The sequence below is a fragment of the Nipponia nippon genome, unplaced genomic scaffold (genome assembly GCF_047370975.1).
Source record: "Nipponia nippon isolate SJK-2023a ecotype South Korea unplaced genomic scaffold, ASM4737097v1 scaffold_22, whole genome shotgun sequence".
In the NCBI taxonomy this organism is placed as follows: domain Eukaryota; kingdom Metazoa; phylum Chordata; class Aves; order Pelecaniformes; family Threskiornithidae; genus Nipponia; species Nipponia nippon.
In genome coordinates, this window is record NW_028262339.1 from 3,918,524 (window position 1) to 3,990,612 (window position 72,089).

Sequence of the window (72,089 nt, forward strand, 5' to 3'; positions counted from 1 at the left end):
GGTGTGACAGTTTCAGCTCCTGGCACACTAAGCTCTTGTTTGATAAGCTATGTTCATTTCATATTTGTGTAATACCCTGGAAGAAATTAGGTTGCAATAAAGTCCATTTTTGTCACTGCATGTAGCAATGAATATCACACCCAGCAGAATACAGTGGCACCTGGCTGTCCAGACCCAGTGTAGCACAAAGCCATCTGGAGTTACAACAAGGAATTCTTTAAAGACCAGATGGGACTGAGGAACAGAAGCCCCTACCCCTCCCAGTCATTTACAACATAATTCCTTTCAATGATATACTTAATCCTCCCACAAGCTACGCTTTTCAGTTTGCTGTTGTCAGTCTTCCTTTATGTTAATTCAGTTGAGAGACACAGAAAGAGGGAGAGAGCAGAGAGCGAGCCACCGGTGCCTCAAGGGACTAAAAGAAACTATTCATCCTTAAATTGTTTCTACTACACCAAGTACAGTAACATTTTTTTTTAAAGAGGGCTGAAATTATCCTAAAGAAGGTCAATGCTATAGCCCTGTGCAACACCAGCTGAGTTTTATTCAGCCACCTGTTATCTAAGAGGGTTCTGCACACGCTCATGATGCATTTAACCAGTTTAAAGGGTCTTTTAACTGGCAGCCTCCCTACATTCAGAGTGCTCAAGACATGGCCCTGCTTTGTGATCATGTGGTACACAAGACTTAATTCAATTATGTTGTAAGCCTATCGAGTTTGTATCAGTGCCCGTTCACTTTTGTGTCATTTGTCTTGTAACTTGTAAGAGTTGCATTTCTTTGTTTTTGGAGGAAAAGGCATGCACTAGAAGAAAACTGCCTTTATTTTGTCATTCAGATTTGCACTGCAGATGTACAGGCTACACTTTAAAAAAAAACCAACAAAACAAAAAAAGTATTTTTATTAATACAAAAGTGACAAAACAAAAGCAGAAGTCCTCTACAATTTTAAAATCAAAGATATAACCATGCATTTCATTTTGAAAGAAAGCCAGGTGGACAGCTCAGACATATTTAAAATAAGAAACAAATAGAGAGATAAAGAAAGAAAGAAAAATAAGCAAATGTATTTAATAGTTTGAAAATTACAAACCATGAAGGACTGGATATTGCTATCCTTTCTTTAGAAGTAGTTTATTTGTTTTAAAGAAACTGTACAGCAAGCAACTTCTAACAGGGCTAAGCTTGAAAATATTTGGGCCTTTGTTATATTCTTATATAGCCCCTGAATACATGATCAAAGTGCAAGTAAATTGCAAATGTTTCAAATAACGTGTTTTTATTGAAAAATGCAGCTCTGCAAGATATTGGTACTATTTAGTAAATCTGTATGAATACTGCAAACGAGAAAGTAAGATGCCTTTTGACCTTGCGTTACCTAAATGAGGCAGTCCTGAAGTTCAAAATCATGTTATCTATTTTACTTTCAGTCACTGTTCCAAGATTTCATCTGACCAAACATTTAAGGAAGTACCAATCCCATCATTTCAACAAGCCACCAAGCATGTCCTTATGATCATTTAAAATAGCTTCAAATGCATAATAATTTGTCTCTCACAGAAAAAGCTGTAAAGGAGGAAGCTTGCTGCATACAGAGACCACAAATGCAAGCTGAAATCACACTGTGAATACAGTTCAAATAAGAATGGAACAGGCAGAAGGGAGATTGAGCTGTTTTTTAAACTTGATTTATAAAGACTAAATTAGTTTATGCTGGAAGCTGAAATCAATAAAAATAAAATGTGCTATGGTGAGATGTACCTTTTACCTTTTCTAATGCCTATTACATGAAACATTGATGAAGTCAAATCATAGTTATAAAATCTTATGTGTGTTCAAGGTCCGTGTGTGGATTCCATCATAGTAATAGATAAACACATCTTTGTTCGACTGGGATAAATATTCATTGATATCTCTTCCCTCTCCTTTTTCCACAGAGCAAAAGTCAGAGAAAGGGCAGTAGTGCCAAGTTACTCACCAGTCTGCATGGCAAGTAGGTATCAATTGCTGATATATATCAGCCTCAGCACTGAAATACCCTGACCATGAAAGACCTTTCATTTTCTGCCTTCATAATATCTTCACTCAGAGTGGCTAAAAGAGCTTGTCATAACTGTGAACAGTTTATATCTTCCATTTGATACTTTTCCGGATAGCATTTTACAGAAATGGATTGTTGTTTTGATCATTTTCCCCCACTAGTCTAAAAGATTTAAGAAAGATTTTGGAAGGATTTCCAAAAATCTTAACTGAGTTAGGAAGAGGAAGTTAGGAAGATAAACCTTTCCTTCAAAAGTGACTGAAATGAAACTGTCAGATTCTGATTTCAGCCTAATCCCCTCCCCACTAAGTAAATATATACATATATATATAAAAGTTGTACAGAAATCAGCTTATTAATATGCAAATACTGATACTAGAAGCTTTAACCCAGGTCCTCAGAGAAGTCAATGAAAAACAAGGACTGTGCTGATAGCTTCCCACCTTATTTCCATTCTACCATATCACTTCTCTAATTATGGACTACTGATTATGTCACATTTATGCATATAATTCCCAGCAATACCTCTGAACCAGACAGATCATGTATATGAGTAAATATTTTGCAGATAAAAACATGTTCTTGATCACAGTGAGCAACAATACACCTTATGTCAAAAATCTCAGTTATAAAGGATGGACTAATGCAAAAAGCTTCCTTATGATCTTCCCAGTCCCTAAAGACTCACAGCAATCACTTGATTTTTTACTTAGATGTAAGGATGTGCCAACTGATTTAATTAAAATAAGACTTCTACTAGAACCTTATCTAGTCTCCCAGCATAACTCAGTCCACTTTAAAACGCAAACTATTCCAGTGCAACTTCTTACTTCTACATCTACCCTGACATCCACTTCCTTCTTTTTTACTTTTTGATTATGTCAGTTTAGTTTCTTATGGCCTTTGGTTTTCCTAGAAGTGCCTTCATAAAGCACATAGTGTTAGTGAAAACCTCTAAATCATGTAGCATCTGGGACTTCCACCATTGTGGTATAGGGAAATTGTGTGCTATCTATCTGAGATATGCTGCCCTTGCATCACAGGGGACTAGTACTAGGAAGCCCCATTTTCACACATCATAGGAAAACTCAATGGGAAAACAGTCATCAAATAATGAAGGAAAAAACTATGAGAGTCCAGAAATACCAAGAAAAGAAGGCCATATTCAGACCCATGCAAGAAACCAACCCTTTATCTTTTGCATTTAGGGGGAAGTTGTACTTAAATAAAACGCCTGAAAGTGAGTTTAGAAAGGGGTCTTCCCCTCTTTGCATCAACAGAAACCTTTTCTCTCTTTTCTGCTGAAAAGATATGCAGATGAAAGAGGCTGTGAATCTCTTTTCCTCCATCATCCTTTCCTTCTTCTCTTGTAAGGGAGTGGTGGTTTTTAAAGTGCCAAGTTTTTCACAAAAAAAATGTTATTCTTGTTGCAATCCCACAAAGAAATGAAAACCTCTTCCATCAAAAATAAAAAACCAAATTGCATGATAAGGCACACCTTTGGGTGGGGTTGGGATAAATATAGAAAAGTAAAAAACCATGTTATATTAATGCACTTTTAATCCCCCCCACCTTATTTATTCTTTTGAAGCCTTTATGTCACCTTCATCTTTATGGAGCCAAGGAGTTATGATGCTAGGGTGAGAGGAAGGATGTTAAAAGTTGAGTAAGGCATGAAGCTATTGGGCAAATTTATAAAAAAAGAAATCAATAATGGTTATTAAATACAGAGATACAACTGGTGGCTAAGGAAGTCCTTGAGACAAACCTTTGGAAGAGCATTCCATGTAAATATCAAGATATATCCATGGCGGTATTTTCTTATTGGAGGTTCTTATTCCCTTCTTGGCTGCTGCTTACTCGTTCTTCTGCTAGGGAGGTGTCGTGGTTTAAACCCTAGCCAGCAACTAAGCACCGCACAGCCACTCGCTCACTACCCCACCACCAGTGGGATGGGGGAGAGAATCAGAAGAGTAAAAGTGAGAAAACTCATGGATTGAGATAAGAACAGTTTAATAATTGAAATAAAGTAATATAATAATAATAATAATAATACACAATGATGTCATCAATGTATTGCAGGTGTTCAGGAGCCCCACCCTGTTCCAATGCAGTCTGGATCAGTCCATGGCAAATGGTGGGGCTGTGTTTCCACCCCTGGGGCAGTCGATTCCAGGTGTACTGGATGCCCCTCCAAGTGAAAGCAAACTGTGGCCTGCACGCTGCCGCCAAAGGGATTGAGAAAAATGCATTAGCGATGTCAATGGTGGCATACCACTTGGCTGCCTTTGACTCCAGTTCATATTGAAGTTCTAGCATGTCCAGCACGGCGGCACTCAGTGGCGGCGTGACTTCGTTCTGGCCCCGATAGTCTACTGTTAGTCTCCACCCTCCATTAGACTTTCACACTGGCCCATGCCTACCAAGCCCTATTCAACACTATTCAGAACCCTCAAGGGGAAGAGAAGGTCTCTGGATCTGATGACAAAACGACAGGCACTGCGGCCACTCCAACCCCGGCGACAGGCACTGCGGCTGAACCAGAGAACTAACCCGTGCCAGTATCAGTCGATTCAGACTGGATATAAGGAAGAAATTTTTTACAATGAGGGTAGTGAAACACTGGAACAGATTGCCCAGAGAGGTGGTAGATGCCTCATCCTTGGAAACATTCAAGGACAGGCTGGATGGGTCTCTGAGCAACCTGATCTAGTTATAGATGTCCCTGTCAATTGCAGGGGGGATAGACTAGATGACCTTTAAAGGTCCCTTCCATCCCAAAGCATTCTATGATATGGGACTGTTAAAAGGTGAGCGAGTCTTGCTGATCACTCCTTGGCTCTCCGGTCGACGAATCAACTTATGGATGGGAATCAGGGAGTCTGTTGGTGCGATATTGCCACCGGTGCACCCTTGTGGGTACTAAATGAGCTGATTTTCTTGTGTATTTTTCTTTGTGTATAGGCGCAACTGATACCGGCACGGGTTAGTTCTCTGGTTCAGCCGCAGTGCCTGTCACCGGGGTTGGAGTAGCCGCAGCGCCTGTCGTTTTGTCATCAGATCCAGAGACCTTCTCTTCCCCTTGAGGGTTCTGAATAGTGTTGAATAGGGCTCGGTAGGCATGGGCCAGGCCCCAGCACATTGCAGTGATTTGAGTCTCTCTGGAGTTGCCAGGGTGACAACATACTTTTTCCAAATACTTTACAAGTTTTTCAGGATTCTGCACTTGTTCAGGGGTGAAGTTCCAAAACATTGGAGGTGCCCACTGTCCTAGGTACTTGCCCATGCTCTCCCACACACCCTGCCACTCATAACTATCCAGCCTTGGGGCAGATCTCTGGGTGGTATTCTTCAAATGCTTATTAACCTTAGACAAAACTGAAACAAAATTCCCAAGAAATACCAACAGATGTATCTTAACTACCCAAGGATGTTCAAGATACTGAAAAGTTGTTGCAATGAAGGAGGAAGCATCATAGAAGAAAGCAACGAAGGTGCCATTCTTTATTTCCTCCATAAAAAACCTCTCAGAGGAAGAGGTATAATTGCTAATTGTCTCCATGAGGTGGTACCTGAAGTACAGTAATGGCTTCAGTACAAAGCCCAAATACCAGATAAAGCTCAAGGTCAGTGTTTTAATAACAAATCTCCCAGGCAAAACATCACTAATCACTGCAGAGCACAGCAAACTGCAAAAAAACACCACCAATCTTTTTAACACGTACTGCAAAACCAAGAGCATGGTGCAGATCAGGTAGACTAATATCGAGAACGGAGGAATCAATAGTGTGACTGGCAACTGTTAACAGATATAAATTCCTTAATATGCTCTGGTCAATCTGTTATTATCTCAAACCCTTCATGCCCCACGTTGGGTGCCAAAAAGGACTGTCGTGGTTTAACCCCAGTCGGCAACTAAGCACCACACAGCCACTCGCTCACTCCCCCCCACAGGTGGGATGGGGGAGACAATCAGAAGAGTAAAAGTGAGAAAACTCGTGGGTTGAGATAAGAACAGTTTAATAATTGAAATAAAGTAATAATAATAGTAATAATAGTAATAATAGTAGTAATAGTAATAATAGTAATAATAATATAGAATATACAAAGCAAGTGATGCATGATACAATTGCTCACCACCCGCCGACCGATGCCCAGCCCGTCCCCGAGCAGCGATCGCTGCCCCCCGGCCAACTCCCCCCAGCTCATATACTGGGCATGACATCATAAGGTATGGAATAGCCCTTTGGCCAGTCTGGGTCAGCTGTCCTGGCTGTGCCCCCTCCCAGCTTCTTGTGCACCTGGCAGAGCATGGGAAGCTGAAAAGTCCTTGACTAGTGTAAGCACTACTTAGCAACAACTAAAACATCAGTGTGTTATCCACATTATTCTCATCCTAAATCCAAAACACAGCACTGTAGCAGCTACTAGGAAGAAAAGTAACTCTGTCCCAGCCGAAACTAGGAAAGGAGAGCAGCAGCAGGATTATCTATAAGCCCTCTCTGAGCAGTTGTGTGATTAGGAATAAAGAAAGAAAAGGAAGAGGAAAGGGTCAAAGGGTTAAACATAAGAACAGGTAACTGCAGGAGGACACTGAGCAGAGCAACCCTGAGAACACCCACCACTCCCTGATATGTGTAAGCAGACCATGAAAACACTGTGCATGCAGTCATCACAGAACATGAAGATGGAAATAGGCCCCGCTATTAACTGGGTCTCCCTTATCAAGCTTCCTTCTCCTGGTGCTATGGATGACCATAAGGAGATCAATGGGAGGTCCCTGACCTGGTGAGGCCTCAGGTGGGGAGGGAGAAATGCACCCTGAACCTCAATGAGAATTTCTGATCTCCTCCAGCAGTCCAGCAAGTGGGTTACTCAACATAGAGAGTACAGCATTTCCTTCTTGCTGCAGCACAACCATGTGATGGATTTTTCTTTCCACAATATTTGAAGTGAGAGTTCAGCTTGAGTCTTGTTTTTATAACTGTCTTGGAAGTAATTATGTGTCTTTTTTTTTAAGAAACTTATAGCTGGTGAATGAACCTAACGATAGTGCCAGGGCTGTGTGAAGTGGGTATCAGATTGGTGGCTGTTCCTAGGGGATCTGGAGTGATTCTGACCTTTACCTGTATGACTCTCTTCAGATTTTAAAAGGCAGGTATGTGAGGCAGCTGGTCCTATGACCATGTAAGGAGGAAGGTTGCTGATAGCTCTTTTCCACATGGTTCTATGCAGGAGCGTTTTGTCTGGGTTCTTCTTTCTAGACTGGGGGTCTCCTCAGTTTAATACAAAGAAAATTGGTTTTTATATTCAATGACTAGACTTGTTGGTTTAGGAATTGTCAGAATAACTCAATTTCTCCAGCTTATTGTGTTTTTTTTCAGATGCTTTTTGACAGTAGAAATGTTTAGATTTGAAGATGTAAGCCCTGTGTAAACAAATGCTTTTAGTCTGAGATGCCAGGGAAGTGGTTGAGTCTCCATCCCTGGAGGTATATAAAAGAAGGGTAGACGTGGTGCTCGAGGACATGGTTTAGTGGTGGACTTGGCAGTGCTAGGTTAACTGTTGGACTCGATGATCTTAAGGGTCTTTTCCAACCTTAACGATTCTATGATTCTATGTGTTGATATGTTAGGATGTCACAGAGAAAAATTGAGAAGTCATAAAGAAAGCAGTTTGTTACAGAGTTAGATTTGACCTGCAGCTAAAATGTAAACATTTGCATCTGGGTAGAGGGAAAAACATACAAGAGAAGAGAGAGAAAAATTAAGTCAATAGTTTCTTTGTTGACTTGAGTGGGGCCTTTTTGACATTACACAGTGCCCACTGAATTTAATGTAAGTTCTGCTTGGTTTGATGGATCCTTGTCTTGGTGAGTCCTTTCACATTTTTAGCTCACTTAGTAGTTAAGCTAAATCAGAACTTCTAGAAAAAGACAGAGAATTGTCAAGAACATGTGAAAACCTAGTGAAATGATAGCAGACATCTGCATATTTTTATGGAGATTAAAAAATTAATATTTCTGTATATCATTGTTTCTGCGTATTCTGTTAGAGCACAAAGAGTTTTGGTGTTTGATTTTGTAATATTGTCTTTCAGTTTGAAATGAAGGTTTTTCTATAAAAAAAATTATATAGAAAAAAAATGAGGGATTGCCTAATGTTGTCATCAACATATCTCATTAAAATGTCCCAAAAGTCTGCTGTGTAGTTACATATTTTGACCTTTGTATTTTATATTTTACAGACACATTACAGCACGCAGATGTCCTTCAATGCAAGATACCTGGGTGGCATGCATAACCTGCTATGCTGGTAACATATATCTCAACTTGAAAAAAACAGCAAGGCTGAAAGTTCTCAATGTGTAGCACCAAGTCCATTGCTTGATTGCTTTGGATAGTAGTTAATTCAGATGAAAATCTAATGTAGAGTATAAGAACCCCTAATGATGACGAGGAGAAATCTACACTGATCTTTTCTAAATATATCATGTATGCAATAGGGTTTAAGAAAAGTGCAAGGTTCCCAATTTCTGGATATGGATTTAATTTATTTAACAAGCTGAATACAATTTCTTCTAAAACAACTAGATGACCATTCACATTGCTATTGCAGTATGACAGTAAAGGGATTAGACTAAGTTTCTTAAGAAATGCTGTCTGCAGATGGATGTTATTCATATAATATAGAATCCAAGAGAAGAAACATTGCATATACTCAGAGGTATTAAGTCATGAAAGAGATTCATGACTGACTTTGCCTTCATGAATAACATGGGCAACAGAATTTTACTCATTCTTTCCTTCTTCTAGCCCATAACTTATTTTGAGTGACATCATACCCTGCAGCAAAATCTTTGATCTTGACTTACATGGCAAAGCAAAATGTTTTGTGTCTGTTTTCTTCTGGATTTTGAACACTGCCAGAACAGTATAAAGTATCCAGAAGAGGAAGACTGTAGCTATTTTAGTAAATTAAACAGTCCCAGAAAATGTTTGCAAACACTAGAAAATTATCACTTACACTGTTAAATCATTGGAGAAGTCCCTGGCCTTGTTTGGCAACCAGCCCTCTCCAAAACAATGCAGAGGGGCAGTAGGTAGCATAGTCCAGGCACCAGCCTGGCAGTGAGGTTTAAGTTATGTTTTTCTGCAGAGGAAGAGATTTAATAGTATGGATGTGGGTTGTTCTGTGATGAATGTCGCTGAATATGATCTCTTTCAAAAGAAAGTAGCTCTCCTTCAGTGAGATCTTGGATTATGTATGGGAACTGGAAATAATTGCAGATGCTTGGTAGCCTAGATAAAGAAAATCTACTTCCCCTCAACTACTGTCAGGGAAAATTGTGCTTACAGCTACCTGTATGCAGATTTAAATGACAGGTCTTCAAGAAAATGAAGAACAACAAAAAATATTTGTATTGTGCAAATGTTGCAGACTTAGGATTATGACATGAGAACTAAATGCATCCTTAGGAAAGAGAGAACATGTTTAAGATGTCATGGTTTAACCCCAGCCAGCAACTAAGCACCACACAGCCGCTCGCTCACTCCCCACACAAAGGGATGGGGGAAATAATCAGAAGAGTAAAAGCGAGAAAACTCATGGGTTGAGATAAAGACAGTTTAATAGGTAAAGCAAAAGCCACACACGCAAGCAAAGCAAAGCAAGGAATTCATTCACTACTTCCCATCGGCAGGCAACTGTTCAGCCACCTCCAGGAAAGCAGGGCTCCATCATGTGTAACAGTTACTTGGGAAGACAAACGCCATCACTCCAAACGCCTCCCCCTTCCTTCTTTTTCCTCCAGCTTATATACTGAGCATGACATCATATGGTATGGAATAGCCCTTTGGCCAGTCTGGGTCAGCTGTCCTGGCTGTGCACCCTCCCAGCTTCTTGTGCACCTGGCAGAGCATGGGAAGCTGAAAAGTCCTTGACTAGTATGAACACTACTCAGCAACAACCAAAACATCATTGTGTTATCAACATTATTCTCATACTAAAGCCAAAATACAGCACCATACCAGCTACTAGGAAGAAAATTAACTCTATCCCAGCTAAAACCAGGACAAAGATTAAATATATGATTAAATGCTTAGATTAGGGCTTGGTGTTCCCCTACAAAAATAAAAGGAAATATATTAAAAGAGTTAATAATAACAAATATCACCTTGGCAAGGGTTGTGTCTGTGAGCCTTCTAAAGCAGTAAATCTTTGGGAGAGATGTGAATGACCAGAGAAGCAGAGCGCTCTATGGACAAGGGACACACTGGGAATGGGAATAGGGACAGATAGAGAAAAGTCAATAGAAAATAAGATTATAAGCATATAAACCATTTTCCTTTTTTGCAAGTTAAGTGGTAAGTAGAATTTTGAAAAAACAGGAAAAAAGTGACCAAAATTGCCTGCATTTTTTACCAGATCTGCATATAAGTTGCTTATAGCAGTTGCTTTCTGAAAGGTCATTAGCAAGCTGGATATGCCAAGAGATGGGAGAAAATCCTGAAGTGTAGTGTTCCCAGTCACAATCAGGGAAGAGTTATCGAAGAGTGGTGGCAACTGCCACCCCATTTTATGTTGTGGCCACTGTTATACAGTTTTCTAGTGGGTCCTTGAGGCCTTCAGAGTTCTCCTTGCTAAGAGGATTCATTTGATGGTATCGATATGCCACTTCACGGTCTGTGTGCCTCTGTTTCCCTCTCAGCCTAGTGCAGAATGAACACTATGGGTAAGGAAATAAAATAGCCAAACTTTGCCCTGCTTTGCAGTGTCTTTACTGGCACTTCGTTGGTGCTGCAGGACTCCAGCTAGTGCTGGTAGGAGTCACCTCATGCTCAAGCAGCCATGGCCAATGGTTTGATATCTCTGCCATCTGCTGCACCACACTGTTCACCCTGGAGCAGGGGAATTTTGAACCAAGAGTAGTATCTGTGGGTCAAATTCCACTGTTTCCCACAAAGGTTTAAAGTCAGACTCCATAGGGCAATTTTGCCTTTGAACAAATTTAAATGAGACCAAAACTGAGGCCAAAATATGCTGTTACTCTGAAAGGATCGGTTACAGGGGAACAAAATTGTTAGTGACAAAAATTACTCAAAGCAAAAGTTCCTCTTAAATTTTATGGGGTCTCTGTGAAATCGCACTGTTTTCTTTCAGAGTGTTGAAAGTTATGAAATACCATAATGTTTAGCAGCAGAAATGAACATTTCCTGGTATATTTAAACTTTTCAATTCATTAGCTTTCCTCTAAGATGCTTTCACATATCAAACAGTGGACCTGATCTTGCAGGCCCTTTTTCAGGTCAATATTCTGTTTTCATATTGATTTCCATGGAATATTTGTATAAAAACAATAAGTAATAAGAAAATCCCCTTTATCATGTATTCTCACTGATGAAAAAAATGTTCCTGGAACCAAATTAATTTTGCTTCTCTGAGAATCTGAAAGCATGTCTTATCATGTGCAGCCATCTCTACAAACCACCCAAGGTGATCTGTTTGCTCACATTTCTTTTAATTGCTTATTCATCAGTTTATTAGAGAACGTACTACTAGATAGCTCATGAGAGCATGCCTGTGTTTCTGAGTAATGTGCCACAAAGACAGTGAGCTGGCCTTCAAAGAGCTGCCCTGTGTCCTGGAACACCCTGGAACATGGCAGTCACCCTGACTAATTTACACTGCTTTTTGGCTGGGGGAATTAAGGTGTCTCTGAGCTCCCTTCTGCTTCATACAGATGATTGCTTGCAGTTCCTCCTCTAGCCCTTTTAAAGCACTGGATATCTTTATGTTCTGTTGTGGTTTGCAATATAGAAAAATACATAGGTGAACCAATATATACAGATAAATACAATAATGTCCAAAGGCCACAGGAACCAACTCTGCGAAGTGCTGAGCAGACCCTTTTCACCTTCAGTGGCAATATCGGATGCTCTGAGCTTCCCAAACACCTTTAAAGCCTAGTCTATTCAGTCTTTTCATTGACTTCAACTGAAGGATCAATCTCTCCACTGTTTACCAAAACTAGCCTTTCTTCGACTGATAACATGGGGGCTGTCAGTTGAAAATTCACTACTAATATTTACCTAGGTATAACAGAAATGTGGTTTTGCTTTACTGTTCTCTAGAGGACACACCCCCTTTCTTCTCTTTCCCCCACTTTCTTTATATTTCCTTTGACTACAGCTGAAAATTGCACTTAAAAATGTTATCACAGTTTAAAAGTTGATTAAAGTAAACAGACTTTTAAATTATGTTGCTTACTGAATCCATTAATACTTGATAAGGGGAAAACTCAAAAGGTTCCTTTAAGTGGTAAACATATAAATCTGGTTTAGGCTTCATAAAATAAAGCATATTGATACATATTTTATGCAGTTTTTCAATTGCTGCAGGGTGGTTTTTTTATTTTTGTTTTAAGTACCTTTCCCATAAATATTAAAGCACATCTCTCCTTAAAGGAAAAAAAAGAAAAGTGCAATCTGGATGCTAGGACAACTAGAAAGAAGCAATAAATTATTGCTATAATGACATGCTAATTAAAATTTTGCTTGTAACTCATGTAAGTGTTTGAAGCCCAGCAAATTTCTCTTTTCATTTGTGAAGTGTGAAGGTAAATTGCCCAGTGACAGTGGGGCATCGCTAACAAGTACAAATTGAATAACATGCTATATTGCTCTATTAGTCCTGACTAGCATGTCTGAATTAGATATTCAGCACACTCCCCATTGTAGGCCTGATTGATAAATGCTAAGGAGAATTTGTCAAAACAACAGGGGCTACACCCAGTGGGACATCAATATGCTCCATTTAGTCACCCACCCGGCACTTCCTACATAGGATTGTCACATAAAATTAAGACTAGCTGCTAACCAGCCATCAAGCTTGCAGCAGACATCAGGCAGCATGTGTTCTGTATGCATATTAGTCACATGCTTAACAATATGTGGGCTGTCATGACTGAAGCATGCGGTGACCTCTGGAGCAGAGGCTGAATTTTGCAACTACGCTGAGACATCAAGCTCAGCTGTTCAAGATTTTAGGCCATTTCCTGTCTGATCTGTGCACAGATGCACTGCCCTAAGCTATAATCTGTGGCCTAGTCCAAATGACAAATGGCACAGCGTAGATTATTACATTATATATTAAGTACTACAAGTCTGTAAATTATAAGTAAACTACTGTTCAGCCCGAATGTCTCCTCCAGCTTTTAGAACACTTTCCTTCATAAAGCCTCTCATGTGCAGGACAAATAAATATTTGGAAAACCAAGGCATCAAAGTTTAAAGACTGAAATGTACTGTTTTCACTGCAATTAGCTGCATGAATATGAAACAGTTTTGTTCCAGCTGTAATTCAATGTCATTGCTGGACTTGCTTCTCCTCTATCCCTCCCTTTTTCACTAAGAATTATTAGCAAATTAAGGTTTTCTGTGGGCTCTATATGTTGAACTATTTGTGCCAGATAAATAGTTGAGGCCAGTATTGTTAGCCACTTTATATAGTTGTTTCAGTATGGATTAGTCATGCAATATGCAACACTAATAAAAATGAATAAGAAATCCAAACATCATCAGTTCTGAGGGATCTAATTTCTTGTTCTATTATGCTTAGACTCTCTTTATGCACTGAAGTTCTTGTTTATATGTGGAACAGCTGTAAAGAGTATAAAAAAAAACAAGCTGGAGGGAAAGGCATTCACTCCCTTTCTTATTACTGAGATGTAATATTTCAGTGGGCTAAACAGGATTTTTGTTAGAATATGATTGTGTGCTTCCTATGTGTAGTTGGGACTCCAATATGTCAGTTATCTAATATCAACAACCAAATTCTTGGTGTTAGGAAAGAAAGAAAAAGAAAACTGATGCCCATATCTCTCTAAGGAAAAATTTGCATTGTTCATAGCTGGTTAATATATCCATAAAGCTGTCCTATGATATCCTTTAACTCCCAGTCAGAGATGGTCAAAGCAGGGGTTTTCTCTTGCATTTCTCTTATTGACAGAAATCAATAGAAGTCACTTTTGTTAAGAAAGGAGAAGGATTAGTACCCAACTGTCACATTGTGCTGTACTAGTCTGTAACATACAGGTACCCACAAAGTGAAGGGCCAGGGTTTGATTTGCAGCTGTTCTGGTGGTAGGATCAATTTGGCAATTTTGCTTTGTATTATATAGCAAAGGTTTAAAAGTCTTGTCCCCACTCTACTGTTGTGATTGGTAGTTACACAAGTAAGAAAATGCTCATACATCTTTCTGGTCTTTAGACTAGCACCTTGCTACATTATAACATTACCATTTGGAACATAACAATGCTCCAGCCTGAGGTGAATTCTGTTTTGTCTTTTAGGCTGACCACATCGTGGCTCGAATACCAGATTTGATATACATATGGAACATATTACCTTACACTAAATGAGTAGGTGGGATCAGGGCCCTTGAAGTTCATAACTGGGTAGCATCTTGTCTCTTGTTTCTCAGTGTAATAGCTTACAAGTCAACCAATCTCCATGACCTTATGAGCCTCTTTGCAAAAAGTAACTTGGCAACTTGTCATCCTGATGTCTGTCTTCATGCCATTTTGGAAGTTCTTTATTTTGGATAGAAATTATGTCAAGAAAATACTCTTTTACAACACCAAATAATGGGAAACATTTTAAAGGATCTTCCAGAAATGTTTCACAGAGTTATGAGTTGTTTGACTTTGGTTCAGTGGTAGAAGTTACCAAGATAAAAAACACCCATTTAAATACTTTTCTCAAGGATTTCATCGTATAACACTGACACACACAAAAAGGTACTAATGAGATAAATGCTCCCAGAACTTAAAACCATGTTAGTCACCTTTTTGTAATTATTACACTTAAAATAAAATGTAGAAAATATATACAAGAAATATTAATTTCAACTAACATGGTACTAAAAATGTTGACTACATTCCCTATTTCTTTGGGCATCAATTTTTCAGTATTAAAAATCAGTGCAGTGTTTAGCTCAAATAGGTAAATTTTCCCTTCCTTTCCTGTGGTGATAAGAAATATAATAGAACAGTTTACACAAGTTTTCTCTTTCTTCTGTGGTTGTTGGACTCAAAGTGGAAGATGAGTAGAAGGGAAGAAAAATGGTTTTAGGATAGATATAAGATCTAGCACTAGGAAAGGACTAAAAAAGGGTAGTGTAAATCTAGAGTAATTAATTCCAATGGAGTTCCTTGAGATTTACAGTATTGCAAGGAAGGAATTTACCTTACCCTGTTAGAAAGTGCCTTTTCTGTTTGCTCTTCTGGTGCTAATCTTTTATTAGAAGACATAATGAACCCTTAGCATACAATGATCTTCAGACAATGTTATGATCAAGTTGTAGGTATTTGCCTCTAAGGAACACAGTTTTGGCCTGCTCCCTCTGATAAATCCACAATTCAGATGCTGTCTAATCTAAGTGAATTAGTAAGTGAATTCTCCAGTGATACTGGACACTGTACAGTGGAGGTGATGACAGATAACCTCTCAAACTTGCATTTCGATAATGAACTGGAAAGCACTACACAGTCTGTGAAAATGAGATTTGTAAAACTTCTGTAATCTAGTGATTCAAATATGTTTAAGAATAATCCATGTTACAGTCACATACCAACTGATTATCTAGTTAAGACTCATTTATAGATTAGCGTCGGACCCATGTACAGACCAACAAAAATTAACTTGTCTTGTCTGCCATGAAGATTCCACAGGAAAAATATTGGGGTCTGAAACAGTGATTGAGGTTTTTTCCTAAAATATGCAAGAACCTGCTTATATTTGTTGGTGCAAAGGTAAAGACATATGGGAACCGAATGGCCTCAGCTGGGTGTTAAGAATGAATAACAGATTGTCTGAAGCAAAGAAAGAAGAGACTATAAGCATGCGAAGTCATCAGGAAAAGGGATGATCAGGATTTTATTCTGGGAAATGAGAATCATCATTGGGAGTATAAGCTGAGGTACCGATGTACAGGAAAGCTTGATCAGTCTTTCCTAGCAGGATCCAGTTCAGCAAATTGTGTACATTATTTCAACTCGTATGAACAATGCAGTTCAAAACAATGAATAAGATTTGAGTCCCAACCATAAACAAAGTCTGTAGGGTAGGCAATAATTCAAAGAAAATGTTATTCCCGGGTTCTGGTCCTGGCTGTTGAGTGTTAGGGGGAAATAATACTGGAAGGAGATCTCCTATTGAAACCTAATTAAAGTATAACATCGTCCTCCAGTAATGATGGAAAAATATGTGGCATGAGCTCTGTACACAGCATCACATGTATGCGTGCATGCAATAGGTGACGTATGATCTTCAATGAACAACATGCATTACTTTTTTCTGGAGAAATTTACATGGGTATTAAAATAGGAACTGGTGGCTCATGGTGATATTATAAAAAACTGAAGTACAAGAGAATGAGAATTTTTACAGACTACCAGATAAAAAAATACTTCTATATCATGTTAAGTAATTAATCTAACTAATTGTTGCAAAAAGGAAAATAAAATCAAGTATTGTTTTATGGAGATGACATCCTTACAATGGGCCAACAGGTAGGTTTGCTTTTCAGCTTGTTGACCATTTTTGTGCTTGAAGAAGGTTAGGAATTAAACCATTTTTTTGTTTTAATTGACACATTCAATTTACCACAGCTTAGCAATGACTTTTTGTATGAAACAGAATTTTGTATGAAAAGTATCACACAAAAAATAGGCTTACTGAGCTACCCACATATGCATTCAATTCTACCCTGAAAAACACACAAAGCAAAAAATTGTTTTTTCTGAGCCCTACTGGCAAAACGTTACTCAAGCGGTTTCACCCTACAGGAAGGCTAAAGCTAGTCCATAATAACCACAGCTCCACTGAAAACGTATTAAAACAAATTAATTCATAACACAGGATTGCTAATTCCCTGTTAGATTTCTCTACGATGATCAGACTTTAGCAGGAAGTATCCACAGGCATTAATGAATAATTGTTCAATATCACTTTAAAGTGAAATCATGACATATTTATTCTCAAATAAGAGGGAAACTGAGGCACAAAATATTAGTGTCATGTCATATAATTTTGTTGTATCTAGTTTGAAAAATTAGGGCCTAAATTTTCAGAATATTTTGTATTTTTGTCACATAAATGTTTCTATCTAGACAGCCACAAAATTATAAGCACTGAGTTAGTACAACACATAGTTAATACAGTTCATTATCACATCAGAAGTAGGTGGCAGGATAGCGACATATATATAAAAAAACCTTCAAAAATATTATTGCTAAGTGTAGTTGTTTTCAAAGCAGATACTATTTTGCTTTATGCCATAGAAAAAGGATAAAGATTCAGGCTGGCCTGAACACATGAAGTTCCACACGCTGAAGTCCACACAAATTGTCTCCTTACACCAGAGTTAAATTAACCAAGATACTGTCTACATTGCAAGCAGTAGTAAATTCATGGACCTGCTTCTGACTGGCTCAGTTCACATTTAGATGAGGTTGGAGATGCTGATACAAGTGTGTGCTTTCTTATTACTTCTCTTTATGCCTTAGTGTACGGCTTATACTTGAGGGACCATATTCTCAGTTTCCTCATTACCACAGACATTGTATTCACAGTGCTTTCCTCCTCCAGGCTGCCAGGGGCCAGCCCTGCCACCAGCAGAAACATTTGCTCTGCCATCTTCCTTACACTCTCTCATGCCCCTGTACTCTCTATGCTGTGGCTTGAATGTCAGTGGAGAGCAGAAAGCACATGGACAGGAATTTACCATGAGCTCAGCACCACATCACTCCTAATGTTTATTCCAGACAGGCTAAACTGATATTTCTAGAGATCACCTTGCCAGTTCGGCTGAGCTAGGCAGCTGCTGCCTGGACCTTAAAATAATGCAAAACTGATCAGTGCAAATTCATTGAATTCTGAACCAAAGCATAGGTCAAGATCAAAATATTCATAAGGGAAAGAGTCATAGCAGAACAATTATTTTGATAGAGAATATATCATTGTTTTCAGTTAGGAAGATGTGGTGGATTGACCCTGGCTGAATGCCAGGTGCCCACCAAGCCGCTCTATCACTCCCTCTCCTCAGCTGGACAGGGGAGAGAAAATATGATGAAAGGCTCATGAGTTGAGATAAGGACAGGGAGATCACTCGGCAATTATCGTCACAGGCAAAACAGACTCGACTCGGGGAAATTAATTTAATTTATTGGCAATCAAATCAGAGTAGGATAATGAGAAATAAAACCAAATCTTAAAGCACCTTCCCCCCACCCCTCCCTTCTTCCCAGGCTCAACTTCACTCCTGACTTTCTCTCCCTCCTCCTCCCCCGAGCAGTGCAGGGGGATGGGGAATGGGGGTTGCAGTCAGTTCATCTCTGTCGCTCCTTCCTCAGCACTCTCTTCCCCTGCTCCAGTGTGGGGTCCCTCTCACGGGAGACAGTCCTCCACGAATTTCTCCAATGTGAGTCCTTCCCACAGGCTGCAGTTCTTCATGAACTGCTCCAGCGTAGGTCCTTTCCATGGGGTGCAGTCCTTCAGGAACAGACTGCTCCAGTGTGGGTCCCCCGTGGGGTCACAAGTCCTGCCAGCAAACCTGCTCCAGTGTGGACTCCTCTCTCTCCATGGGGTCACAGGTCCTGCCAGGAGCCTGCTCCAGTGTGGGCTTCCCAGGGCATCACAGCCTCCTTCAGGGCACTTCCACCTGCTCTGGTGTGGGGTCCTCCACGGGCTGCAGGTGGATATCTGCTCCACTGTTAACCTCCATGGGCTGCAGGGGGACAGCCTGCCTCACCATGGTCTTCACCACAGGCTGCAGGGGAATCTCTGCTCTGGTGCCTGGAACACCTCCTCTCCCTCCTTCTTCACTGACCTTGGTGTCTGCAGAGTTGTTTCTCTCACATATTCTCACTCCTCTCTATGGCTGCTGTTCCACAGCAGTTTTTTTTCCCCTTCTCAAATATGTTATCACAGAGGTGCTATCGCCGTTGCTGATTGGCTCAGCCTTGGCCTGTGGCGGGTCCGTCTTGGAGCCGTCTGGCATTGGCTCTGTCGGACATAGGGGAAGCTTCTAGCAGCTTCTCACAGAAGCCACCCCTGTAGCCCCCCTGCTACCAAAACCTTGACACGCAAACCCAATACAGAAGATGATAAAGCTAAGCTGCAGTTCAGAAGTTGAAGAAGTAGAGTAAAAAATCTGTCTTATGGTAGCAAGGTGCTGCCTAGAGCTGGAGGAGAGTGGAAAGAGCAAGCCAGGAAAGGTGTATTTAGCTTTGAAGCATGCCTGTGGAATAAAGCAGCTAAGGTGGGAGAGTGGAGAGAAAGAGGCTGGCAGCTACCAGTGCAACTGGTGCAACAGGCCTTTTGTAACTAAGGGGAGAAGAGTCCAGCCAGAGTGAGAGTAAGCGAGGGCTTGGCTGAAAGTCCTTCGCTAGGGAGCAATGGCCTGAGAATGATGGGCAGCATGAATGAGGGAAGAGGGGATGGATGGGGAACTGGGAGGGGGAGAGCTAAGAGGTACACCTAATTATCTTTTGATAGCTAAGCATATATTTTTATTCATGCATGATGAAGATACTGGAATGAAAATCATTTGCACATAAACATTTTAGAAAAATATGGAGATAAAGCTGAATTTACAGGGTCCACTGTAAACAGGAGACTATAAATGTCTTCCTTTAATTCTTGACCATTTACTTTAGATTATTAGAACAATTGATGGAGCAAGTAACAGAAGTTATTTTGGAATATAAATTGGGGCATAATTAGATTGCATATATACAAACACTCATGATGCGTTATAAATGCTGTGTTTTTCCTGAACCTGTCTCTAGCAGGCTTATCTTCTCAAACTTGGGCCCATTTCTGAAGTCGTGCAATTAAATGGCATTCCCTAAACCATACTTATACTCCAGGTTACTGGCTTACTCAGAACTTCAGACATCAGCTCTGTGTGACTGTAAGTTGCAGTGCATGAGCTATTTTTAATACCTAACATACCCAGGTATCCAAGACAAAGCAGGTGAATCGCATGACGAGGGAAGCACTAGCACAGTCTCCAGGCAGCCTTCAGGGGCTTCAGAGATTTCAGTCACTTCTTCCTGGGGGAGCAGGATCACTGTGTCTCACACAAGGAGTGTCTGCTTCCAGCAGTGAACAGGGCTGTGAATGTAGTTTATTTGTCTAGTATTGCATATGCTACTTCACATTTGCAGGATGATATTCCTCAGTCATCACAAGTAGATGTGAATGACTACTTATTCAGTGGATTTTTCACAAAATTGAAGGATAGTTCTGTTCAAAAAAACAGATGGGCAAGAACAGGGAAGAGTGAAATTCCCTAAAAATTGAAAGCATTTTGTCTCAAGACTTTCAAAATGAAGCATTGCTGGGTTTAGTTTTGATTTGACAAGCAGAAGGAAAATAAAGTAAATAAAACATTTTATTTTGTGCTGAATAAATATTAAAAACACATATATTTTAAAGCTTCAGATTTAGGGACTGAATTAATGAAGAAAAAAAAGGAATAAAAACATTCTATTTAGTACTACCTGAATGGAAATTATGCTCAGTTAATGCAGAAAGCATAGCTCTGATTATTTATAAATTCTGGCTGAGCTATGTCTAGACTTTGAGGCAGTTATGCTCTAATGTTGCAGTTTGCAGTCCTGGTTCTCCAGTTCTAGTTTGCCCTGATGGGGGCCCTGGCTGGGTTACAGTACGGATCCTTTCTGGCTTACACATGGCAGTTTGCAGCAGTAGAAGAAAGGAATAGGATGTGCCAGGTACTGTCCCTGCAAAGCAGGGGAACTTGTTGAAAGGCCAGACCTGGGAACTGGGAGGTGTTCTTTCTTCCTACTGTTCCCACACAGACAGGGCTGAGTGTCTATGCATTGTTACTAGTAATTTCATTCATAGACAAATACACAGAAAAAGCAAGTATATATGTGCAACTTATCCTCCATTGTGTGCCCTTATTGAACCTGCGCTTCTAAGGCTCATTAGAAAGGGTCAGTTTGCAGCCCTGCTTGCAACTCTTTTGTGTGTGTTTTTCTCCACATTAGCTCTGCAGTTACACAAAAGAGCTGCTAAGATTATCCAAGGTATATCCTCAGGTTCCTCCTGTAGCATTAACATTAACAAGAAACTGGATCACAGTATGTAGAGGGGAGCTCATCTGTCTTGAGGGACACTTTGTAGAGCCATTCTTAGTCTCCCAATACAACTAGCAGAGACACTTTCAGTTACATCTGTTCCAGTTACACCATAAAAACATAGATCAGCACCACAAGGCCAGTCATTTCTGCTTGTAACTAAGCTGCTACTGTAGGGGGATATAGGGAGAGTGGCTATAAAACATCTCTCCTCCTATTCCCTGCCCTGCTTCTCTTTCCTTCTCTGTTATTCCAAGGGTCTACAATGCAATCACTTTCTCTCAGAGGGATAAATTATTCCATTGCAAAGTCTTTTTTTTCTGCAGCAAGATTTGTGCCTCAGGTAGATTGAATATAATTTGATCATCTCTACTCCATACAATATGCATTTTTATGAAAACAACATAAACATATTCCAGATGATCATCCCAGATGATCTAGCTCTGTATAATATCACATAATATGTCATATTTGACCACAGACCTTTTTCTATATAGCTTGAGGTTTGCCTCCCCAGGAATCTGCTGCTATTAGCACAGTCAAGGAGAACAGAAGTCCACCCAAAATACTCAGATTGATTATTGTTTTCTGAGCTGGGGGGGAAATAAATCCATTCCTATATATCCATTCATATAGAATATATAATCCATTTATATATAGTCATATATGTATATAGTCAGTATATATATTTATGTATATATGGATATACATTATATGTGAGTATATGTATATGTACATATATGGATATGTATGCTTTAGTTGCACATTCACTTTAAAGTAAGTCAGCTGGAGAATATTTTAAAACAACCCCCAAGTTTTAACTCACATGTTGAGGTCTACAAGTGAGTAGATGTTGAAAAAAAATCATGAGACACTGTTGAAGGATTTTGTATGGGGGTTGGGGTAGCGTTTCACATTTGTGCAACTCACAAGGCAGGCTGGCAGAAGGGACATAAGCAAAAAGAATGGGTTTTTGCATGTTTGCACAGTTTCTATCTCAATGAGATTACAATCATAATGAAGTTGTGAACAAGAGCTCCTAGCTGCTGCCACAGTACAAATAATAGTACTTCAGAGAAAATAAAAGCAAAGATGGTCTCAGGGCCAATATACTGTAGAGAGAAAAGAACATTTTGTGTCTGATTGAAAAGTGAGAGAATAGGCACAAAACCAAGTGTTTTTAACTTTCAGCACAATTATTAATATAATATTAATTTAATAATATAATTTAATATGTTTGCTTCTTGTACCTTTATAATTTAATTTGTACCATTATAATTTATACTTTAGATAATTTATATTATTATTTATATATTATATATAATATATAATTTATAATTTATAATTTATAATTTATATTATAATTTGTACCAATTTGTACCATTATAATTTAATTTAATAATAATTTAATAATAAAAATATTAATTCAGCAATTATTTTATGATAATTGTCCATGTGCACACATTTTCCCCATAGAAAATGCTTGGTCGGTTGCCCTTTTTCCATGGACTGAGAAGCTATTCGTCATAACTTCAGTTTACTGCAGTAAAAGGCCGTGAACACAGGTGATACTGCAGAATAATGAAAATGATGTACATCCTAGCATGATTGTAATGGTAGAGGATGGAGGATGCTCAACTGAGACTGTCCTGAGACACCTTGGCTGTTCCAAAATCTCTCAGCTTGTGGGAGATCAGTGGGATATAAATCCAGAACTAATGATATTTTGCATGGAAACAACGTTTCCATGGGATGAAAGTCCATTTTCTGTAACTGGGCTGATATTACTCTTCTCTGCAAACACTGACCTCTCACCATTTTTGCTGACTTTTTGCACTTCTGTTATTTCTATAAATAAAAATTCCATGTATTAATTTTGTTTCCTATCTGAAAAAAGGCTACATCCCTTTAAAAAATTCAAGCAGCCGGTAGATTCCTCTAAGCAGTTAATATCATACTTAGGTTTAAGTGCATATTGGAATTTACTATATTCCTTTTAGAGAAGTGCTTGAGTTTTCCTGAATTAAACAGAATTTGAGCTCTTATATTCTTTCATGATTTGGAGTCTTGCTGAGATTTATTCAATCAAATGCAAAGTCTTTATTCATGCCTCTATAAAACACATCTATTTTAAAGCCAAAATGAACCACTAGAACATATAGTCCAACCTGTTCTATAATAAACCAAAGAACTCACCCAGATATGCCAACGTAAGGTAAAACATACTATATAAACTGCTAGAATAAAAGAAGTAAAGCACTTAAGCAGCTAAGGAAGCAGAATCTCATTTTAACATGATACATTAAGGCAATATGATATTGATATAAAATACAAACCATATATGACGCTCTTACTCAAGTAGCAAGGCATTTTCAAACAGTGGATAGTAATAATTCCTGGCTAAATGGAATATCTTTGAACTTTTTAAGCATCAGGAAAAGAAAGGACAGAAAATTATGTAGTCTAAAAGTCTTTAGTGGAGAGATTTCCTTCCAGATGCCACTGCAACTTGCTTTGAGGATCAAAAAATTCCAAACTGGTGCAGTATTATTTGATGAGCACTTCTTTTTACTTCAGATTCTTCTAACATCCTCTATATGCATTGTTATAGAATGAGATCAGCTTCCAGTTGTGCAATTAGGAATGTGAATAACATCTGCCATATTTGGTTTGTTCACTCATGTGAACACCCAAGGGAGTGAAATACATAGAGGATTGCTTTGTTTGGAGAAGGGGCAAGGTAGCATATTTTATAATTTTATAATTATATTATTTATAATTTTATAATTTTATCATTTCAATAGCTAAGGCTATACATTTATATTAGAGAAGGCAGGATGAATAAACATACTTTGCACTTGATGAGAAAATGATACAGCTTATGAGATCCTCTTTCCTGTAGGTTTTTATGTCTCAGCCTCAGATCAGTCCCCTTCATCACCACTTCATCAGAATAAATTAGAAACTTTTTGAAGGGGTAGGCAATTTGTCCCAGTGCCAGTACCACCTGTTTGTTTTGGGGGATTTTTTTCTGCTGTGCTGTAAAAGCCTTGTGGAGGTAATTCAAACTTCCATAGAGAGCTAGAAATGAGACAGGTAATGAGCTGAAGTTATAAACAACAATTTCAGAACTATTAGCAATATTGGCACCCTGTGCCCTTCCTACAGGTTCAAGAGAGGTTGCATGCCATCAGGATCCATAGCTTTTTAATTAGTGCTAGACCTTCCATTGTTTCAGGAAAGGTACAAGAAGCAAACATGATTACCAGAATACGCATCCTTCATACACACTAATTAATGAAGAAGAAAAATGAAGAAGGGGAAGGTATTCCCACACATAGCTGAATTTTGGAAAGTTTTTAATTTCTTCTTTTAATTTTTTTTCTAATCAACAAAAAGTCTTCCAGCTTCTAATAACTTTTTTTCTATATATACCCACATTGTCACTGTAAAACGCTAATCAAATCAGTCCTAAATTTTTACCAGAAAATCTTTTCAATACTTTATCTCATTCCCAGTGATAAGGACTCAGTTATGAAAGTACCATGCTCAGATCTGAGCAAATACATCAACCTCTGACAAAAAGCACAGCTCTAGAAATACCTTCCCTGCTTGGCCCATGCAGCTACAGTGCTGGGAGGTCCATCCTCCACTCAAATACAGGACACGATAAGATTGAAGACTGCACGTACTTCTCATGCTGGAATATTTTTTTCCTCTTTTTCCTGGATTGTTCATGTTATTCCCCATTCTTTTCTAAATCATTGCTGAAAATCCGAGTGGAGTTGTGAACCTGTGTCTGTCTGTCTATCTATTTATATATATTTATATTTAAAGTTTTTCCATGAATGCCACAAAGATCCTTTATGTAGTTCTGTTCCCCTGCTTATCTTTTTAATGCTCATGGGGAAGAAACTAACTCTGACAACGTCAGTATACTATGCCGACAACAGTGAAGTTTTAATCTTGTTTAGGTCCTCCAGATGTTACAGTAATACAATAAAATCATAAATGGAGATACTTCTTGGGCCTTGAGTGGCACAAATACATTTTTAGCTCCATTTCATGAATAAAATATTCAACATTAATAGAGTGTTATGCAGTACATTCTGGCTGAAAAAAATGTGGAAATGGAAAGTGCTGACTTAATAGCAGAGACTGCTGTACGGATTCCCTAAGATGTCTCAAGAGGTAACACTTCTCTGTGGAGCAATAAAAATTAAGACTTAGAATAAGTAGTTGCAGAAGTATCTATATAGGAGAATACAGCTAGATATCAATGAATTTGCCTACACTATAGAGTTGATTTGGCCATCATTTTGTACTGGTCCTACTGCCTGATCATTCACATCTCATGTATATTAATTCTCCTGCAGGAGGTCTGGAGTGAAGGCTAAGGGAAAAACCTGGTGCAAGATCCCACACACTTGCATCTCTGAATCTGGTCCAGTGCTTCACCATTAAAAATAAAGATACCCTCAGTGCAGAAGGTGGTTCACAGCACCCATCTCTCTGCTGACTACTACTCCTTCCATCTTAATAAACTAACTTGGGTATTTAGAGAGCGTGAATAAACTTTCTTTCCTCCCACAAAAGCTAAATTAAATAGGGACTGTGGTAGGGTGTTTGCACCAGACTCACTACTGTTGTGTTTTGCTCTTGAATTTAACGTGCAGATTTAGTCTGATTAACCATGATCTGAGGGTCAAAGACATATGGTGGCATATGAAAGGACAGCTGTCTACACACTTTCAGTGAGACAATGTTTGCATGAAAGACCCCAACTATGGCAGTGTTGCAGATCTTTCAAGGAGACCTTTGCTTCTCTCTGTTCTCTTAAAGGCTTTCTCTGCAAATTTCTGTTAACCCTCAAACACTATTCTTTCCTTGATTCACTGACACTTTCTTCCCAGGTCTTCTTATACTTAAGTTCAAAAAGGAGGAAAGCTTGTGCTGTTCAGCCTTAAAACAATGAGGGAGTGGGAATAATGTTGTTGGTTTGTTTTTTTTTTTTTGTGAGAGGAAACGGCCTCAAGCTGCGCCAGGGGAAGTTTAGGTTGGATATTAGGAAAAACTTATTCACCGAAAGGGTAGTTAGGCACTGGAAGAGGCTGCCCAGGGAAGTGGTTGAGTCCCTATCCCTGGAGGTATTTAAAAGACATGTAGATGTGGCGCTTAGAGACATGGTTTAGTGGTGGACTTGGCAGTGTTAGGTTAACGGTTGGACTCGATGATCTTAAGGGTCTTTTCCAACCTAAATGATTCTATGTGGTTAAAGAAAAAATATGCTAGCCACTACTTGCTTTTTGTCTGAACGTTGAATCTGACAGTGTCTGTTGTATGTGCTGTGAGAGAAAGGAGACTAAAACCATGTTGGAACATAAGCTAAAGATTAACTTCTGTAAATCTTATTTTAAGTCAGGCTCTCTTCATTGAAAGGATTCTGGAACCCAGGAAATGGGGGGGGGGGGGGGGGGAGGAATTTCCCTCCTTGATCCTTACTTCAGTTCCCTGATAACAGTATCGACCAAGTGGCAGCGGCTCACAGTGGAGGAGTGGTGATCAGTTGTAATTTGCCCTAACCTGCCTGGAAGAAGCAAGACAACCCAGGCTGCCAAAATGTGGCCCTAGAGTTCCCAAGGAAAAGTCAAACTGGAAATCCTGTAACATAGAGTTGGGCTTCAAAAGCATGAAGGAGATGCAAGATGGGACTCAGGTGGAGGTTTCTGACCTGTAGCTAATGCACTGTAGTTTCAGTCCCGATTAGACTTGGCACAACTATGACACTAAGCCGCTCATAAAGATTCTCAGTAATGTAAAGGTACAAAAACAGATAATCAGGGAAAATATAGTAAAAACAGGTATCTATAAAAATTTAGTCACCTCTAGAATTGCTAAACAAGACTCTTTAAGATCACTGTTACTGGCTCAATGCAGTTTAGTTCAATCTTTGCACAAGTACTCATTAGAAGTGCAGACTTTAGAACATCCATGGCTGGAGTTAGTTTCTCTTGTAGAATTTCTGGGAAAACACAGAATCCAGAGTCACTTTAATTTACCTGCTCAGTTCTGATAATAGTCTCCCAACAGTGTTATCTAGGCCATAATTAATTACATGTATATATTTCTTTTTAATTATTTTTACACAAACATTTAATAAACACTAGAGATTTGGAAATCAAAACTACAGGCTTGGAAAATGTACTTAGCTGTACTTATTCAGGTGAGTTATTGGCTTTTCAACTGAATTCAGTAACAGAAAAATGCTTCTGATAATGCAGATTTCAGAAATTAGAGACCTGAAAGCATCTATCAAGGCTATGACAAGCCTGGTATAAAGAATCATCGTATCCTGTTGCGGAAATAGTTAAGTAATTTGGCACACCACTGGGAAGTAAGTTCTTTTAATTGAGTGGGGCTAGAGCTAACATTCAACCTTGAAAAAATATTTCATTCAAAAATCTGTTCATAGACTTTTTATATTTAAAGGGATCCATAAACTGCAAGAAAGCCATTTCAGCAGAAGTACTGAAATGGAAAAAGGGACTTTTCATCCTGCATTCATCTGCCATTGTCAAAATTCAGAAAAGTCTTTACATTTTACTATGAAGAAAACTACATAAGTACTAGCCTTGTTTAGAAGAGGACTCGGTGAGTATTATACAAGACTCTTGACAGTTTGTTTCCTTCAGATACCATGATTTTACATTTGAATTTGACCCAAGTGATGTGCTGGGAAGTGTTCAGCTGATAAAAAAGTCTTCTGTGAAACTGTCAAATTTCTGGCTCATTTTAATAGGCAGTGGTTTCATGTCAAAGAGACACTTCACATTTGTTACAATCGGCAGCATATTTATTTTTTTTTAGGAAGCTGTAAAGCCCTGCTTGGAGCTGCAGCAAGCTTATCACCAGAGACTCAGACTCAAGCCCTTTCAGTCATACAAGCCTTCTGCAATTTGCTTGGCAGGAAACTGGCATGAAAATTGTGCCACTGAACTAACTAGAAAAAAAAACTCCTTGAAGCCAGTGGAATTTTGGACACCCTCATGTTAACCATTCAGACTGAGACCACTGCATGACCTTCCTTATTTCATATGTGGTTTTTAGTCTGATTCTCCTTGGAAATGTGGTTTATGCAGTTGTGTTGTTTACCTGCTGGTTACCCTATCCTAATAATTTTTTTTGTTATTGGCCATATTCAAAGAAATTCAAAAGGCAGTAGTGGTGTAAAACTTAAGTAAAATTATGTTTCTGTAAATGTCATGAAAATCAATGTAAGTAGAGATCCAAATCAATGCTCCTACTGAGAGACAAATATTATACACTCCTCTTGGCAGCAGGCTGTTGTCTAATTGGCACAGGAGTGCTGGTCAGCTAATCAGCCTGCACACAGCTTGGGAACTAGCTGTAGCATTAGCTGCTACCTGTGATTTCCATAATAAATCAGGCTTTGCTCACCAACAACTTTGTTTTATCTAGCCCTAAATGTATTATAGAATCATAGAATCATAGAATGCTTTGGGATGGAAGGGACCTTTAAAGGTCTAGTCCAAACCTCCTGCAATTGGCAGGGACATCTACAACTAGATCAGGTTGCTCAGAGCCCCATCTAGACTGTCCTTGAATATTTCCAAGGATGGGGCATCTGCCACCTCTCTGGGCAACCTGTTCCAGTGTTTCACCACCCTCATCGTAAAAAATTTCTTCCTTATATCGAGTCTGAATCTACCCTCTTTCAGTTTAAAACCATTACGCCTTGTCTTATCACTACTGGCCCTGCTAAAAAGTCTGTCCCCATCTTTCTTATAAGCCCCCTTTAAGTATCGAAAGGCTGCAATAAGGTCTCCCCGCAGCCTTCTCTTCTCCAGGCTGAACAACCCCAGTTCCTTCAGCTTTTCCTCATAGCAGAGGTGTTCCATCCCTCTGATCATTTTTGTGGCCCTCCTCTGGACCCGCTCCAACAGGTCCATGTCCTTCCTGTACTGAGGACCCCAGAGTGGGATGCAGTACTCCAGGTGGGGTCTCACCAGAGCAGAGTAGAGGGGCAGAATCACGTCCCTTGACCTGCTGGCCATGCTTCTTTTGATGCAGCCCAGGATACGGTTAGCTTTCTGGGCCGCGAGAGCACATTGCTGGCTCATGTCCAGCTTTTCATCTATCAGTACCCCCAAGTCCTTCTCCTCAGGGCTGCTCTCAATCCCTTCATCCCCCAGCCTGTACTGATACTGAGGATTGCAGGACCTTGCACTTGTCCTTGTTGAACCTCATGAGGTTCACACAGGCCCACCTCTCCAGCCTGTCCAGGTCCCTCTGGATGGCATCCCGTCCCTCAGGCGTGTCAACTGCACCACTCAGCTTGGTGTCATCTGCAAACTTGCTGAGGGTGCACTCGATCCCGCTGTCTATGTCATTGATGAAGATATTGAACAGCACTGGCCCCAGTACAGACCCCTGAGGGACACCACTCGTCACTGATCTCCATCTGGACATCGAGCCATTGACCACTACCCTCTGGATGCGACCATCCAACCAATTCCTCATCCACCAAACAGTCCATCCATCAAATCCATATCCTTCCAATTTAGAGAGAAGGATATTGTGGGGGACCGTGTCAAAGGCCTTACAGAAGTCCAGATAGATGACATCCGTAGCTCTTTCCTCGTCCACTGATGTAGTCACTCCATCATAGAAGGCCACTAGGTTGGTCAGGCAGGACTTGCCCTTGGTGAAGCCATGCTTATAGTAGAAGGAAGTTAAACACTGTAATAAAAGGAGTGTGCAAACTGAAATATTCTGGATATAACTGAAACAGAAAAAAAAAAAATCCACCCCCCCCCTACTTCCATGAGAGTGTGCTCAATTAAAAATAAAAGAGAGAAACAAAATGAACTGAACGTTATTCTCCTTTGAAGCTTGTTGACTTCATTCCATAGTTTTATTTGCTGGGTGAGCAGTGGGTAATAAGAGGTATAATTATATTAAGAGAAAAATATTCATTTGTATTACCTAATAATTCCTATATACAGGTATTATTTCTAAAAGTCTGTTTCAAAATCTCATAGGTAAAACTCAATCTGAAGCCATCCATGCTAAGTTTAAAGCTCTTCAGCACAGTACAAGGCTTAGATGTATTTTGCATTTGTTAGATTTGTGAGGTTAAAAAGGAGCTTCCTTTGTAAAAATATGTGGGGGATGAAATGCACTGAGAGGACAAAAACCTGCAGAGGCAACACACTCAAATATTCCTACATTAGCAAGTATTCCTTGCAAGACCTTTTCCTGCAGAGTCATTGTCTCCCATGGAGGCTGTTTGGGCACATCGCTTAGGCAGAATCACTGCAAGTCACTGCCACTTGGCAAGGTATGAGGGTCTAGTTGGATGGCAGGAATTTACTTACACTGCAGCTTTTGGAAAGGACGTGCCAGCAGTCTTCTTGAATGCCTAAAGTACTTGCTAGCACATTTGAAAACAGAACTATGTCCCCAACCCTCTTTCCACCATTCTCTCTGATGACTGAAGTAAAATCTCACTAAACTCAGAAGTCATAGCCATGAACTTCAAAGCATTAGTCTTTATAAACATTTGCGAAAACTCTAAAGCAGATATTTATGTGCACAAATTGCTATCATATATTCTGTGATGGTAATCCATTACAGAAATTTCTCCTCTCCATTAAAAAAAATCAGACCTTTTAATGTTAATATAAGCCTTAGGCTTTATTAATATTTAATGTTAAATGCCATTAGTAGGTTGTTAGAATCACATACACGTCTGCATGAAATCACTAGAAGTCTTTTCATTATTTTCCAAAATGAGATGATGAACTGCTGAAAGAGGAGGAAAGAGTAGTTCTGAATCAATTTCACTACACATTAAAAAAAAAATCCCATGACCAAATACATTAAAAAAAAAAACAATGAAAAGTTAGTAGGTTGGCTGAACTGCTGATCTGATAATGCTTCTGTAAGCTTTATTGTGAGCTTTGATTGAATTGATTTCAAGACTAAATTTGCAGAATACAAACCATAAACTGCTAATGACAAATTTAGACGTTTTCCTTTATTATTTAAGCATCACATGACTCAGTTTTCATTAGTGAGATAGCTGTTTCACTTTAAAAGTCCTAAATGCTGTAAATGGGTATTTTAATGTTAATCTTATTCAATTTTTTTAAAAAATCTTAATTCATTTACCCACTAATTACTTAACAAATAGTATGCAGTGAAATGAAGAATGTGTGTTAAAACAAAATGGTTTATAATACCCGGCACAATTCCCAGAAATCAAGCCATTCCACATTCTTGATGCACTGCCAAATATGTTTTTTGTTGTCTTCCTCTGTCAGTGTAAACAAACATGGTGGTGGCAGCTGGGGGGAAGCCGGAAGGGCTCAAGGTCAGACTGGCTTTATCCATGTCTACAGTGCATCTCCACTCCCTGCTACTCCCAAATGCTTCTGCAAATCTGATTTTCCACATTACTGCAGCATAAAGGAAGTTTAAGAGAGCTGCGTGTACACTTCATAGGAAGGTAATAAGGCATTACAAGACTAACTTCACACTTCGCTCATCTGTCAAGGGAGTCTCCCCTTCCCAACAATACCCCAATGTTTTGGTAGGCAGGCTCCAGCCCACTTAGCCAGCAAGGAGGCACGGGTGGAATGCCAGGTATGTCTACAGAGCAAAGTAGTGCAGGCAACCTGACACCAGGAGAGAATAGGCAGGTACCTATTGAGTTACAGGATTTCTACAAATCTAATCCATATGTAATGTGAGACTTATTACAGGGCTGTGAAAAGTCTGGGGATATGAACAGCCCCAGAAACAATGATCCCAGTCAACTCATTGCAACCCAACATTGGTTGACCAAAACTAATGCTCTCTTATCCTTGTAATTCATTTCTTAAACAGCGATTAAAAGCTGTATCTTATCAAGTATTTAATAGCAAATGCAAGAAATTACTGATAAGACTGTGGGTGACATTGTATCTACTGCAGCTCTGCATATTCTAATTAAGTTAATGTTTATTGAATGTTATGAAGAATATATGCAAATTAAGTAAGAGCATTTAACATGGGAAGCATTTTCATACATTTGAAACAATAAAACCATTCTCAACTGCTAATAATACAAAGAAAAAAATTCAAATGTTTCTAAATCTTATTACTATTAAAAGACTCATTGATTTTTTGGCACATTGAGAATAAATTGCAGCATTTAAAAATGGCTATCCGCTACAACTTTGCTAATTTCTTCAATCACTATAACACTGGATGAGAGCTCTGATTGATAGCCCATTCAGTATCTAATCATTAGGCATCATTTTACTCATACACATCTGGTATTGTATATTCTCAGCTAATAAAGTCTTTCCCTTACTTGATATCTTACCTGACTTTGTCAAATAATTAAGCACAGCCTTTCTCAATCAATTAACTTTTAATTTGGATACTGTTGACCATAAAGAATACCATTATTTTATCTCGTGGTTGATGAATGCTCACATTTCAAGAAATGGTCTGCAGTTGTTCATGTTATATTTGAAAGCCAGAAACTCAGAAATGGTAATAAATTATGTTAATCCACACTCAGAGTTGCACCTTGCAACAAACTAGTGATTCTATTCCTTTCCTAAGGCTGTTTAAAGGCTACATGACACCTTTAGAAAAGGTCAACTGCTGTGGGGTCTGATATTATCAGTTCATCAGTGATACCCATCTGGCTATTTACTGACACATATCTTTTACTCTAGCAACCAAAAGCAAACAAGCTTGGGAAGAATAGTGACCCAGTCATGACAGAAGTTGAAAGTTGGTTCAGGCTACATTAAGAATGATTATTTTGCCCAATTTGTAACCATTTTGTGATTGATAAAATCACAACTTCAGAGATCGTTTGTAATTATGAGTTTCTCCTTGCTACTAGAATTGCAATGTAAAAATACTTTGCTGATTGGTACAGGGAATGGGAATGTGGAGAATACATTTTATATTTGATGTATTTGACCCAAGTGATATGGAAAATTTATGTGTCTCATTTTTCATGGTTCACATAATTTGAGAAGCTCCTCAAATTGGAGGAAATGGACAGAACATAAGGATTTCAAGATGTCTAATGATAAAGTAGGAAACCTAAAAATTGCTTTAGCTACCTGGGTGCTTAATGTGGACACTCTCTTGGGCCAGATCAAAAAAGAGATTAAAATCTGCAGAAGCTAACATTGCAGTGCTCTCTCTTGAGCACTAGGTCCCAGTATGGATGCAATCAATGCTCACTGTCTGATGTTTGAGGAAGGCAAGGTGTCTCATAAGGGGTTTCACAGGAGCTACCAAGCTGTGGAGGATGCCACGTAAACCAGCCAGTTGGAAAATGTTAAAGATGCGAGTTTACTAAATCCTTGTCTAGGACAATCTTTGCTCAGTACTAGCTGGACAACCCACTTGTGCTGTACAGCCTGGGAACATAGTCTCATAGTAATTTTCCCACCTTTTTAAAAAAGATAGAACAAGGATTATTCCTTTCTTCATTCAGCTTCTTGGACCTGCCACTCAGACTAAGGATCTCAAAACCATCCCTTGCATGTAGAAGCCTCCCCTGATCTTAGACTGTAAACAGTGACAACCAAAGCCTGAACAGAATATGAAGTTTTGGAACATCATTTCCCCTGTTTACATACAGCTCCAGTATTTCATCCATCTCAAATAGCAAGAATAAAGCTACTTGCTTGATTAACAAAGCTATTTATTTCCTCCTGACCAAAAAAATAGTAATGAATGGTCAAAGCAGCACTACTACTTGATGCTTATATGGTAGTTGCAAATGCTTATATATTTGGTTTCTTACAATTTACTACATTATATCTCAGTAGAAACTTTTAACCCCATTTACTGTAGATCTGGACAAAAGTTGATGCTTAACATTTAGGTTGTCACATGAGGTCTCAGCTTGCCTAGCCTTCTTTACTCCTCCTTTTGATTAGCCTTATCCCTGCTTAAGCTCTGTGGTAGGTAAAAAGACATTGTTAATCAATACTTACATTGTGTAGGCCCCTTCAAAACCTGGAAAAGCAAGAATGTACAGGGTAATCTACAGTAATCTTCTCAGCACTAGGAACGCTTTTGATTGGAATGATAATGCAGCTGAAAAGGTAGCAACCTTTAAGACAGTCTTCCTGAAGATATAAGCACATTAAACCAATGAGAGTGGTTTTTTTTTTTTTATTTTAAAGCAGCAAAATGGAGAATTTCAGCAACCTCGCCTAATAGGCTCCACCAAATGTTACAAAATGCTATGTAAATTGTTGGCATCTGTTGGATTTACTGCAGCTTTGCCTTTCTGTTATTCCACGGATGGAACACATGAAATACAGTGATTTTTCTGTATACATTACTCTTAAACACATACAAAAAAGGTTAGCTTATTAATACATGCTTGGTTATTTTCCACTTAAGTCTAGAAATTCTAGCCTTTCCAGACGTCGCTTTCATTTATATAAGACATATTCTTTTTCTTTAAATAAAATGTGAAAGCCAAACTAAGATTCACTACATTTGATTTTTTGGGGTTTGTTTTTTGTTTTTTTTTGGGGGGGGGGTCTGTTTGCAATTGACCTTGCAACATTTTCATATTGATTCAGCATCAGGCTTTTAACTTTAGGTAAAGTACAGTTACACTAACATTAACGTGTGAGTAGATGTGTTTAGGTAGCCAGCTTCCTTCAACCCTATTATTCACATGTGCAATTGTTCATAAACAGTGTCCATGTTAATCATTCAAATTTGGTATCCCAAAAGATCTGCAAAATAAAGCTGTTTAAGAAATAGGAAAAATCTGCCCTTTTTAAATCACACTCCTCAAAATACTGAAAACACTGTTTTCATACCTACATTTAAATTATTCTAGTTTCATTATAAATTAAGTTTGTGAGAAATTTTCCTTTTTTCTTTAAGATCTCTAAAAGACATTTAAAAGCCTGATTTTCTATCCCTAAACATCTTGCAAATGCATAAATGATAAATCTCTTGCATGTTAATTTTCAACATTCTCTTTCCTGAAAGCCTCTAGAACCTTCCAAATATGTACAAGATGATAATTTGTAAATAACTCATGTAAATACTATTTAAAACACGCATGAGGAATTTGGCTCAGTGACTATTATATGCTATTGAGAGTGTATGTAAATGCATTGTTTGGAAGAGGTGTGTGATAGTCAGGACAGTGAAGCCCTTGTGAAGACAAGAGAAGGGCAAGCATCCCTGTGCTGGTGAGCTGAATTAGTTGACTAACAAGAAAGTAGTACTGCTAAAAGTGAAAGCTGGGTTAGGGTAGTCACCAGAGCTGTTCAATAGCTGACCACTTTTCTGTGCTTTCCAGGAAATGCAATGAATATATCAATGTAAAAATATTCAGACTGAACAATTAATTCACTTGTACAGAAGCTAGGAATTTTGCTGCACATTTTCCACCCATCAGTCTTTAGAGGCCTTTGAAAGATACCTAACATAAGCCATTTGTAGGTTCATTGACAATTTCATATAGGGGTGTCCGCACTTCACTAGAAAATGCTTATGTGTCTGAAATACAGAAAAATGAAAAAAATTTAAAAGTTACAGACATTTTTAGATAGCTGGAGAATCTTTTTCTAACAGTTTCCTTGATTCCTCATCAACGTCCTCAAGGACAAGGCTCAGGCCCTACTTTGGACACTTTTTGGAAACTAACTGACACAAACCAGCTGGTCCTGCAGTCACCTCTGCTACCCAGTCTCTTTGCTGGGCTCATGCTTGGAAGAGCAGAGCTCTGGGCATTTGTTGACAAACTGGGCTTGTGGCACAGCCCATACTCAGTTGAAGTTGAAGGCTGAGACCTGTGGAGACTGTTCCAGGTCAGCTGGCGAGCCTGGTGCCCCCAGCTTTGCGCTCTGTAGCTTAGGTTCAGGTGGCCTCTTCATGGAGACCTGGTAGACCATGTGGATGGCTGGCAAGCTAGTTTTTGAGAGTGATCTTTGACCTACCCGGCTTTAACTGCGTAACTGTACACAGTAGCTAATGTTTAATGTCCTGATTTACAAGTCTGCTGTTAACAATTTTTTCTGCCTTACTGTTGGCAGAAGTTTAGACTCTCTGGGAGTTTCTCTCCCAGCAATGAAACTAAAGACTGAGGATCAGTGCCAATGTTCAGAAAAGTAAGCTGTTCTGTTCTGTGTGATTCTATGAAGTTGCTATTGAAATGCTTGAGAAATGTGTGTTTTCTACGATATGCTACACATGACTTTAATTAAAAAACAAAAACAACTCCCCTGAAAAACTATTTTCAGTCACAAATGCTAAAACAGGAGCAGAAAGTGGTAACACTGGCTATGAATTGCTTTTAACTGGATTGTTTGTAGCTTCAGGAAAGCTATGTTGTTCGAAGTCTGTGCCGGTCTTTGGCCATATTATATTGGGAAGAGATATAGAGAGAGAGAGGAAAAGAAGTGCTCCACAGCAGTGCCTCTTGCTTTGGAGCTACCATCAGATCTCTTCACTACTTTGGAGATGATAAATTCTTAGACCCAAGAATTGTCTCCACTTTGTTCTGAGAGTGACACTCTGATGGGTCTGTCTTCTTCAGCTCATCCCAGGGAGCATCAGAGACAAGCTGGGGCTGCTCCTATTTGCATTTGTGGTCTCTCCCCAGGGGTGCAGAAGGGCCTATGCTACATCTCCGTCACACACCTCACTTGCAGGATGGTGCTGATCATTCAGTTTCAGGTCTCATGAGGAGCAATGGGTGCCAGGTTTACTATTTTAGAGAAACAAATGTCTAATCCATCCTTTTGCATTGGTGCATGCAGACTCAGGCATTGTTTGTTGCTGCCTCATATCATCTGATTTCTGTTTTCAAGCTTTGCTTTGCAACTGTTGTCACTTAGCCTTCTTTTGTTTTTGTTTCAGGCAGACATTATGGCAGGATCAAATGATTCAAGGAGCTGAGGATCTCAGCAGAAGTTAAAATGCCTTTGCCTTAATCTAGTTGTACTTTCTCTTAACCCTGGACATTTTACACAGATCCCGAACCAGCTAATGCTCAGCTGTCATGTCAGGAGTGCTGCCACCTGCCCAGTCCTGGAATCCTGGAATAATTTCATTTAGAATCATAGAATCATTTAGGTTGGAAAAGACCCTTAAGATCATCAAGTCCAACCGTTAACCTAGCACTGCCAAGTCTACCACTAAACCATGTCCCTAAGCACCACATCTACCCTTCTTTTAAATACCTCCAGGGATGGGGACTCAACCACTTCCCTGGGCAGCCTGTTCCAGTGCCTAACTACCCTTTCGGTGAATAAGTTTTTCCTAATATCCAACCTAAACCTCCCCTGGCACAACTTGAGGCCGTTTCTTCTCATCCTATCACTTGTTACCTGGGAAAAGAGACCAACACCCACATCCTGAGCTGATGAATGTCACCAATTGCCTCTGGCATAAACGAACGGGCCACCTCCCAAATGATTAGCCTGGAAAACAGGTTATGTATCTTAATGGCATTCGAAAGATGGGCTTTTTTAATTAGATCTCCAAACTCACAGCCTGGTCAGGAATAAAAGTTGCACATATTAAGTGACGATCCAGCAGTAGCTAAATGCATGATGCAGCCACATCTACTCCTTAATATAAGAAAAGGCAAAATAATGATTAATGCCATTAATATTGTCCAACATTTAAAAGGGTAGCATTTCTACTGTTCAGTCAACAGGTGGGTGGCCCCACCCCACCCTTCCCACTTCTTCAAGCAGAAAGCTCAAGTCCCCCAGCAGCTCTCTGTCCCACCTCCATCTCTCTCCAGCATCAGTGGCTCTGCACCAGTCTTCGGGAGCTGCATTCAGCTTTGCTTATAGCTCTTTTAGGCACCCCTGGAAATTCTACTGACTGTGACAAAAGCTTGGACTGTTGTTTGTTTGAACTGTCTGGTATGCACCTGAATTTAAATGTTGTTGTTTATTTCCTAAAAAGGCAGGCTTTAAGACAAATACTTGAAACAAATGTTTGAGTGTTGGCTTCATCTTTCTGTATCTTGCCAATGTAAATAAACAGTTTTTCTATGTAGCTGAGGATGCACTATTACATTTTTAAATAGTTATGTTACAAACTGAGTGAGGTACTTCTACTCTGAAGTGTCTGGGGAGGATAAAAAAGCAAAACTAGCCTTATGTTATAGGCATTTATAATTGTGCATGCACTTAATTGCTCTTGTGACTGTTCCCTTTTTCCCACTTGCACATATTGATGGGCCCGTGGCTCTGGCTTCTCAGTGGAGAGAAGAAGGAATAAAAAGCAGCTGACCTATATTTCAGATCTTATTCAAAGATGTTTCTTATCAGTGATGTGGAAAAAGTTGGAAGGAAGTGGCTCTTGTCTGTCTGCACTGATTGCCCAAGGGGATGCTAAAGAACTCATGATGTACTCTAAATGAATGGGAGGTGCAATAATCCCAAAATGCTATCTAATTTCCTTCCCCTATGTCATGGTTTAACCCCAGTCAGCAACTAATCACCACACAGCCGCTCGCTCACCCTCCCCCCGCCCCTGGTGGGATGGGGGAGAGAATCAGAAAAAAAAAAGTCAAACCCATGGGTTGAGATAAAGACAGTTTAATAGAACAGCAGAGGAAGAGGAAATAATAACAATAACTATAATAATAATAATAATAATAATAATAATAATAATAATAATAATAATAATGATGATGATAAAATAATATACAAAAAAAGTGATGCACAATGCAGTTGCTCACTGCCTGCTGACCGATGCCCAGCCCATCCCCAAGAAACAGTCCCTGCCTCCCAGCCAACTCCCCCCAGCTATGCAAACAGTGATTTTAACAGAAATTTATAAAAGTGTGATTTAACAGAGTTTGATGGCAAGTTTCACTCAATTACTTATTAAATCATAGAATCATAGAATGCTTTGGGATGGAAGGGACCTTTAAAGGTCTAGTCCAACCCTCCTGCAATTGGCAGGGACATCAACAACTAGATCAGGTTGCTCAGAGCCCCATCTAGACTGTCCTTGAATGTTTCCAAGGATGGGGCATCTGCCACCTCTCAGGGCAACCTGTTCCAGTGTTTCATCACCCTCATCGTAAAAAATTTCTTCCTTATATCTAGTCTGAATCTACCCTCTTTTAGTTTAAAACCATTACGCCTTGTCTTATCACTACTGGCCCTGCTAAAAAGTCTGTCCCCATCTTTCTTATAAGCCCCCTTTAAGTATCGAAAGGCTGCAATAAGGTCTCCCCGCAGCCTTCTCTTCTCCAGGCTGAACAACCCCAGTTCCTTCAGCCTTTCCTCATAGCAGAGGTGTTCCATCCCTCTGATCATTTTTGTGGCCCTCCTCTGGACCCGCTCCAACAGGTCCATGTCTTTCCTGTACTGAGGATCCCAGAGCGGGATGCAGTACTCCAGGTGGGGTCTCACCAGAGCAGAGTAGAGGGGCAGAATCACGTCCCTTAACCTGCTGGCCATGCTTCTTTTGATGCAGCCCAGGATACGGTTAGCTTTCTGGGCTGTGAGAGCACATTGCCGGCTCATGTCCAGCTTTTCATCTATCAGTACCCCCAAGTCCATCTCCTCAGGGCTGCTCTCAATGCCTTCATCCCCCAGCCTGTATTGATGCCAGGGGTATTCCCCAACCCAGGTGCTGGACCTTGCACTTGGCCTTGTTGAACCTCATGAGATTCACACGGGCCCACTTCTTGAGCTTGTCCAGGTCCCTCTGGATGGCATCCTGTCCCTCAGGCGTGTCAACTGCACCACTCAGCTTGGTGTCATCTGCAAACTTGCTGAGGGTGCACTCAATCCCACTATGTCATTGATGAAGATATTGAACAGCACTGGCCCCAGTACGGACCCCTGAGGGACACCACTCGTCACTGATCTCCATCTGGACATCGAGCCATTGACCACTACCCTCTGGATGCGACCATCCAACCAATTCCTCATCCACCAAACAGTCCATCCATCAAATCCATATCCTTCCAATTTAGAGAGAAGGATATTGTGGGGGACCGTGTCAAAGGCCTTACAGAAGTCCAGATAGATGACATCCGTAGCTCTTTCCTCGTCCACTGATGTAGTCACTCCATCATAGAAGGCCACTAGGTTGGTCAGGCAGGACTTGCCCTTGGTGAAGCCATGCTGGCTGTCTCGAATCACCTCCCTGTCCTCCATGTGCCTTAGCATAGCTTCTAGGAGGATCTGTTCTATGATCTTCCCAGGCACAGAGGTGAGGCTGACAGGTCGGTAGTTCCCAGGGTCCTCCTTTCTACACTTTTTAAAAATGGGTGCAATGTTTCCCTTTTTCCAGTCCCCAGGGACTTCGCCTGACTGTGTGACTTTTCAAATATCATGGCAAGTGGCCTGGCAACTACATCAGCCAATTCCCCCAGGACTCTGGGATGCATCTCATCAGGACCCATAGACTTATGTACATTCAGGTTCCTCAGGTGGTCGCGAACCTGATCTTCTCTTACAGTGGGAGGACCTCTGCCCCCCTGATCCCCATCAATGGCCCATTGACTCAGGAGGTGTGAGGAGAGAGGTTGCCAGTGAAGACTGAGGCAAAGAAGTTGTTGAGTACCTCAGCCTTCTCCTCATCTGTTGTTACCACTTTTGCTCATCAGAGGGGGTATGCTTTCTTTAACCTTCCTTTTCTGGTTGACGTACCTGTAGAAGTCCTTCTTATTATTCTTTGCATCCCTCGCCAGGTTCAGCTCCAGCCGAGCCTTGGCCTTCCTGATCCCATCCTTACACAACCGGGCAGTGTCCCTGTACTCTTCCCAAAATACCAGTCCCTTCTTCCACTGCCTGTGCATTCTCTTCTTGCCCTTTAGTTTGACCCACAGGTCATGGCTCATCCATGCGGGCCTCTTCCCTTCCTTGCCTGATTTCCTGTACTTGGGGATCGAGAGCTCTTGTGCCCTATGGAAAGCATCCTTGAAGACCTGCCAGCTCTGTTCTGCTCCCTTCTCCCTGAGGGCCATTTCCCAGGGGGTCCTGATGACTAACTCCTTGAAGAGCTGGAAGTTTGCTTTCCTAAAATTCAGGGTCCTGACTTTACTCTTCACCTGACCCTTACCTCTCAGGACTGTGAATTCTACCAGTGCGTGATCACTGCAGCCCAGGCTGCCTCCAATCCTGACATCACCGATTAGCTCACTTGCATTGGTGACCACCAGATCCAGTACTGCATCCCCTCTGGTAGGGCTGTCTATTACGTGGCTTAGGAAGTTGTCCTCCATGCACTCCAGGAGTCTCCTGGATTGTCTACAGCTCACCGTGCTACTTTCCCAGCAGATGTCAGGGTGGTTGAAATCCCCCAGCAGGACAAGAGCCTGTGAGCGCGAAGCTTCCTGTAGGTGGAGTAAGAAGGCTTCATCAATAGGCTCCCCTTGATCAGTCAGCCTGTAGTAGATCCCAACCACGAGGTTCCCTTTGTTGCCTCGATCCTAATTCTTACCCATAGGCTTTCAGCCTGCTCATGGCTATTCTTCAGGGACACTTATTCACACTCTATCCATTTCTTGATGTAGAGGGAACGCCTCCGCCCCTCCTTCCTCACCTGTCCCTTCTGAACAGCTTGTAGCCTTTGATAGCTGAACTCCAGTCATGGGATTCGTCCCACCAAGTTTCAGTGATGGCAACTAGGTGGTAGCTTTCTAGCAGCACGGTAGCTTCCAGTTCCTCCTGTTTGTTGCCCATGCTGTGTGCATTGGTGTAGAGGCACTTCAGCTGCGCTGTCATCCTTGTCACCTTCTTGGAGGAACATCCCTTTGTTCCCTTGAGGAATTTCTCTAATATTTCCCTGATGGCTCCTATTACCTCAAGAGCCCCCTGCTCATCCCTGTATTTGCAAATAGTGATTTTAATAGAAATCTATAAAAGTGTGATTTAACAGAGTTCGATGGCAAGGTTCACTCTATTACTTATTGAATGAATTGAATGTATATATATATAAAGAGAAAGAAAGAGGAAATCGAGCCCAAAGAAAATACAAGGAACAAAAAGGGGAACCCTCCTGTTGAGTCATGAGGTTCAGAATGGACCCCCTTGCTTTCTGAACTCCTTCTCAGAGAGGAGGCTAGGTGTGGCTGGATCCAGTCCTAGTCTCAGACTTGGTCAGCAGTTTATGTCTAAGGATTATATGTTTAGCAGCAGTTTAAGGTTTGTTTGCAGCAAGGAGAGAATCACAAAAATTTAGCAATAACTAATCATTAATTAATCTAGCATCTACAAAGTGGAGTCAAATCCAGTTGGTGGCCGGTCACGAGTGGTGTTCCCCAGGGCTCAGTACTGGGGCCGGTCCTGTTCAATATCTTTATCGATGATCTGGATGAGGGGATTGAGTGCACCCTCAGGAAGTTTGCAGATGACACCAAGTTGGGCGGGAGTGTTGATCTGCTGGAGGGTAGGAAGGCCCTACAGAGGGACCTGGACAGGCTGGATCGTTGGGCCGGGGCCAACTGCATGAGATTCAACAAGGCTAAGTGCCGGGTCCTGCACTTGGGTCACAACAACCCCATGCAACGCTACAGGCTGGGGGAACAGTGGCTGGAGAGCTGCTTGGTGGAAAAGGACCTGGGGGTGTTGGTTGACAGCTGCCTGAACATGAGCCAGCAGTGTGCTCAGGTGGCCAAGAGGGCCAATGGCATCCTGGCCTGTATCAAGAATAGTGTGGCCAGCAGGACCAGGGAGGTGACAGTGCGCCTGTACTCGGCCCTGGTGAGGCCGCACCTCAAGTACTGTGTTCAGTTTTGGGCCCCTCACTACAAGAAGGACATCGAGGTGCTGGAGTGTGCCCAAAGAAGGGCAACGAAGTTGGTGAAGGGTCTAGAGCACAAGTCTTATGAGGAGCGGATGAGGGAGCTGGGGTTGTTTAGCCTGGAGAAGAGGAGGCTGAGGGGAGACCTTATTGCTCTCTACAACTCCCTGAAAGGAGGTTGTAGTGAGGTGGGGGTCGGTCTCTTCTCCCTAGTAATGAGTGATAGGACGAGAGGAAACGGCCTCAACCTGCGCCAGGGGAAGTTTAGGTTAGATATTAGGAAAAACTTCTTCACCGAGAGGGTGGTCAAGCATTGGAACAGGCTGCCCAGGGAAGTGGTTGAGTCTCCATCCCTGGAGGTATTTAAAGAACGGATAGATGTGGTGCTCGAGGACATGGTATAGATGGACTTGGCAGTGATAGGTTAATGGTTGGACTCGATGATCTTAAGGGTCTTTTCCAAACTTGACGATTCTATGATTCTATGATTCTATGATTAAATGAGGATTACTACAATATTTGAATCGAGTCACACACACACACAATAGGCCTAAATACTCATTATATGCACATTTAAAGGTACCTATTGAAATATGCGCAGTTAAAGGCGCCAATAAAAATTCCCTGCCAGGTTTAGTGAAATACTGTAAATGACTGTCTCAACGGGCAAAAGTCGAACCTCAAGGAGCAAGGAGTGCTGGAGATCAGCTCATGCAAACTTAAGAGTTCGCAGCTCCGAGAGGCGTCCCACTCGGAGATTCTGGTGCAGCCCGCTGCGGTCCAGGAGAGCTCAAAGGGTCTCACTTGGTACCACTGTTTATAGAGTCACGAGATGATTGACTTTAGGCATCAGTAAATTTCCATTCCAGTTTCACAGCCTGTGTTGAAGATTACTAAAGTTCTCAGAAATTCCAGTGATGCTGGTACAGACCCTCCTCAGTTACAGCCTAGATAAGATAGACCCCAAGGCTGCCAGGTGGCGACAGATGAAAAATACGTTCCAAGGTTGTCAGGGCTGACTCCCTGGGACAGACAGGGCTGCTCCCACCTCAGCCATGTAAGAGTTTCTGATACAGTCAAGGGACGCTTAACCGCCAAACTCATTATACAAAGGCCAAGTTTTGACAGGAGTTACTGAGATTGTGAAGCAGCTTCGCTTCCCATGCTCTGTCAGGTGCACAAGAAGAATAGGGCAGGGGGGGGAATGCACCACCACACCCACAAAGTGCACCCAGGTCCTTGAGCAAAAGCAATCCCACGAACAGGTTCGCCTTTGCCCAAAGCGGGATTAACCCAGACTGTCTTCCCCAGCATATTTTTATGTGCACTACAGGGACTTTATCCCCCTCTGCAGTACGTAAAAGTTTTGACTGGGCAGGGCCAGCTCGATTGGCAGATCCGCTGGTGTTGACTAACCAGGTGGCCTTTGCTAAATGTAGTAAAGATAAGGGCTGGCGACCGGAAGATCACGCGCTGTACGGAAAGAGTTAAGGGTCGTCCCTCCCTTGTCTCCAGCCCTTATAACATGACACGCCTACTGCTGGGAGTATAAAGGTAAACTACTGCGCAATAAACATTGAAGCTGAACACCCACACTGTGTGTGCTGACTGTTCCTTCCCCAGCCCGGGTCGGCTGGAGATCCGCCGGTATAACCTTGATATGTAACGAACGCTACATAGTGGTGACCCCGACGTGATCGGCTGCAGGCAGCAGCGATGGAGCTCGCGGAACTCGTAAAGGTACTAAAGTCGGTAGTGACGGAGGTGGGCGAGGATAGGGTGATAAGGAAAAGGCCCACGGGCGACTGCATCCAATGGATGCTATGCCGGGGAGTGCTCGGCACTCCCACAGAAGTTTTTGGACACCCCAAATTGGGGGAAAATATGCAACGAGCTGACAGAAGCAATCATAAGCAATGTTGGAGGAGCCAGTGACCGGCTTCGCGCCTGGGGAACAGTAGAAAGGGTGCTCAAGAAGGGGTTTGCGGCAAAGCGGTGCTGGCTTGCCACACGTAGCGCGCTGATGGGGCATGAAGTTCCTGGGAACGAAAAGCCAACAGGTTTAGTCTCGGAGGGGACACAGGCTGGCTGGGAGGGAGCACAGCCAGGGGGGGCTGACCCAGACTGGCCAAAGGGCTATGCCATACCATATGACATCATGCTCAACATATAAAGCTGGGGGAAGAAGGAAGGGGGGGACGTTTGGAGTGATGGCGTTTGTCTTCCCAAGTAACCGTTACGCATGATGGAGCCCTGCTTTCCTGAGGATGGCTGAACACCTGCTTGCCTATGGGAAGCAGTGAATGAATTCCTTGCTTTGCTTTGCTTGCGCGTGCGGCTTCTGCTTTACCCATTAAACTGTCTTTATCTCAACCCATGAGTTTTCTCACTTTTACTCTTCCGATTCTCTCCCCCATCCCACTGGGGGGGAGTGAGCAAGCAGCTGTGTGGTGCTTAGTTGCTGGCTGGGGTTAAACCACGACAGTTTTTTTTGGCGCCCAATATAGGGTATAAAGGGTTCGAGATAACGACAGATTTAATTGGAATGTGCTAGATCGAAGTTATAGCAGGTATTGCTGTTTAGCTATTAATCGGCAGGTTTCTGTGCTTGCCACAGGGCTTGCTTGCCTTACTGTATATTAGAGTCTAATGCTCGTTAGTGGCTGCTTTTTGCTTTCGCTGCTTGCTGTACTGCTGAACTGCTTCTCATCTTACTCCGCTGTGCCTGGGAACATTTTGATAACAGCAATGGCTATGTGCCTGGGCTGGCAGATGGCCAGGGCATCTCTGCTGTTTTTCTGTACTGCTGTACTGGACAGGCTGGAACTCCAGTGTGAACTCGAGTTGAAGGGGTGGCCTGTGGGGCACAGACGGGGCCGTTGTTACTGGGGGCTGAGCCAACGGAGGAAGGGGAGGCGCAGGGAGGCTATGGCGCAACGGGAACAAAGGAGTCGGGAAAGGTGTTCCCGTTACGAGTGGGAAGTCTAGAGCAGCCGCCCACGGAACCTTCGGCACCTTCTGCACAGGCGGATCCGCCACCTCCTCAATACCCCTGGGGCGAGTTGCAACAATGTGTGGAAAGGGAGCTGACTGATAGGTTGCTGGATTGGGTCCCGGGGGCCGATGTGGGATCCCAGCGGTATCGCGAACTACGTGAAGGAAGATGGCGGGAAGGAGAAAAGGAGGGCAAGACACCATCACCTTCTGAGGACGCCCCGTTGCATCCCGGTGATCGACGGGTGCTGGACACACAGAGAGCAGAGCGCAGGAAAAGATCTGAGGAACAAGGAGAACCGGCGTCACGGCTGACGACATCTAGGGGGGGTGGTAGGGCTCCCCCGGCGCTGCCAGTGATACCTGAGGTACCAGAGGGACCCCTTACCCCCGGGGCAGTGGGAAAGCGAACTGGTATTACTTTGCAAGATGCTCGCTCTGTGATTGTTGCTTATCCTGTGTGTTCCAAAGGTCCCCTCTGGGAGGCAGGGGTAAACCCTCGAGGGTTGCAGCCCAACCAAATATGGCAGTCTGATGTTACGATTTATGAACCCTTTAATCCACGTAAGTATCTGCATGTCACAGTTGATACCTGCAGTGGAGTTATTTTAGCGACTATGCATGCTAAACAAAATGCTCTCGCAGCTATTTTACATTGGCAGGACTGTATGGCGCAACTTGGCATCCCACAAAAAATTAAAACAGATAATGGAGCAGCATATGTCAGCAAGAAGACAAAGGACTTTTGCGCGCGCTGGGATATTCAGTTGAGTCATGGCATTCCCTACAACAGTACGGGCCAAAGCATTGTAGAACGCGCGCATCGCACATTAAAAGGGTTACTCGACCGACTTAGGGAGGGGGAAAAGATAAGCCCAGGAACAGGGGTTCCCCCTCCCCTTGACCCTCCCTTATTTCGGGCACAGCGTCTGTTGACGACGGCACTAATTACCTTAAATCATACCATTCGAGGGAACACCTATAAAACCCAGACTGCAACCCAGGCACATTTCCGGCTCGATGAGAACGAAGGGCCTTACCCTTTGGTTCAAGTACGGGACCTGCAAACCCGTGAATGGAGGGGCCCGTATTCCCTCCGTTGCTTGGGACGTGGGTATGCGTGTGTGCAAACCGAGAAAGGGACGCTAGAATGGGTACCCAGTCTAAATATTCGACCGTATAAACATTAATCAATCTATTGAGTCTTATCTTGACAGGTTACCATTTCCCTATGCATCCTGATGGTGTGGGGGAGCAATGAGGGAGCCGCGATGAACTACTGGCTGGATTGGGCAAAATCCATGAACGTAATGGATGCATGTCTGTATATGCCGGCTATTGGACAAGCCTCTACCTGTCTATTGTTCACCCCCTACTTCACTAGAGATAAGGAGGACAGTTGCTGCCACAAGTCAAACCAGAGCTCCACTATCCCAGGCTTACAAAACTGGAATGTTAATAATGCCCAAACTTTTAATAACCGGGCTCATAGTCTTGTTACTTGTTCTTGACCTTGTTGTGCTATTACCCTGTCTGTTACGCTTAATTATGCATTCTATGAGTCGTATATTAAGAAGTCTTACCACATATCGATTATTTTACGCGCAGCTTCCCCAGCGAGATCCAGAGCTACTGGAGCTAAGGGAGGGGGAAATGTAGTAAAGATAAGGGCTGGCGACCGGAAGATCACGCGCTGTACTGAAAGAGTTAAGGGTCGACCCTCCCTTGTCTCCGCCCCTTATAACATGACACACCTACTGCTGGGAGTATAAAGGTAAACTACTGCGCAATAAACATTGAAGCTGAACACCCACACTGTGTGTGCTGACTGTTCCTTCCCCAGCCCGGGTCGGCTGGAGATCCGCCGGGTATAACCTTGATATGTAACGAACGCTACAGCTAAATGTGTATCCCAGTGTTTGAATGTCCCACCACCCATTGCTCTCAGTGTAGTCTTTAACAGTCCATTGTATCGTTCGATTTTCCTGGAGGCTGGTGCATGATAGGGGATGTGTTATACCCACTCAATGCCATGCTCTTTGGCCCAGGTGTCTATGAGGTTGTTTCGGAAATGAATCCCATTGTTTGACTCAATTCTTTCTGGGGTGCCATGTCACCACAGGACTTGCTTTTCAAGGCCCAGGATAGTGTTCCGGGCGGTGGCATGGGGCACAAGATATGTTTCCAGCCATCCGGTGGTTGCTTCCACCATTGTAAGCACATGGCGCTTGCCTTGGCGGGTTTGTGGGAGTGTGATATAATCAATCTGCCAGGCCTCCCCATATCTATATTTCAGCCATTGTCCTCCATACCAGAGAGGCTTGAACTGCTTGGCTTGCTTGATTGCAGCGCATGTTTCGCATTCATGGATAGCCTGTGCAATAGTGTCCATGGTCAAGTCCACCCCTCGATCATGAGTCCATCTATGTGTTGCATCTCTTCCTTGATGGCCTGAGGTGTCATGGGCCCACTGAGCTAGAAATAATTCACCCTTCTGTTGCCAGTCCAGACCCACCTGAGCCACTTCAATCTTAGCAGCCTGGTCCACCTGCTGATTGTTTTGATGTTCTTCAGTGGCCTGACTCTTGGGTACATGAGCATCTACGTGACGTACTTTTACAACCAGGATCTCTGTCCGGGCAGCAATATCTTGCCACAATGCGGCAGCCCAGATGGGTTTGCCTCTGCGCTGCCAGTTGCTCTGCTTCCATTGCTGCAACCACCCCCACAGGGCATTTGCCACCCTCCATGAGTCAGTATAGAGATGATAGAGCATTGGCCACTTTTCTCGTTGAGCAATATCTAAAGCCAGCTGGATGGCTTTCACCTCTGCAAACTGACTCGATTCACCTTCTCCTTCAGCAGTTTCTGCCACTTGTCGTACAGGACTCCATACAGCAGCTTTCCACCTCCGATGCTTCCCCACAAGACGACAGGACCCATCAGTGAACAGGGCATATTGCTTCTCATTTTCTGGCAGTTTATTATACAGTGGGGCCTCCTCAGCACGCGTCACCTCCTCCTCTCGTGATATTCCGAAATCTTTGCCTTCTGGCTAGATCACTTCCAAGATTCCTGGGCGACTGGGGTTTCCTATTTGAGTCCATTGTGTGATTAGTATGACCCACTTACTCCATGTAGCATCAGTTGCATGATGCGTACGGGGGAACCATCCCTTTGAACATCCAGCCCAGCACTGGCAGTCAGGGTGCCAGGAGGAGCTGTGCTTCAGTACCAACCACTTCTGAAGCAGCTCAAACCCCTTCATATGCTGCCAATATCTCTTTTTCATTTGGAGCATAGTGGGCCTTGGATCCTCTGTATCTCTGACTCCAACTCCCCAGGGGTCGACCTCGAGTCTCCCCTGGTGCTTTCTGCCAGAGGCTCCAGGTAGGGCCATTCTCCCCAGCTGTGGTGTAGAGCACATTTTTTGCATCTTGTCCTGCCTGGACAGGGCCAAGGGCTACTGCATGGACTATCTCTTCTTTAATTTGTTCAAAAGCTTCTCATTGCTCAGGGCCCCATTTGAAATTGCTCTTCTTCCTGGTCACTTGATAGAGAGGGCTTATGATGAGATTTTAATTTGGAATATGCATTCTCCAAAAACCCAGAATGCCCAAGGAAGTTTGTGTTTCCTTTTTGCTGGTTGGTGGGGACATGGCTGTTATTTTGTTGATCACATCCATTGGGATCTGACAATGTCCATCTTGCCATTTTATTCCTAAGAACTGGATCTCCTGTGCAGATCTCTTGACCTTACTTTGTTTTATGGCAAAGCTGGCCTTCAGGAGGATTTGGACTATTTTCTTCCCTTTCTCAAAAACCTGTTCTGCTGTGTTGCTATCCTGGTTTCAGCTGGGACAGAGTTAATTTTCTTCCTAGTAGCTGGTATAGTGCTGTGTTTTGGATTTAGGGTGAGAATAATGTGGATAGCACACTGATGTTTTAGTTGTTGCTAAGTAGGGCTTATACCAGTCAAGGACTTTTCAGCTTCCCATGCTCTGCCAGTGAGAAGTTGGGGGTGGGCACAGCCAGGACAGGTGACTCAGACTGGCCGAAGAGCTATTCCATACCGTATGATGTCATGCTCAGTATATAAACTGAGGGAGTTGGCCGGGGGACAGCGATTGCTGCTCGGGGATGGGCTGGGCATTGGTCAGCGGGTGGTGAGCAATTGTATCATGCATCACTTGCTTTGTATATTATTATTATATTATTAATATTACTGCTACTACTACTTCTACTGTTACTACTATTTTACTTTATGTTACTTCAATTATTAAACTGTTTTTTTCTTAGCCCACAAGTTTTCTCCCTTTTACCCTTCCGATTCTCTCCCCCATCCCACTGGGGTGGGGGGAGTGAGCAAGCGGCTGTGTGGTACTTAGTTGCTGGCTGGGGTTAAACCATGACAGTCCTTTTTGGCACCCAACGTGGGGCACAAATGGTTTGAGATAATAACAGATTGACCAGAGCATATTAAGGAATTTATATGTGTAACAGTTTTCAGTCACAGTATTAATTCTTCTGTTCTTGATATTATCTGATCTGCACCATGCTCTTGTTTATGCAGTACGTGTTAAAAAGATTGGTGTTGGTTTTGCAGTTTGCTCTGCTCTGCAGTGATTAGTGATGTTTTGCCTGGGAGATTTGTTATTAAAACACTGACCTTGAGCGTTATCTGGTATTTGGGCTTTGTACTGAAGCCATCACTGTACTTCGGGTACCACCTCGTGGAGAGAATTAGCAATTATGCCTCTTCCTCTAAGAGGTTTTTTATGGAGGAAATACAGAATGACACCTTTGCTGCCTTCTTCTATGATGCTTCCTCCTTCATTGCAACAACTTTTCAGTATCTTGAACATCATTGGGTAGTTAAGATACATCTATTGGTAGTTGTTGGGAATATTGTTTCAGTTTTGTCTAAGGTTAATAAGCAGTTTAAGAATATCATCCAGATACCCCCTTGTGTGATTCTTTCTTTTTCCTTGCAACTCACACACCCATGCCTCTAGGGTCGAGATAGATTTTCTGTCCAACTTCCTCATGTCCTCTCATGGTCACGCAGGTAAAACCACAGGGTGGCCCGTGTTGTATACCCTCTATATCCTCTTTCTTGAGCAGAGGGACGCTGATTCCTAATGGCTGAGATACTGGTCCCTACATGTGGGGAGTAGGACCTATCCTCTTTGAGTTACTGGAGCTCCTGGGACAGTTTCTCCACAGCCAAGATGAGGGAGGATGAGAGACTTTCTTCGTATTGCCGGAGTTGGCCAGCCAATTCATCCACTCTTTGTTCCTCTCCATCTTTCCATGTCATTACTGCCAATGAGTTGGCATATGACACTAGTGCGCTCTGTACAAACTTCCGCCACATGGGTCATGTGCACCTGACTTCACCTGGATCTTTGGATAACTGCTCGTTGTTCAGGTCACCATAAATCACCTCCAGCACAGCTAATTCCCTCAGGTACTGGATACCTCTCTCCATGGTGGTCCACTTGCCTGGCTGACATATAACATCATCCTTGAAGGGATACCTTTCCTTCACACCTGACAGGAGTCGCCTCCAGAGGCTGAGGGCTTGTGCCCCTTTTCCAATTGCTTTTTCAATGCCCCCTTCCCTAGAAAGGGATCCCAGCTGCTTGGCTTCCCTACCCTCTAATTCCAGGCTACTGGCCCCGTTATCCCAGCATCGGAGCAGCCAGGTGACGATGTGCTCGCCTGGACGATGACTGAAATCTTTTCACATACCTCGCAGCTTGCTCAAGGATAGGGATCAGGTTTCCTTCTCATTTATGAGTTATTCCTGTTCCTCCTCCTCTCCTTGTGATGGCCCTGTTTTTTCATCATCCCTTTCTAAACGAGCTGACTTCCACTTCGAATATTTCTTCTTGTGTATAAGGGCAACTGTTACTGGCACAGGTTGGTTCTCTGGTTCAGCTGCAGTTCCTGTCACCGGAGTCTGAGTAGCCGCAGTGCCTGTCGCCGGGGTTGGAGTAGCCACAGTACTCTTAAATAGTTGTTTAACCCTAAGCAAGTCCTGACACACATTCAGGAGACATAGCAATAGGACCATGCTTGCTTGAACATTCCAAGGATATGCAAAATTCTCAAGAGCTGTTTTAACTAGCCTGAAGGAGAAGGGGAAGATGGAGGAAGGTGTCTCCCCCATAGCTTGGCTCTCTGAGGAGAAAAAGTTAAAAGTGTAATTATTAATAATTTCTGATAGATGGCTCCCGAAGTACAGAGGTGACACCAGTGCTGAGTACAAATACCAGACCGATCTCATGACCAATAATTTTATCATACCATGAGGCAGTGTTACACACTACAGCAAAGTGACAGCCTTAATCCATCTCCCAGAGGTGATAAACAGCACATAAATACTGATTAACAGTATATATGGGAAGCAAGGTGTTCCATAACACAACTCTGAGAGCAAATAAACCAACATTGTGACCAGCGACTACTAAACTAATTTAATGAATGCTTATAACAAATTTGTTTCAACACACTCTGGTCAGATCTGTCGTTATCTCAACCCTTCGAGCTCCACGTTGTGCAGCAAAAAGGACTGTCGTGGTTTAACCCTAATTGGCAACTAAGCACCACACAGCCGCTCGCTCACTCCCTCCTCCCCGGTGGGATGGGGGAGAGAATCAGAAGAGTAAAAGTGAGAAAACTTGTGGGTTGAGATAAGAACAGTTTAATAATTGAAATAAAATATACTAAAATAGTAGTAGTGATGATGATGATGATGATGATGATGATGATGATAATAATAATAATAATAATAACAATAACAACATACAAAGCAAGTGATGCACAATGCAATTGCTCACCACCCGCTGACCAATGCCCAGGTGAGTCCCTGAGCAGTGGTACCCCTGCTCCCGGCCAACTCCTCCCAGTTTCTATACTGAGCATGATGTCATATGGTATGGAATAGCCCTTTGGCCAGTCTGGGTCAGCTGTCCTGGCTGTGCCCCTCCCAGCTTCTTGTGCACCTGGCAGAGCATGGGAAGCTGAAAAGTCCTTGACCAGTGTAAGCACTACTTAGCAATAACTAAAACATCAGTGTGTTATCAACATTATTCTCATCCTAAATCCAAAACACAGCACTATACCAGCTACTAGGAAGAAAATTAACTCTATCCCAGCTGAAACCAGGACACCCTAATGAAGTAAGCTCTCCTACACATCTTAGAATACTGACTGCTGCAGAGTCCCTACTGTCTTTGCATTTTTGCTTGATCTTTCTATGTTCCAGTAGATAGTTAAAGTGTCAAAGGCTAGTTTAGGTTTAAAATAGATATTCTTTTTAGGACTAGTATCTTCTGCTTTTGCTGTTAAGACAGAGTCATTTCATACTGTAACCTATTGAGTCCCATATGACAGGTCTCCTTTTTCCCAGTTCACAGAGAAAAGAAAATCTACTTCAAGTTTAGGTGGAGTGCATTTAATTCAAGTGATGGCACCTCAACCTGTTTAATTCTGAAGATTCTAGTTCAAACCTAATGTATTGGCCAAGGTGGCCACTGTTCCAGCATGCTGGATGCTGCTACCCTCCCAGGACTAGTGATTCTGGGATCAGTCTCTAGACCATTTATGGATTGGTTGTGATCAGCAGAACATCAAGACATTTTCACCATCACAATTTATTTGTGGACATGGAGTAAGCACCTCCATAAGGGAAATGCAGTTGCAGCACGTCCATTGATATCGTAGCAGTCATCTAGCCTAGGGACTCTGAATGCTACAATAGTGCTTTACATATTCAGAGAGTTTGCCTACTCCCATATGTGGGATGGCCATGTGCAAAATTCATACTTTGACATCCCTGACAGAAGTGCAGTTCTGTCCATATGGATTACAATACGTGCACATGATATAAAGTGAGTGTTTCTGCCTTGCCCTGTGTGAAAGTGAAGACAGTCTGCAGTGTTTCAGCTGAAGTTTTAATATGTTGCTTTTATTTTCCAAGGCCTCAGTAGAACAGCCAGATCTATTTAACTCATTGCCTATTTTGATCTGAACAACACTGTGTTACTCTGCTGGGGTTTTTCATTTTTAATTGTTTAAAATCAGCATCTAAATTAGCATGAGCTTTCTCATGGGACCCAACAGGAGTAGATCATACTGAACATCGAAAAAAACTAGTTTTTCTAGTGAATGCGTAAGGAGGAACTTGCTTACATATTGTGCCTTCATAGATAAGTTAAACTGGTATGAGCTGACAGTCCTCTGAATTTAAACCTGTATGTTTTTATCAGTGTAAGTCCTTTTGTGAATGGACTCTTCTTGTATGAAGATATAGTCTTTTTCTGTTTAGTCAATAACACTTCCAAAACTATTTAATCCAAACAAATACAAAAATATTCACTCATATTCAGAATAAGGGTGTCCAGATGGAAAGTCATATAGACACCAATATTACTGACGAAATTCTTCCCTGGAAACAAACTATGCATCTTTCATGACTTAGAAAAGCATGTATTAAAATATTAATGGATGAGATTAAAATGTGTAAGTTTTTATGCTCTACAAACATAATTTTTTGGCAAATTTTATAGGCTGTATCTTTATCAGAAATCTGTAAGTAATCTGACGTATTTTTCCTTAGAAATGACAATGTAAATATTCCAAGATGCATTCAAGAGCAAGAAAACTTCTCCATGCTAAACTTTTCACATACCTTTCAGGGCAGTGTTAGTTCATTGCTGGTATCACCTAATAATAACAGAAAAAACAGCAACTGAGACGCAAGACATGAAATAAAGTCCGTGACAGCCATTGAACGAGAGGCTTCATAACCCTTTTTGCTGTGGGGCCACCAATGAATAATCCTGGAAACTCACAGGCCTGAGCCTTTGCATTTATTCTTGAAGAAGAGATTAGGACTGTTAGAAGAAACATCTCCTAGAGCATCTTGCTACCTACGACCTTCATTAATAAGAAACAAAACTGATTATTTTTTTATTGATTATCAGATTAAAGCTTTCACATATAAAGGATGGTATGAATTTCATATTCCAAATCCTGCTGTCAGAATAGGCAGAGCCAAAGATTTCCATGACCTTTCAGGCTTCAGAAGAGAGGTATCAGTAGCACTGGACAACTGTATGACTTGTTCTTGTTCTTGAAAATTCTGCCCCAAAAGAACAAAATAGAGGGAAAACTAGTAGTCACAAACTGTGAGAATACAAGCATTTTGTTTTTCTGATTTTCTTTGTTGTTGTTTTTGCTGTTTTAAATTAGCAGTCTAAAATTGATTAAATTAGTTTTCCCCTAGGTTGCTCTTTCTCTCTCCTTTGGTTACTGAGGGAGTCAAAATGCCCAGCTCTAGAAGTAGTAATAGTTAAAGCTAAATAAATTAAGGTCAAATTATCCACCTTTATTTTTGTTCATTGTTGAAAAGATCTCCAAAGTAAAGAAAGGTAGATACTCAGGATTCAAATTTCAAATTTGTGGGGGTTTTGGACTTTTTTTTGGTCACATCTGTATTAATGAATAATTCCTTTTTCGGGCTGTGGCAATCTTCTCTCATTTTGCTGGAGGAATAAGGGGGAAATAAAGAATAGGAGGCAGGATAGAATGATCTGAAATGTCTCAAGGAGTTGGAATTTTGTAAGTCATCATGGGGAAGATGAATTGGTAGGCAAACGGCAGGTGAGATGGTCAAAGGTGAATATAAATAAATGGGATGGTTCCACAATTTATCATGTGGCTATCGCCTGTATATATGCGATATCTGTCCATCCATCTTGTCCTTGGATCTGGCTACACTGCTTGTATATCCAGAAAGATAGGATTAATCAAAGGAAAGACATAAGCTTGTAAATAGGTGTCTACTCTTTCTTATGCTAATCTCCTGGTTCTCAATCTGTATCTACTCTGAGTAAGTAACAGGATAACTGCATAATAACTTTTAGCTACTATCATGCTTAGAAATCACTAAAGCTGGTCAGCTTATTAGTCTGAAATCTTTTAAGACAACAGTTCAGTTTAGAAAGACTAGCACTGAAAAATCTCTAAGAATGAGCACAATTATACAGCAAGAGCTAGTACTGAGCTGATTTGGGGGCTGTAGTCTTTTCTAAGAGGATTTATAAAACATTGCTGCAGAAATATATTAATTTTTTATGCTCTCTGTCTCATAGTTTGAATTTGAAATGTTATTTAGTCCTTGTCTATAGACAGTAGAACTGTCTTTAATAATCAAGCCCTACCAGGATCTCAAAATCTCCCAAGTATCTGAAAAATATTTAGTTCTAATCAATCCAAACATTCATTTTCATTTGTCTTTAATAGCTAATTAATGGAATTAGCATAATTTCATATTAAGAGCTATCTAGAATGAAAAGAACGTAATTTTTCATTTTCAAAGTAACAAAACAGAATGTTTCACCATTACTATTGTTCTTCAATTTCAAATTCAAAGAAACAGTCAATTTTCAGCAAATTTTATATGTATCATTAGGCAAAAGCTGATTTTGCAAAGAAAAAAAATCCAAATACATATAGTTCTGATCCACACTGAAAATATGCTTATTGACTTGCATGGATTTTTTATAAAGTACAGTAGAATCCAAAATCTAAATATTTAATTTTTGTTTGTTTCTTTCTCATTGTGGAGCATGTGGAGCTGTCATGGATAAATGAACCCAGAAATAATTAAATGGATATTTAAAAGAGTTTGAAATCTGACCTCTAAAGGGTAAGGCACAAAGAACCAAGAAAGATGATGAAACTATGCTGCCAGATGACTGTACTTCACTCAGTTGCTCTATTACTGTCCAGCACAAGAACTGTTTTATCAGTAATTCTTGCAGGGATTGCACCACTTCCTGATCCGGGGAAGAGTCAAAATATCTTTCATACAGAGTTATAGTTTCATACTCCCTTGTCTAGTTGATACTAGGAAGTAAAGCTGTTCATAACAGGCCTTTGGTTAGTACTAAGATATAACACTGTTTCTAGGACAAACGTCTTTGTAAAATACATTCTACTTCTAAAACTTTGGGCTGGAATTTTCAAAGCCCAAGATCCAGTCCACAAAAATTTCTCTGGGAGCTGAGCACTAAGTTCCCATAGGTTATAATTACACAATTCCCCAAAAGCTGATCTAGGAATAACTGGCTATCTGCATAACTCATCTGATCCCAGGTCATGTAGGGAGCTCACAGGAAATCTTTGTAAAATGCCAAGGCACACATCCTGAATGCACCACTACTGTCAGGCACCTGGTGTAGTGAAGATAAGCAAGACTACATCTTCTCTGGAGAACGTCTAATGCCACATGAGGACCTGTAAGTCTTGTTTAGTTGTTTAGACACAGAAGAATATTGGTACTGAGCACAGTCGCAGAGTAGCCCTTTGTCCTGGTTTCAGCTGGGATAGAGTTAATTTTCTTCCTAGTAGCTGGCATAGTGCTGTGTTTTGGATTTAGGATGAGAATAATGTTGATAACACACTGATGTTTTAGTTGCTGCTAAGTAGTGCTTACACTAGGCAAGGACTTTTCAGCTTCCCATGCTCTGCCAGGGGCACAAGAAGCTGGGAGGGGGCACAGCCAGGACAGCTGACCCAGACTGGCCAAAAGGCTATTCCATACCACATGACATCATGCTCAGTATATAAACTGGGGGGGAGTTGGTCAGGAGGCAGCAATCGCTGCTCGGGGACGTGCTGGGCATCAGTCAGCAGGTGGTGAGCAATTGTATACTGTATCACTTGCTTTGTATATTATTATTGTATTATTATATTATTATTACTACTATTCTATTTTATTTTACTTCAATTATTAAACTGTTCTTATCTCAACTCACGAGTTTTCTGACTTTCACCCTTCCAATTCTCTCCCCCATCTCACTGGGGTGGGGAGGGGTGAGCGAGCGGCTGTGTGGTGCTTAGTTGCTGGCTGGGGTTAAACCACGACACCCTTGTAGATGAGTCCAGGTGTATAGCTTCCTTGGAAAAATCTGCCCACAGCTGTAGGTAAACATTTAGATACAAGTCTGTTTGGGCAACTGACATGCTCCCACTTACCGGGGTAAAAAAGGAAGACTCATTTTCAATTTATTTGTGGAATCATTCCAGTTTAGAAAAAGACAAGAGAACATAGCAAAAAATAGTAGAGTTTATATGATCTTACATTACAGGAACTTTTTCCTCCTATCTGTTATTTCATAACAGAAGATGGGAAATCAAGGATCAATTCATTTATAAGGACCAGTTTCAAACACAATAGCTGACATGCCCTGACACTGACTCCTGGTTACCCTCAGTTTAACCATGTTCTTAAAGTGGAATCACTTCAGATTTCTTAGCTAATCCCTTTTGCTATGGTGTGTGTATCGTAGGAGGGAGGGAGAGAGAGATGGTCATTTGCAAAGTGATTCTAACTTTCTTTCAGGGCAAGAGAGACGGGGTGTGTGGTGTTGGATTGTTGCATGCAAAAGCCTTTCTAGTCCAAAACATCCTAAGATTTGCTTAATATGACTTTGTGCACATTTAAACACTTAAACTGTCATTTTAAGGTTTTGTTTTTCAAACATACCTGTTTAGTTTATCCTTTTCTTTGGTATGGCTTTAATGAATGGATTATGATGGTCAGTTTGTAATGCCATGAATGAATGATTTAGGACTGCTAATTGTAAGAACACTGCTTGGCTCCAGTAGACAAACAATGCACTCCCCAACTTGTTATCTCAGCCATACTAAGCTTTCACTTCTTACCTGCTTTCAAAGACTGTCAGTTCACCCATACAGTCCAGTAAGTAGGAGGCACAATCTTCTCAAGAAGGTGTTTTGTATTTCCTGATTTTTTCTGTGTATTACTTTATAATACATTTGTCTATTCTTTAGCAAAGCTGCACTAAAATGCTTGAATTTGCAAAGCTTGAACTGGTTTGAAAAAGAATCAACTTCTATCAAGGTTTTGCAATAAAACACAGCATTGTTTTGGCATGAATTTTAAGAGTTTCAGGTAAATGATCGTATTATGACTTTGTTTTATAATATTAACTCTTTAGAACCTTCATTGTTTATTTGGGAATAAGCTTTACCAAAAATGTTAACTTGATACAGAGCAAGGGAGAGATATAATGTGAATGTACATTTAGAGCCAATTCAGCGAAAGTTGCCATTTATTTTTAAATTCATCACTATGGCCTCTCCTCAATGTCATTTCCTTTTTTTCCGCATTTCAGTGTTTCTTCATCTCCGTTTTTTATTTTCATATTTTGAAGTGCTGTGTTTTTATTGCTCTACTTTTGACTTGAGATTTAGTTTTCTGCAATAATCTTACTGTAACTTGTTCTTAATCATTATATCATGTCTCCTAGTCCTTTAATTAAAACCTTGATCACTGTTATTCACCATGAACCAAAGAGGAAGGGCAAGTTTCATAGCAGCAACTGGAACACAAAGTTACCAAAATGTAGCAAACACTACACATCAAGGTTATCCCACCAGATCTCCAGCCAACACGGGCTTTATACCCCCAGCAGTAGGTGTGTCATGTTATAAGGGGCGGAGACAAGGGAGGGTCGACCCTTAACTCTTTCCGTACAGCACGTGATCTTCCGGTCGCCAGCCCTTATCTTTACTACACCAAAAAAAAAACCCACTCAACTTTTTTTTTTCTCCTAACCAAATGAGTATTCTTTTGAAGTTAGTTACAAAATCACTCTGATTTTACCTCCTTTGTGTAGTTTCTTTTCTGCTCATTGATTGTTGCTGGGCTGAGTAATAGAAGTGGAGAGAGATGCCATTAACAGGGCTCAGCAAGTAGAACAGCGGTAATTTTGGAAGTACAGGAATTTTCAGCCCACCTATTGAAATTAAGGTTTTCAAATGGAAACCAGGGTAAAGCCCTATGGAGAGCCTGAAGCTATGATAGCTAATTTAGAATGAGAGGCAGAGAAGGGGAGAAAAGCAAATGTCAAGTGCTTATATTAAGTGTTATTAAGCAAATACCTACCCAAATAACCTTCCCTAGCATTTTACCATTAAAAGTCAATGAACCAATATGGGTATTAGTACTAACCTTCTGCAAAAGTGGAGTTATCTGGCTATGACAATAAATTATTAATTTTGCAACTCTCTCTCTTGCTGAGTAGCATGTGGAAATTCAAATTATTGTAAGGGTTTCATGAAGAATTAATGTAATTTTATTGTAGTTGAACAGCTGTAAAAAACCCAATATTTACATCAATATTTACAATCTTTTTTTCCGAGTAAAAATTGCTTTCTTTAGAAATAGATCAGGTTAGAAACTAAGGAGGTTTTTTTTTAATAGTGTTCTCAAGTTTTGTGTAAAAGATGTTATTTCCCAAATCCTGACTGCTGTGAGTTTGTGCCGGCTGGCAGACAAGCACCCACACAGCCGCTCGCTCACACAGCCCCTCCAGCAGGACAGGTGGAGAAAGTAGGAAGAAAGAGAGAAAGAAAACTTATGGGTTGAGATAAAGACAGGGAGATCACTTACCAATTACTGTCACTGGCAAAACAGACTCAACTTAGGGAAAATTAATATAATTTATTACCCGTTAATATAAATATTTAATTACTGTTTTGGTGGGCTGGTTTTGGCTGGGGTAGAGTTAATTTTCTTCATAGTAGCTGGTATGGGGCTATGTTTTGGATTTGTGCTGGAAACAGTGTTGATAATACAGGGATGTTTTAGCTTATTGCTGAGCAGTGCTTACACAGAGTCAAGGCCTTTTCTGCTTCTCACACCACCCCACCAGCAAATAGGCTGGGGGTGCACAAGAAGTTGGGAGGGGACACAGCTGGGACAGCTGACCCCAACTGACCAAAGGGATATACCATACCATATGATGTCATGCTCAGTATATAAGCTGGGGGAAGAAGAAGGAAGGGGGGACGTTCGGAGTTATGGCATTTGTCTTCCCAAGTAACTGTTATGCGTGATGGAGCCCTGCTTTCCTGGAGATGGCTGAACAGTTGCCTGCCGATGGGAAGTAGTGAATGAATTCCTTGCTTTGCTTTGCTTGCATGCGTGGCTTTTGCTTTACCTATTAAACTGTCTTTATCTCAACCCACGAGTTTTCTCACTTTTACTCTTCCGATTCTCTCCCCCATCCCATTGTGGGGGAGTGAGCGAGCGGCTGTGTGGTGCTTAGTTGCTGGCTGGGGTTAAACCATGACATTTGGGTATTGGGAAACAAAAAAATAAACAAACATTTACACACAGGGAAAGCACCTCCCTCCTCTTTTTGCAGGCTCAGCTTCACTCCACCCCAGACTCTTCTCCTCCTCGCCATGTTATCCCGCATGTTATCCCCAGTCCCTTCAGTGAGGCACTGGGCAGCCCTGGGGGTTGGGAACAGCCTTGGGGGTTGAGGTTGGGACGTAGCGGTTTCTCTCTGCAGCTCCTGCCTTCTCACTCTGCTCCTCTGCTCCAGCATGGACCTTTCACAGGCTGCAGTCCCTTTGGGGTACGCCAGCTCTGCCATGGAGCACCTCCTCCTCCACTGACCTTGGTGTTGCCCCTGCTGTTTCCCTCTGACTCCCTCCTCCTCTCTCCCTCTGGTGTTTTCTGCCCTTAAGTACATTTTCACAGAGGTGCCACCAGCGTCACTGACAGGCTCAGCTGTGAGCTGTGGTGGGTCCGTTGAAGCCAGCTGGAACCAGCTGTGTCTGGCATGGGGCAGCCCCGGCCTCTCCTCACAGAAGCCACCCCTGTAGTCCCCCAGCTACCAAAATGCAGACATGGACACCCAATACACTAACTAATACATCTTAAGGTATTATATAAAAGAATAAACAAAAGAATAGACATTTTAGCAACAAATATACTGTTAAGAAAAAAAATAAAGATAGAATAAAGCAGGGTTAGCTCCTAAAGCTGTAACTTTAGCTACAATGTGTTGGAAGTGGCTATATTACCTCGGTAAGCTGCGTTGTGATCGCTATCAGACAGAAATGTCTTGTCTACATGAGCTAACAGAGGAAAGGGCTGATGGAGGAAAAGGATAAGCAGAGGCTTCTGGCAGCAGTTTGGGGACAGAGGGCTGACTACCCCAAGACCTTGGTGATGTACACTCCAGTATGGCTGTAAGACAGACAACTCCTCAGATCTTGGGCAGATTTCTTAAAATGGTTCCATGTCACATTTTTTACTTTTGAAGACTGCAGGTAGTAGTTTCTTCTCTCGTGCAATTAATGAGAGACTAATCCTATTAAAACTGCCTTGGACAGAACAGAAAGTACATGGGGATATGGGATAAGTAGGTTATAACTTTATTAAGTATCAGGGAACTATCCAACAGTAATTTTTCCTGCACACATAATCCCACCTCTCCTGCTGTCATGAATAACAATAAGAAAACTGACTGAGGCAGAACAACATCTCTGCAACTGACCATCCTGTTTGTCTCCTTTCAAGCTGTTTTTGCAGTGTAAGAGTTTCACTTCTTAAGTATTAGCCTGTGCAAAGCATACTACCCCCTTTTGGAAGGCTATCATAACATAGGAATTGCCATACAAGTTTGGACCCAAAGTAGATCCATCTTTGTAGCCATCTTCAGCTGTCAAAATCTTCATAGTCAGCATCTGTGGCAGAAATGTGAGAATATTTTCTGGGTATATCATTCCAGCCTCAGGACTTTCTGAGCCAGACATGATATCCTTGTGTCTAATGTCTTTACCAGACTTTTTTAGTCGCTTTTGCCTATTTTATTTTACTTGGGTTTATCTCCTATTAGCGCCCTATACATTCCTCTGGTAGGAATCTATCAGCCAAGTCTCCAATTCTTTCAGTCACTCAAAGGAAAAAGGTGTGGAGAACAAGGAAATCTTCTCACTGATTCACTGGCCCTTCAGCTCAGTGTCCCAGCTCTTTAGCAGACAATCCACATCTCTACATCCAGTTCCAGTTCTGATTTCACCAGTGCTAAGACATTCTCATAGCAAAAGGGTTCATCTTCAACCCTGACTTTGAGACAGGCTGATCAGAGAATGGACAATCTATTTTGCAAGAAGAGACGATGAGTGTTTGCTTGTTTAATCTAGGAAAGCTAAGGCTGAGGAGAGAATATGACCATTGCCTACAAACGTATCAGAAGTGCAAGTGTCAGAGGGGAGAAGGCAGCTGTCTCGGCTAAATGGCATTGTGATTGAACAATTAAGATGACACACAGATTAAGCCTGGTCTCTTACAGTTTGTTCCAGATTAAACATTTTTTTTACAGAATTATAGTTGTGACCAGTGACTGTATCCTATTCAAGCGCATTTGAAATTTCATTACATGAATATTTTTTCAAGCCATAATTCACAGCTTGCTTTATTAGTTGTAATGTAGCACAGTTCTGATTCATCACTGATTGATTGATAGTAACTTTGACATCTTAAGACACAATCTAGAAAATACACATATGTAAACTATTTTTATATAACAAAGGGCATTCTAGTTCAACACAAGTCAATATAATGTTGCCAATATAATGGATAGCAAGTAATTAAAACAGCCAGTATGGCCTTTTTGAATATGTACCATTTAATAAAAAATAAAATCCGTCACTATATTGTTTTTTAAAAAGTTTCAACTGTGTGAACATATTTTTAATATCATAAGAGCATTATGGGCATAGCTACTTCTTCTAAGAGACATACACCTTTTGTCAATAGAGCAGTAAAGTTGTTAACTGCATATTTGTTGTTCTTAATGTTAAACTCATTCTGGCAGAACAATTTTGGCTTTGAGAGATATCTATTTTATCTTTGAAGCATCTTATAGAACACATAGAATACCAGGTTGGAAGGGACCTCAAGGATCATCTTGCTTTGCTTCTTTTCTGCTAATATTTCTAACACAGTGAGTGGTTTAAAAACCTGCCAGAATAAAGATTTGCAAAGAAGGATTCAAAAGGCGACATAACTTCGTTTTCCCACAAATGCAGTAAACATCTTTCTATTTGCTTTCTATGTAAAGATGGGGGAAAAAATCCACATAACAGATTTTACAATAATTTTCCTTTTTCTTATTTTTTTTCTCCAGTAAAAACATGTCTTACCAGCTGACCAATGGCAGCACAATGTTTCTTTTCCAATATAAAGCTTTTTTCCTTCTGTTCTGTTTCCGTTTTTACAGAAAAATGTGATTTACACTCCAGCAGTCACAAAGATCCTTTTTCCTACCTGTTTTGTTCTTGAATTGAGAAATATATATAAATATAATATTTCTTCCAATTCCTTTATCTTAAGTAAGTGAATCAGCATAATTAAAATAATATGTTTCAGAATGCACACCTATCAGAAAACATTACCAACTACTACCACGATAGATTGGCAAAATGGATTTTATGCTGTGCAATGACTTACCTGACTCTGCTCTTGGAGAGTTCATTTTCTGGGTAACATGACAATAAAATTGTATTAATTCTATGTACTTACTGATTTGACAGGGAAGAGACAAAGCCATGCAGAAGAACTGGATATTTGTAATTATAATAAATACAAGTACTTCTTATTTTTCCATGAAACTTTTCTTAATTTTTAAATATGCTGGTTAGCCAACACTGAAGCAAATCTACTGCACTGAGTTTCCTTGGAAGCAACGACAGGCGACACGGGAGGACTACAGAGATGCTGTTCGCCACTGTAGGGAGAAAATTCGTGCAGCCAAAGCTTGATTAGAGTTCAAGCTGGCCAGCACTGTGAAGGACAACAAAAAGGGCTTTTTTAAATATGTGAACAGCAAAAGGAGGATCAGAGATAACATTGGTCCGTTGCTTGACGAGGTTGGTCACCTCACAAATCGGGACATAGACAAAGCAGAGGCGTTTAATGCCTTCTTCACCTCTGTCTTCAACACTGATGATGGGCCCTGGCACCCCCGGAGCCCTGTGTTGGAAGACCGTGACTGGGGGGATGATAAACTCCCAGCCGACCCTGAACTTGTTCGAGACTTGCTGCTCCAGCTGGATGCGCATAAATCTATGGGGCCCAATGGGATTCATCCCAGGGTACTGAAAGAGCCGGCCGATGTCATTGCGGGACCTCTCTCCATTATTTTTCAATGGTCTTGGGATTCTGGGGAGGTCCCAGTCGACTGGACCCCAAGAAGGGTAAGAAGGAAGACCCTGGCAATTACAGGCCTGTCAGTCTCACTTCAGCATCTGGTAAAATTATGGAGAAGGTTATTCTGGGAGTTACTGAAAAACACTTGAGAGACAATGCAGTCATTGGTCATAGCCAGCATGGGTTCATGAGGGGAAAGGCCTGCTTAACTAACTTACTTAATTTCCTTTTATGACAAGGTCACCCATCTAGTTGACCAGGGGAAGCCAGTAGATGTGGGGTTTTTGGATTTTAGCAAAGCTTTTGATACTGTCTCTCACAGTATCCTTCTGGACAAAATGTCCAGCACACAGCTAGACAAGTCCATAATACGATGGGTGAACAATTGGCTGATGGGTCGGGCTCAAAGAGTTATAGAAAATGGGGTTACATCAGGCTGGCGGCCAGTCACCAGTGGGGTTCCCCAGGGCTCAATTTTAGGGCCAGAGCTCTTTAAATGTTTTTATAAATGATCTGGATGCAGGAATCAAATGTATATTAAGTAAGTTTGCTGACGATACTAAACTAGGAGGAGCTGTGGACTCCCTTGAGGGTAGAGAGGCCTTACAGAGAGATCTGGATAGACTAGAGAGCTGCACAATCACCAACCATATGAAATTTAACAAGAGCAAGTGCCAGATTCTGCACCTGGGATGGGGTAATCCTGGTTATACATACAAATTGGGGGACGAGAGGCTGGAGAGCAGCCCCGCAGAAAGAGATCTGGGGGTTTGGGTTGATGGCAAGTTGAATATGAGTCAACAGTGTGCCTTGGCAGCCAAAAGGGCCAACTGTGTCCTGGGGTGCATTGAGCACAGCATAGCTAGCCGTTTGAGGGAGGTGATTGTCCCACTCTACACTGGTGCAGCCCCACCTCGAGTATTGTGTGCAGTTTTGGGTGCTTCAATATAAGGAGGGCATCAAACTATTAGAGTGTGTCCAGAGGAGGGTGACCAAGATGGTGGAAGGCCTCGAGGGCAAGACTTATGAGGAGCAGCTGAGGTCACTTGGCTTGTTCAGCTTGGAGAAGGCTAAGGGGTGACGTCATCACAGTCTACAACTTCCTCAAGGGGGGCAGCAGAGGGAGAGGTGCTGATCTCTCTCTGGTGACGAGTGATAGGATACGAGGAAATGGAATGAAGCTGCATCAGGGGAAGTTCAGATTGGACCTTAGGAAAAGGTTCTTCACTGAGCGGGTGGTCGGTCACTGGAACAGGCACCCCAGGGAAGCGGTCACAGCACCAAGCCTGTCAGAGTTCAAGGAGTGTCTGGATGACGCTCTTCGTCATATGGTTTAGTTTTAGGTAGTCCTGCAAGTAGCAGGGAGTTGGACTCGATGATCCTCATGGGTCCCTTCCAACTTGAGATATTCTATGATTCTATGATTTACAATAATGAAGAAATTTTACCTGTCATGCCATCAAACATAGACCCACCATCAGTGATGAAGGAGTTAGTATGTGAATTATTACAGGAGCTTGACCCCTACAAATCAATGGGCCCTGACGCCATTCACCCAAGGGTGTTGAGAGAGCCGGCTGATGGCATTGCAGGGCCACTCTCCATAATCTTTAAGAAGTCGTGGAGATCGGGGGATGTCCCAGAGGACTGGAGGAAGGCGAATGTTACCCCTATCTACAAGAAGGGCTCAAGGGAGGATCTGGGTAATTATAGGCCCATCAGTCTTACTTCAGTCCCCAGGAAAGTTATGGAACGGATCCTCCTGGGGGCCATCATGAGTCAAATGAAGCACGTGATTGGGAAAAGCCAACACGGCTTCACCAAGGGCAGATCCTGCCTGACAAATCTGGTGGCCTTCTACGATAAAGTGACCTGCTCTGTTGACATGGGGAGAGCGGTGGATGTTGTCTACCTGGACTTCTCCAAGGCTTTCGATATGGTTCCCCACGGCCTCCTCCTGGAGAAAATGATGCATTATGGCCTGGACAAGTGGTCTGTGCGGTGGGTGAGGAATTGGCTGACAGGCCACACCCAAAGGGTGGTGGTAAATGGCTCTTTTTCAAACTGGCAACCCGTCACAAGTGGGGTCTCCCAGGGATCGATATTGGGCCCAACGCTATTCAGTATCTTCATAAGTGATCTGGATAACGGGATCAAGTGTAGCCTGATGAAGTTTGCAGATGACACCAAAGTGAGTGGGGAAGTAGGACTCTGGAAGGCAGAGCCACCCTGCAGGAAGATCTGGATAGGCTGGAAGAGTGGGCTAACAAGAACCTTATGAAGTTTAACAAGGACAAGTGTAAGGTCTTGCACCTGGGAAAACATAATCCAGGAGTGCAGCTCAGACTGGGATCCACCTGGCTAGAGAGCAGCTCTGTGGAAAGGGACCTGGAGGTCCTGGTGGACAGGAAGCTCAACATGAGTGAACAGTGTGCTGCTGCGGCCAAGAAGGCCAATAGGATGCTGGGTTGCATCAACAAGGGCATCACCAGCAGAGATAAAGAAGTCATTATCCCTCTCTACTCGGTGCTTGTCAGGCCACACCTGGAATACTGTGTACAGTTCTGGTCCCCATTATACAAAAAAGATGTGGACAGGCTGGAGGGGGTCCAGAGAAAGGCCACCAAGATGATCAAGGGTCTGGGAAGCCTGCCATATAAGGATAGGCTGAGAGAGCTGGGCTTGTTCAGCCTTGAGAAAAGGAGGCTTAGAGGTGTTCTCATCACCATGTACCAGTACTTAAAGGGGAGCTACAAAGAAGATGGTGACTCCCTTTTTACAAGGAGTCACATGGTGAGGACAAGGTGTAATGGGTACAAGTTACTCCCAGGGAGATTCCGATTGGACACGAGAGGTAAATTTTTCACAATGAGAACAGTCAATCATTGGAATAATCTCCCCAGGGAGACTCTGGTTGATTCTGCTACACTGGACACTTTTAAGACTCAGCTGGACATGGTGCTGAGCCATCTCGTCTAGACTGTGCTCTTGCCTAGAAAGGTTGGACCAGATGATCCTTGAGGTCCCTTCCAACCTGGTATTCTATGATTCTTTAAGCCCATATCCTAGCATAATATATGTTTGTGTGATACATTGCAAATAGAAAAAGAGAAGATTCTCTAAATATTAGACTAAAATGGGAACTTACTTAGAAATATTATAGCAAGATTTACCAAACCATGTCTGAAAAAAGTACAGTGACTACTACAATGTCATGACAGAAGTGGAATAGTTTTATTTAGAGGGGCATATTTTCCATATGGACTTGAACTGAAGCTTACTGAAGTCAATGGAAAGACTCACTTGAATTCTGAAGTTTTAAATATGGGCCTGCATGAGGTGCTTTTAGCAACTTAAAACATTCTAGATTAAATAGCTTGGTTTCTTTATTTTAGCTGTAAGCCACAACTTGTCCTAACTTTCTGTATTTGCTAATTGTCTAATTACCAAAGCAGAGTGAAATATGGGAGTTTGAGACATTTTTTAGATGTTATTTCTATGCTCAGAGAGGAAAAATAACATCTAATTGTTTAGAGCTTGCAAAGGCAATTTTGAGTAAGAATAAAATGTCCATGTAGTGAAAATAATGGTCCTTATTCTGCATGAAACAGATTGATTTACTGGAAGAATTTGTTCATGTACAAAGACAAGCTAAGGGTTAATTCTGACTTCTGTGAACCTAAATTTCCCTGCAGTTGTGATGAAGATGATCATTATTCAAAGAGTGGCGTTTACGGGAAAGTCTACTTAGGTATGGCAATTCTTTGTCTTGGAAATGCCTTCGCTAACCCTGATGGGTTTAATCCTGGAATAAATGATGCTGGTTGTGGTTGTGCTGATTGTTTTGAAGAAAACAGGATTTCACCCAATACCCTCTCAGTGACAGAGAGGACTGTTAATAGAAACAAGACTAAGGAGAGAACTATCCATCGCAAAAACTCTGTTAATGCAACTTAATGAAAACATAATAAGAAGTTGTTACGATTTTCTTCCTCCAAAACAGTATGTCACATATTCATCCAGTAAAAATGTTACAATACTTAGCAAAATTTCTTTTGTGAGCTTTTAAGTGACTCCAGTGTTTTTTCTCCAGAACTTTGTCCTAGAATATGCTATAAACATGTTGGTTTTCTGCTGAGAAAAAAAAAAAATTCCAAGCATATGACAAATGTGTTTTGGGACCAAGAAATAATGTCAGCAAATAAGTGAGAGAGCATCAGAGAGAGAGCTGGAATGAACAAATAAATGCTGGCCTGTGTTTGCTGCGTGTTCCATGGAACAAGGGTTTGCCCACTGTTCTGTGGGCAACCAACTGATGAAATTACTGACAATTAATAATAATTAGTGCTTCAGAAGTTCATTGCACAGAAGACAAAAGAAAAAGTCTATTAATTTTCCCACAGCATTTCTGACTTTGTGATATTGCACATGTACAGATGCATAGATTTAAATACACCATGTATGTTTTCTTTTAGGTCAATAAAGAATTCTTTAGTGTATATGCATGCAGAAATAGAAAAGCCAGTTTGATTCTTGTGGCCAAATTTATACTGCTGTTGAAATTTCAGCTTTTACTTGATTCTTGATTTCTTGATTTTTTACTTGATTCTTGAATTGATTTTTGAGGATTTCACATTTGTAAGTTTGATAGTGTATAAACACATTTTTGCATTAATTTTCCTATGTTTATTTTTTAAGTAAGTCTGTGGATTAAAAGAGGGGCAAGACAGAGGTTGATACATTACATCATTTCACTCGTAGTCAGTATAGTTTATGTAAAGGGTCTAAAGGATGAAGTGCTATACTCATTCTGAGTTGGTACATCAGGCTAGCATGCACCTGATATGCCAATTTTTGTCATCAACAGTATACAAGAGAGTGATGTGGCTAGTGCTTATATCCCAAACCCTGGAAAACAGATGAGCATTTGCATCTGGATCAACAGGTGGTACCTTTAGGACAATTCCCATAAAGGTTCAGATGTACACTGACTCTGTAGGCAAGGTACTTTACATGTGGAAAGCCAAAATCAAATGAAAATGTATACTTGGATATGGTATAGACTAAAATAGATTTTCAAACCACAGTATTTATATATTAACATATTCAAGATGCCAGTCCCTGGAATAAGTGTCATTTGTTCCAGTACCTTCAGGAGCACCCTCACACATGTTGAATACATCTCTGCAATGCAGCCTCTTAAACGCAAAAACAACATGCTAAAGTAAGTTTGTCTTGCAAGGCAAAATGACAGAGAAAGGAAACAGATAGTCACTCATTCTGTAACGCGCACCGTCTTGTGTAGGCACTGCGATCCACACAGTACCTTCAAATCATGTAACAGAAATCTTCCAGAAGCCCAAACCAGATGGACATATCCACTGATTGGATTGTGGGTAGGGGGAAATCTGTTTGCCTGAAACAAAGAGCTGGGTTTGGAATGACTGCCTTGAAATTCATGTTAAAACAGTCCTCGGTGAGTAAGAAAAACCTGGAAAGATTTGTTTCTACTCAAGTTAGCATTAATCAGGGGAAATAAGTGAGTAAAAGATGCTTCCCAGAAATAAAGCAAGTGTCAAAAAGAAAAATAGTTGCGCACACAAAAAATTTCAGGCTTCATAACCGGCTTCCTCCTTGATTTCTCATTCCATTCAGTAGTACTTCTGGTGATGCTTTTGGGCTTTAATTTAACATTCCAGAATTTATTTACTCTGATGAATGACTACACATTTCATAGGGTGCACTATGTCTTTTATAAAAGAGAGAAATAAAAATATAAACTAGAAGTCAGCCTGAAACCTCAGAGGTGAATTTCACCTCTGAGTAGGAGGGCTTCCTCAGGGTTCAACACCCTGTAGAAGATTTATATTGTGACCATGGGATCATCTCTGCATGCTCTTCACTTTGTAGCAGTGGGGCCCCATGCTTGCCCCAAAGAGCTGAAGGATGCACAATTGTATAGACTCAGGGCATAAGTGAATCAGAGAAGGGACAAATATTTCTCCTACAGGCTTGTTCAATAGTGGGAAAATGGTGGGGGGAAAAAGAGACATTAGCCCTGTGCCCTGGTATTGTTGCTATTTTTTTCCCCTGTGGAACTCAACTGTCTCACTGCTTTATACTTCTAAATTACTCAAGGTTTATGTGGGAGAACTGGATTTAACTGTAATTCATCAACAGGAGGAGGTTGTAGCAAGGTGGGGGCCAGTCTCTTCTCCCAAGTAACAAGCGATAGGACGAGAGGAAACGGCCTCAAGCTGCGCCAGGGGAAGTTTTGGTTGCATATTAGGAAAAACTTCTTCACCTAAAGGGTAGTCAGGCATTGGAACAGGCTGCCCAGGGAAGTGGTTGAGTCTCCATCCCTGGAGGTATTTAAAAGAAGGGTAGACGTGGTGCTCGAGGACGTAGTTTAGTGGTGGACTTGGCAGTGATAGGTTAACGGTTGGACTCGATGATCTTAAGGGTCTTTTCCAACCTTAATGATTCTATGATTCTGTTCTATGATTCTATTCTATGATTCTATGACAGTCTCCTGAGGTGTCTGACAGCAAAAAATATTTTAAGATAATGCTACAGGTTATGAACCTGGATAATTATGGATTTAAAAGTTATGATTTGAGAGGGAAGGCAGCTATGGAAACTTTTAAACGGTCTAAATATTTTGCATTTCAGGTGGAAAAGTTACAAAAATATTTGTAAAATTGATTTTTACAATGGAAGCACCAGTGGGACTTAACTACTCTGTTAATTTTGGGATGGAATCAGACAAACAATAAAAATGTGATTTTTCCCCTTTTTGCACAATAATTCCCTACCATTACTTACAATCAAGAGCTAACTGGAAGGTCTTTCCTTTTTCCTGAAAAACTTAAGAACAGCTCTTCAATGCAATTTTTTTTTAAAATACAGTATTTTGCTAATTCCATAATTGTATATTGTATACAATTACTGTTCAAATGTAAGCAAATACAATATACAATGTTCAATTTTGTTTACAAAAGTTATTGTGATATTTTCAGATGTACTTT